Consider the following 72089-nt stretch of genomic DNA (forward strand, 5'->3'; position numbering starts at 1 on the left):
CTTTGGTCTCTGTTTACGGAGTTTCTATTTTGAATTTTCCTTGGAGTTCAGTTTTTTTTTGGTGATTTTACTTTTTGGACATTTGTCTCATCTCCTTTTAGCTAAATATACCCGAATGGTCGAGTGAGCTATTATCACTAAGTGGCATCCGTCGTCGTCCGTTTATTTTTAAATATATTCCTCTCCTATGAAATGAATGAGCGAAATTGGAATCAACTTTGTCAAAATTATCATTTGGGTACCTAGATCAAAGAAAATGTCCAATGATTCTGCTTTCTAAGCAACATGGTCGACATGGCTAAAAGATGAGAAAAGGGATAACAAGTCTATTATCTTAAAAACTGCTACAGGTAAACACTATCGGAATATTATTTTTGTGTTTTTACTTTTTTTTTGAGACTTGACTACAGGTTAGATATATATATCGACTACATTTATTAAAAATAAAGTTTACTCCTACTGGCAAGTTTTTGAGCACACATTGTCTTGAGATAAAAAAAAAAAAATGAAATCTAAGTAAAGTGTGCCGCCATTTTTATGCGTTCTATGCCCCATTGTATTGAATTTCTTACGCTAACAATACAAAAGCCATAATTTTAACAGCAAACAACGGAACAATTAAAGAAACAGGAAAGGGGCGTATTGTGTTTCCGGTAATTTTTCAAATTTCCAATACTACTTTTCCGTTTTCTTTTTAGATATGACTCGAATTAGCACGGTGTAAGAGGTGCATGAAGTTTAAACTTTTTTTATGTTTACTACTAAGTATACTATAAACTTCTTCAGATTAGAGAGATTAACTGAGAGTGATTGAAAACAAAATGGAGGAGGAATCAGATGACACGTCTGACGATGAAGTTCAGTATTCGGAGATGTTGCAACCTCCTCTGATAAATCAGCTGAAGAAAATCTTAGACGAATACCCAGACGATGGACAGATTTTAAAGGTATACACAAATTAAATGCTTTCATTTTTAATTAATGAGATGCCTGATTTTTTTTTTGGGGGGGGTGGGGGTGTCCTAATCACGATTCACGAGTTATTTTTTTTTGGCAATCACGATTCACGGAAAATAAATTTCCATGATCACGGATAACGAAAAAAAATAATTTTTAAATCTGAAGAAAAACGGATCACGATAGCGAAAATGCGCCGATCACGAAAAACGAAAATAACCCATCAGGCTCCTCATTAATGACAATGAAAACAAAAATGCTTTACTATCGCATTAGTAAATGTATACTAGTAATCCGTCAGAATTATGAAGAATTAGAAAAACATGTATTAAAAAGTTAGAAATTTTGGCGGGATAAATGTTGTATTCATCTGAAATGTTCGGGATCAGTTTACATGTACATCACATTTTAAAAGGATTTGAACTTAATACTAGAGAAGACATCATGAATTTAATTTGAAAATATATAGATTTCCAAGGACATAACTTTTAAAAACCAACGCTTGATTCTTTCAGGTATAAAAATGATAAACATTTTTTTTTTAGTTTTGATTTTAAGTCCAATTTGTCAAGATCACTGCCAGCTTTAATGAAAACCTTTTTATTTTTCATAAGAGTACAAAAGTTGAAAAAAAATTTGTCTGTTTTCGTTTTGGGGTCTGTTTTCGTATTTGTCTCTGTTTTAAAGTTTGTAACGTCTTTTTGTACAAATTTATTTTATGTTTGTTTTCGTTTTTTAAGTCTGTTTTTGTCTGTTAAATATGTTATTAAATTTTGTTAAATTTTTTCCGAATAGCTGTTCATAGATGTTCCCTTTCTATGCAATGCCTTTGTTGTATGGAGGTGGGATTTGGAAGTAAATTTGAAATCCATCTTTTGCTCTAGAAATCTCGTTTTGTGTCCAGGAAGTTTGTTCTTATTGATAAGGATAGTTGACATCAAACTTAAAGTGACTGAGAATCTGATGTAAGTCAACGAAGTCTATTGTTGACAAGTGATTGCACTCCTTGCGTATATTTTGTAGGCCACATAGAGCCGACGTATATAATTATAAAGGGTCTTGTATGATTCCTAATGTATTAATAGATACCAGTTGGTCTGGTCAACTCAGGCCCTTGGAACCTAAAGTTGCCATAGATGCTATAGTGTGAACATTTTTATATGCAGGAAATAATCCAGAATGCTGAAGATGCCGAGGCCTCATTAATGAAAGTTTTGTATGACGACCGAAAAATCAACCAAGATATATCAAGCACTAAGAAACAACATTTCAAGAAGTATTTCAAGGTATATATTTATGAATCATTGATGTATATTCCACACAAATCATTTCAAGTAATGATTTTAAAGGTATGAAATGATCATAGTCAATGTCTGTAATGCATTCACCATGCTTGAGCCATTTCATCGTATATCCTATAATTTTTTTAAGGTATCAATTGCGCATTCAGCATGAGTTTTCTTTTGTGCATTTCATCGCATATTACATTTTCACGTGAAGGTTTTATTCAGAAAACGGTAGTTTATGATAACAGATTTTTTTTTATTGTTTGAATATCATACTTGAGCTATATTGAAATGTACGTAATATTGTAATACGAAATAGGTTGTATAAAAAACCCTGAATACATGTTTATGACTTAGGTACTACCATAAACACATTATGATAGTAATAAATAAGTACCTCGGTCAGTGAATTAAGTTAAGCTTGTTTAGAAGCTTATACTAACCTCTGGTGATCTAAATTTATATAATTTGCTGATGTTTTTACAGGGTCCTGCGCTGTGCATTTATAACAATGCAATTTTCACAGAAAGCGATTGGCAGGGAATACGAATGATCTATAGTAGTGTAAAGGAGTTCGATCCGGTTAAAGTTGGACGATTTGGTCTAGGATTTAAATCTGTATTTCATATAACAGGTATTATTATGCAACGCACACTGGAAAGAGGAACTGGAAGGGGACTCCAATATGCATATTTATTTTATAAATGTATTCAATCATTGTAATTAGGTCTTTCCACTTTTTCACCAAGATCTGAATGCTTATAATCAATTTGCGGTTTCATGACTATCCATATAAGTCCTCTGAAAGGAATTGTCTGTTTATAGACATGGATAGTACACAGCACATTGACTTTAAATCTTGGTGGACGTGTATTTTCGGTATAGGCGGACATTGATATTGTTTTGTTGTTATAATTTGTAAAATTTTATAGCCGTTTTTTTTTTTTTATCTAAAGTTAGCTTTTCCCTAAATGTTTTTTTTTAATTGTAATACAATGAATCCATTAAAGGTAAAATGTAGTGGTATATTATATCGAAATGACAACATATCTTGCTTTGGAAGATCCAAAGACAAACCAATATTAGTATCTTTTGTGATATTGCTTTTTCCAGTAACAAAAATAACTATATGCATACCCCACGCAACGAAGTTGCGGAGGATATAATGTTTTTGATCCGTCCGTCCGTCCGTCCGTCAGTCCATCCATCAGTCCGTCCGTCCGTCAGTCCATCCGTCAGTCCTGTTTCTTGTCATCGCAACTCCTCTCAAACCACACAACAGAATTTCACGAAACCTTTTTAGATGAAAAGGACATATTATGTAGTTGTGCATATCGACAGGAAATTACGATTCAATTTTTTTTCTAGGAGTTACGCCCCTTTGAACTTATTTACTTTAATGTACTACTGCAACAGTTTGTCATCGCAACTCCTCTGAAACTACACAACAGAATTTCATGAAACCTTTTAAGATAATAAGGACATACTATCTAGATGTGCATATCGACAGGAAATTACGATTCAAATTTTTTTCTAGGAGTTACGCCCCTTTGAACTTATTTACTTTAATGTACTACTGCAACAGTTTGTCATCGCAACTCCTCTGAAACTACACAACAGAATTTCATGAAACCTTTTAAGATTATAAGGACATACTATGTAGATGTGCATATCGACAGGAAATTACGATTCAATTTTTTTTCTAGGAGTTACACCTCTTTGAACTTATTTGCTTTAAGGTACTACTTCAACAGTTTGTCATCTCAACTTCTCTGAAACCACACAACAGAGTTTCATGAAACTTTGTAGATAATAAGGACATACTACGTAGATGTGCATATTGACAGGAAATTCCTATTCATTTTTTTTCTAGGAGTTACGCCCCTTTGAACTTATTTGCTTCAATGTACTTCTGCAACAGTTTGTCATCTCAACTCCTCTGAAACCACACAACAGAATTTCATGAAAATTTGTAGATAATAAGGACATACTATGTAGATGTGCATATTGACAGGAAATTATTATTCAATATTTTTTCTTATACAATTTTTTTTTCTTACACTTATTTAATTCCTCCAATGACAATGTGGGGACGTATGGTATGTGAGCGTGCTCACTAAGGTTCTTTAATCATCAAAGTTTTTGTAAAATCTTTTGACAGACGCAATGAGAATCTAGAATACATTTCATTTCAGATTACCCAATGATTATCAGTGGAAACCAGTTACTGATTTTAGATCCCCACCAAAAACGTTCTGGTCGTGTGTGCATGATAATGAAATTAAATGAAATGAGGAAATACAAGAGAATGGATGTAACTGATTGCCTTGCGGCATTTGAAGGTATGTTTGGATTTACCACAGAGACCATAGAAAAGGGGAATTTCCAGGGCACATTGTTTAGGTTCCCTTTGAGAGAAGAGAAAACGGAACTTTCAGAAAACATTTATGATGAGATAAAAGTAATGGACTTATTTAAAGCATTTAAAGCTGAAGCTCCAGTCGAACTGTTGTTTCTTAAGTGTTTGGAAAGAATCGACCTGCACTGGAAATTTACAGACTTAGGACGAGACCAAGACCACGATGATTCTCCCGTCTACAGTGTTAACATTTCGGACTCGTGTGTTCAAAACGTGAGAGAAGGACGAAATCATGTCATGAACCAGCTAAAGACCTATGGTAAAAAGCTAGCAAACGAAACATTTCGCATTAACTACAGAATGACGATTGAAACACTTGATGACGACAATAACCATGCAGACGAATGGATAATTTTTCATTGTGTAAAAGGTGGCAATATGTCTAAAGAGTTGCGAATTCTTTCTCTCGACGAATCATTGTCTTATAGTCCATATGCTAGCATTGCAGTTCCTATGGAAGAGGACCAGTTCAAGGGGCACGTGTTTTGTCTTATGCCTTTGCCGTTAACAGAGAATAGTTTGACAGGACTTCCGGTGCACGTGAATGGTTACTTTGCTCTTAGTCAGAATAGACGACATGTTAAATGGCCTACTGCAGATCAAATGAAACAAGGAACTTACAAGGACAAGTCATTGAGATGGAATAACTGTCTGATAACGGAAGTTCTCGCGGAACTATACTACAATGTTATAGAAGAGTTGATCGAGCACACTATCACGTCAGACTCGGTTGCCATAGTTACAAGAACTATACCCGATTATCGAAAGATCACGGAACACTGGAAGAATATTTTAGAGCCATTGTTTGATTCACTCTTTAAAAGCAAGTTTTTGTTCACAGAAAACAATGGAGGGTGTTGGATTAGTATTGAAGAAGCTGTATTCGATGATTTTGAAGCAGACACTTCCAGCGGTAAGCTTAGTCATATCAAAACTGACATTATAGCCGGCAAGCAAACTCGTATTCAAAAAGAAACTATCAGCAGCAACTTTGTATCTTTGAAAGTTTTAATTTAATATTTTCATCTTGACTTACTATAGCTATGATTTAGAATTTTACCTCTGTAACTGTTTTCCTAAATTATAGGCAAAATAGGCTTGTGATATATGTTAGATATCGGCAAATTTTTGGCTCTGATACCATCGATAAAATAAACTTTACTATGCACTTTATTTTCATAACTTAAAATTTAGAATTTTACCTTCAAATATTGTTTGTCGTCTACACCACAGGACTTCATAAAATGTGTTTATGGACTCATCTAAAAGAGTAAAGCCTTTACAGCTAATTTCCTAATGCTTGTTGAGTAAAACTTTTGTTGGCTTGCTTGCTTTGCTTGTATAAACGTTTACCCATTGAGCAAGCCTTGTAATTCAGATTGACATATTAAAACAATATATATGGGCATACATGTAGTTAAACCTATATATTATATTTGAATTTAATTGGGAGTTATTCAAATTACTATACATTGTAAAATATACAAACACAGCAAGCAAGCTAACCAAAGTCTTGCTCTACATGCATTAGGAAATAAGCTCTAAATACAAATCAATATTTATCAATGTTTATACGTGGCCAAAGAGTTTACTGTCAATTTGAAAGTTTTAATGCCGATTAATTTTCAACTACATGTAGAATGCTTATGAAAGGCCGTTCATGTCAAAAACCCGATAAAATAACGCGTTAACATTTAACGCGATAAAATCACATTTAACACGATAAATACAGTTTTAACGCGTTATTTTATTATTTAACGCGTTAAGCACAAAACTACAAAAAAATACCGAAAATACTTTCTTCTTTCGCCATAACTACAATTTAAGGCGTCAGATTTTACTCGAAACTTACTAAATGAAATGGCCACATGTGTCATAACTTTATCAATTAACGCGATAAAGTTTATTGATTTTCAGCAAATTTTTGATATCATCGTCATTAATTACTTATCGCGTTAAAATAAGAATTAACGCGTTAAATGAAGGTTTAACGTGTTAAAAGAGGGTTTAACGCGTTAAAAGAAGGTTACCGCGTAAAAAGATAAGAAAGATGCAACTTTCAGGCGTGACAAGCATTTTTAACGCGTTAAATGCAACTTTAACGCGTTAAATGCAATTTTAACGTGTTTAATGCAACGTTACGCGTTAAATGCAACTTTAACGCGTTAAAAACAACTTGAACGCGTTAAAAACAACTTGAACGCGTTAAATGCAACTTTAAAGCATTAAATGCAATTTTAACGCGTTAAAAACAACTTTAACGCGTTAAATGCAACTTTAACGCGTAAAATGCAACTTTAACGCGTAAAATGCAACTTTAACGCGTTAAATGCAACTTTAACGCGTTAAATGCAACTTTAACGCGTTAAATGCAACTTTAACGCGTTAAATGCAACTTTAACGCGTTAAATGCAACTTTAACGCGTTTAATGCAACTTTACAGCGTTAAATGCAACTTTACAGCGTTAAATGCAACTTTAACGCGTTGAAAGCAACTTTAACGAGTTAAATGCAACTTTAACGCGTTTAATGCAACTTTAACGCGTTAAAAGCAACTTTAACACGTTAAAAGCAACTTTAACGCGTTAAATGCAACTTTAACGCGTTAAATGCAACTTTAACATGTTAAATGCAACTTTAACGCGTTAAATGCAACTTTAACGTATTAAAAATAACTTTAACGCGTTAAAAACAACTTTAACGCGTTAAACGCAACTTTAACGCGTAAAATGCAACTTTAACGCGTTAAATGCAACTTTAACGCGTTAAATGCAACTTTAACGCGTTAAATGCAACTTTAACGCGTTTAATGCAACTTTACAGCGTTAAATGCAACTTTACAGCGTTTAATGCAACTTTAACGCGTTAAAAGCAACTTTAACGCGTTAAATGCAACTTTAACGCGTTTAATGCAACTTTAACGCGTTAAAAGCAACTTTAACACGTTAAAAGCAACTTTAACGCGTTAAATGCAACTTTAACGCGTTAAATGCAACTTTAACATGTTAAATGCAACTTTAACGCGTTAAATGCAACTTTAACGTATTAAAAATAACTTTAACGCGTTAAAAACAACTTTAACGCGTTAAATGCAACTCTAACGCGTTAAATGAACCTTTAACGCGTTTAATGCAACTTTACAGCGTTAAAAGCTACTGTAACGTGTTTAAAGCAACGTTTAATTTAATTCAACCTTACTTACATGGACTGATTATGTTAATTTAAAAAAGGCCAGCTAAATTTAAATTTGTCAACCTGTCTTTACGCTTCGTCTTGAATAAATTTTGTTTATAAGTCAGGTTTTTCAGATACTTTACTTGGTCTTTTTGCATCTTCTAACATTAGGGTTTAACATAAACTATGTTAGTTTGACGTATACTTACATAAGTCTCTACAAGTGAAGTTTTTTTTGCTGCAGATGGTGAAAACATGACATATCTTTACTATATCTATCAACCATACCTCAGTTAAACATTACAATCGGATATTGTTACACGGCTGTCAGTCAGATAACCGCCCTTTTTTTAATTTTTAGCTCACCTGGCGCGAAGGGCCAAGTTAGCGTTTCTCATCACTTGGCGTCCGTCGTTGTCGTCGTTAACGTTTTACATTTGTACTTCTTCTGGAGAACCACGGAATGGAATAGAACCAAACATGGCATGAATGTTCCTGATGAGGTGCTGACCAAGTGTTGTTTCTTTGTAACCGATCCATCATCCAAGATGGCCGCAAGCGAGAGACTTAGTTTAACATAGGACCCAAGGGAAATACATACAAATGTCTTCTTTTAGAAAACCACAGAACAGAATGCAATATTAAACCAAAAAATCTTTTTTTATACGTTTTCAAAAACCCAAGTAGAGTCAGGTGAGCGATACAGGCTCTTGAGAGCCTCTAGTTTTTCATTCGAGCGTCATTGATAAGTCTTATGTAGACAAAACGCTCGTCTCGCGCAAATACAAAATTTCAAACCTGGTATCCATTATGAATTTATCAGCTAGCAATCGTGTGTGAATTGTGAACATATTTAAAACAAGAGGCTTTTAAGAGCAGGCATCCAGTATCTAGTAAACCATGCCCAATAAGGTAATGAATCTGTACCAAAAGTAAGAGGATGACCATTTGATATCCATTGGGGAAAGAGGATGTTATTCTTTATTTTTACTACTTATTAAGTAGTTTTTTTTTTATTGCCGCGCAATCATTCATTTTCGACATTTTTACCTCTAAATACTGCGTTGTTCTGTAATATGGCATGTATGGAGAACAGATTATTTAGCCTCCCCTTAAAATGGGCGCTATAATTAATGCCCTACCATTTAAAACTGAAAGCGACTCTCTCTGACTGTCCGTCCGTTTCTCTGTCCGTTATCAGTCCTGAATTTTGTTTAAGGTTATGATTGTCTTTCTGATATTGTTTGCCTCTAACCCCATTGTTTTATTTTGTATTTACATTGAGTCATAGATCAAATTTATTCGTTCAGTGTATCTTCATTAGTTATTTTAATATGTCATTTGATTGAGTAAAGCCATTTCAGTTGATATTTTAAAGTGTGTCTTTCTACGTTGTGATATCACACTATTGTTTCAAGTTGGATAAAGGTTGGTGCCTATTAAAACGTTTTAACCCACTGCATTTGTTTGCACCTGTCCTAAGTCAGGTACCTGGCATCGTGGTTGTCGTTTGTTGATTTGCTTCATAAGTGTTTCATATTTTCTTTTTATAGATTAGACCGTTGGCTTTCCTGTTTGAATGGTTTTACACTAGTCTTTTTTAAGACCCTTTATACCTTGCTGTTCGGTGTGAACCAAGGCTACACGTTGAAGGCTGTAATTCATTCCCGAGTGTGCTAAAATGTTATCGTCTTCATTGGTGTCATCTTCTTGTGTTTGTGGTGTTTTTTTTTTCATTTGCAGCACTTGTTTTTGATAGTATGTTGTTCAAGATACCTGTTACAAATAGGACATTAGATTATTGTATTCGTTAGCAACATTATTCCATAACTCCATCCAACGATGTTTTAACACGTTAAACGATGATTTAACGCGTTTAAGGATGTTTTATCGCGTTAAACGATGTTTTAACGCGTTAAAGGATGTTTTATCGCGTTAAATGATGTTTTAACGCGTTAAATGATATTTTAACGCGTTAAATGATGTTTTAACGCGTTAAAGTAATGTATCGTAACAACGTAATTGTGTTGAATTTAACGCGTTAATGTGATTCATTATGACACATGTGGCCAGTGCAACGGGTATTTTAACGCGATAAACGTCTTTTTTCACCTACGGGTTAAATCCCAAACTTGATAATTGCAAAGTTTAACGCGTTAAATATATTGATTTCTTAAAACTGTATTTATCTCGTTAAATGTGATTTTATCGCGTTAAATGTGATTTTATCGCGTTAAATGTTAACGCGTTACTTTATCGGGTTTTTGACATGATCGGCCTTTCATAAATGCTGAACGGTTTGAAAAGTCAACTTTAACTGCATTTTAAACTTAATACATCTTCTTATTATAGATATAAGAAGAAGTGTTCTAGATTTTCTGTTGCTAAACAACGAAAACATAGTTCACAGCGAGGAGAAAATTGTAGCTGCCATTAAACAAAAAGGAATCGAAATTGTGATTATAACAGGGAACTTGGTTGCCGCAGCAGCTATCATGAACCCATCATACCTAAACAGTTTGCCAGAATCAGAAAAAATGAACATTTTACAGTATTTGCTTTCCTGTGAAGACCAGGGCATTCTACAAGGTGTTCCGCTGCTTCCTCTTCACAATGGATGTTTTACTGACTTTGACTACAACTCCAACGACATAGTGTATGTGAGTCAAGATGCTACTGAGTTGTTTCCCGGACTTGAAGAGAAATTTACAAGAAGAGATCTTCAAAAGGAAATATATGACAATCTTCTTAATATTTGCACAAAAGGTAATACATGAAATTTATAAATATTGAAATATTGAAAATTGATAATATATCAGTTCTAATTTCATTTCTATTATAAATGTGGTTTATTTTGAAATGTATCACAAATAAAAATAATCTGATTATGATTTACAAACTGTTGTTCCGAGTATTTTATGACACCGCTAGTTTGGATTCTAACGGTTGCATTGGGAACATAAAACAAAAAGGTTCTTTTTTTAGTCAAAATATTAAACTGTTACGTTCATATAAAATTACGTTTTTACTTTCATTTAAATAAATTGAAGATAGTTTTGGTGAAAATGAGGTTCTTTCTCTTCTGTTTCAAAATTCAGTGTTCTAATTATTTTATTTTTGTTTAGGTTTATTTCAGTTGCACGACTTCTCAAGGTCAACAGACAAAGAAATAGCTGGTCTACTAGGAACAACCATACAGAAAAACATTGGAACAACCACACTGGAAAGACTTGCATGGAAAACCACCAACATAAGAACAAATGAAACATGGCTCAAAAAAGTTTGGAATTTCCTGAAGGACCGAAAGTTTGACCTCAGCTTCTTCAAAGATCTTTTTATAGTGCCAATCATCAGTGGTGATACCGTGTTGCTAGATGATACACATGATACACAAGAAGCGATATTATGTAAGTTATCGAAGCAGTTTATCATCAAATCATCTAAAGACTTTAAAAGGCTACCAGATGGTGTATGCAGATGCCTCAGTTTGTTGGATATCGTTATACTGCCAGCGCTGTGGGGAGAGATCTCAGAACATCCAGCTATCGACCAATATGTCTTCAAACCGACAGTCGATAATGTATGTCGTCTTTTAGAAACCGTTAGTTTTAACAGATGCCGGGATGAACTCATTAACACGTTCAATCAGGAATGCACAACAGCTGATAGAGATAATTTTGTATCATTCATGTCTGTCATTGAATCGATACCTTGCAGAGCGCCGAAAATACTTTCGTCACTAAAACTATTTACAGAGCGGCACACGGGACGTCATGTTTCAAGAAACGAACTGGCGTTAATAGTTCATACAGAAGATCTACCAGTACAGTACTTTGTTGAAAACATCGATGCAAGTACCACACCACATTATAACCTAGCTGTTGCATTAGAGATGGACGAAATTGATTTCATCAGTGCAGTGATAAATATTTTAAAGTATTTAGAAAACGACATCGGTTGTTATTCAGAAATTGATCAGTGGAATATTCTCCATTACGCCCTTACGCAATTGAAACGGTTTGCAAATAAACAACATGTATCAATTTTGGAAATGTGTAAACATATTCGGTTTGTATATGACAATGAGGGGAGACGAAAATGTGCAAGTGAATATTTTGATCCAGAAGACGAAGGTTTAAAACTTATCCTTTTAGAAGCAGACTTTCCAGATCTGAAGAAGACAAATATCGATTTGAAATATTTAAGAAAATTAGGACTCAAATCCGCCAATGACTTAACAGAGAACCATATTATCAGATGCACCAAAGACATGCATGATAAATGCACAAATGGTAGATGTAGTGACATCGACTTTGCAAGGTCATCGAAAATTATGGAGCTTTTGTCATCTCGTCCAGAGATTTTAACTGATGTCATCTGTGACTATCATTTTGTTCAACCAGTTAAAAAACCGTGCTCATTCCCATCCGAATTAAAATGGTTTCATCCACAGTTTGCATTTTGTAAACCAAATGATCTGTTGGATGAAAAATATCAAAAACTAGTGGGATGTGTATTACCGTTGGTAAGCAGTTCTGCATGTGTAAGTTTATCTTCAAAATGTTCATGGAACAAAACGCCAAATGTGAAAAACGTTATTGCACAATTACTGATAATAGCTGATAGCTATGCAGATATATACAAACCGCAGTTGTTGCCATTGATAAGCGACATCTTCCACTTCTTAGTAGATAATTACGGCAGATATCCGAAAGAGGCCCTTGATGAATTAAAAGATAAAGAATGGATATGGGTAGGTTCAAAGTTTGTCCGATCAAAGGAGATTTATTTTACAAAAGATGAGCATCCAGTCATTAATTTTGAACCCTACTTATATACCTTGCCAGGAGAATTTCAACTTCAAAAATACAGAACATTTTTCACAGAAACAAAATTCTGCCTGTCTGATGTTCCCTCTGATTTATGTGTCGAAGTCCTTAAATTGATAAAGAAAAAACACGACACAAATGAAGTAAACAAAAATGATACTACAAAGGACATACAGCTAGTCATTAAAATACTAAATATCTTAAAAGAAGAAGACGGAACAGAGCAAGACGACATTTTATTTCCAGTTCACACAGAGAAGGCAAATAAACTGGTTTTACAGCCTGCATCGAAATGCAATTACTGCAACGAAGACTGGTTGAAAGATTCTGCTGATGAAGACGGTAACGATGTTTATTATATACACCATGATATACCAATGGATACTGCCATCAAACTAGGTGTTCCTTCTCTTACTGACAGACTTTTACAAAACACAGAATGGCTGGAAGAGTGGGGACAGTGTGAACCTTTGACAACAAGACTCAAAACCCTGCTAAAAGAGTACAAAGATGGGTTTTCAGTATTTAAAGAACTTATACAGAATGCGGACGATGCTGGTGCAACAAAAGTGTGCTTTCTATATGATGAACGTCAAAACAAAAACGCGCGCACAAGATTGATTGACAAAGGAATGGTTGAATGTCAGGGTCCGGCGTTATGGTCTTTCAATGATGCACAATTTTCCCAAGGAGACCTTGAAAACATTACAAAATTAAATTGTGCAACAAAAGAACTCGATACAACGAAGATCGGGAGATTTGGTCTAGGGTTTTGTTCAGTTTATAACTTAACTGATGTTCCAAGCTTCATAAGCGGTAACCACATCGTCATTTTCGATCCTCACACGAAGTATCTAGGAACAGCATTAAGAAACAAACAACAACCAGGAGTAAAAATCAACATATCAAAAAACAGAAACATGTTAAAAACCATGCGCACCCAGTTTTTACCTTTTGAAGGAGTTTTTGACTGCAATCTCACAATTTCACAGGACAGAAAATTATCATATGAGGGAACTTTATTCAGGTTTCCATTAAGGACCAGACAACAGGCAGAACAAAGTGAAATTAGTAGCACTGTTTATAATAAACATGAAATGGTACGACTTTTGACCATGTTTACTGAATCTGGGGGCAATCTCCTTCTATTCACTCAAAACGTAATGTCAGCTGAACTGTATTTCTTACCAGACGATGGAAGAAGCCCAGTGGAATCTAAACTAGTATTAAGAGCTGAAAGAAACATGAAACAGACAATCGAAATGCCAATTAAAAGCAGATTTGAAGAAAACGTCACAACTGTATTACAGAGCTTATCCATAGTAAAACTTCAAAATCAGTCCACGATAAACCAGAAAAGTTTCCCATTATTATTCAGTGCAATATTTAATATTTCAATATTGTCAAGTGCTGAAGACGAACTTGGGATTAAGGAGTATAGTTCTAACACTGAATGGATGATAACCTGGGAAAGAGGGACGTCCAGTAGTTGGAATATGTCAATAAACAAAAGTGAGAAAGGTGTTTTAGCAGTTGCAAGTATAGCATGCCCAGTGGAAGTTGTTGACGGCTACATTCGTACTATGAACTTCGACTCACTTCCAGTTGGGTTTTACAAAACTAGTCATGTTTTCTGTTTCCTTCCATTACCATTAGAGACAAACCTACCGGTACATATAAACGGTTATTTTGCTGTAACTGCAGATCGTCAGCGTCTCTTTTCTGACACGACGGACGACAAATCTTCTTTTGAAAGTATCTGGAATAAAGAATTGATGCAAGATGCAGTATGCAATGCCTATGTCAAATTTCTAGAAGATCTTCAAAATTCCAAAATCAGTCCGACCGAAGCATATTTCGAACGATGGCCAACAGAGATTATTAAAAATTCCAAAGATAATTTTTGGATTCTTCAAAGAATGGTATATAATCACATTTGTCGAAGTAAATGTAGAGTGTTTAGAACAGGAGGTTCGAGATGTGTTTCACTTGATGAATGTATTTTTTTGCATCCCGACATTGCTGAATCGAACTTTTGTGATGTAGTGTTGGAAGCTTGTAAAAAGATACACTGGCAAGATATTTTGGTTAAAATACCGAGAAGTATTTTGAGATGCTTCATAAATGCTGAATGTGAATCTTTCATTTCACAGAAAATGATATCAGTCTACCACTTGTACAAGCAAGTTATTCTACCTAACTTTGTTGACACCATCTGGGATGGCAAAAGGGACGACGTAATCATATTTGCGTTAAACAGCAGTGATGATGATATCTTTTCCCTACTTAACAAATACCCGTGTATACCAACAGAGCCACACGGAAAATTAAAATGTCCTAACGAAATTGTTGACAGACATGGGCTCGTAAGCTGTCTTTTCGATATTGATGACGAGCGATTTGTTTTCCCATCATCAGCACTTAATACGTTTGATAAACTTTTCAGAACAAAGGGACTCGGAGTAATAACAGACACGCTTACTCATCACTTAGTTACAGATAGAGCAAGATCAGTGAAAGTAAAAGCAAAGACATGCACTGGTTGTGCTATAGAACGATGTACACATTTTCTCGAATACATAAACAAAAATTCCACGTTTCTTATTCCGCACAAAAGAATGTTTGAAACAGAAGAGTTTCTACCATGTATGAGAAAACCTAATTCCTGGAAATTTACATGGGCAGGGAATAAAGAAAAAGATTTGAACACAGTAGTACAATCATGTGGAAATCAAAACCATAGCATAATGGAACCAGTATTATTTGAAGGCTTAAACAAGCTTCATTTATCTGACTGCTATTGTCTTGTTGGTACTACCATGTTCGTATTGGATAAACAAATAAGCGAACTTTTTCCAAATGTATTGACGAAAATTGGAATAAAAACGCGTAGCACTCTAGATGTTCAACACGTGTTGGCAAATCTTATAAATATAGCTAAAGAAAGTAAAAAGATCGACATTAACGATCAAGTCGTTGAAACTTTGCATACAGTGACAATGGAAATATATAGGTATTTTAACTTTATTTTGGAAAATGATACAGTTAGAGGGAAAAGATTGAACACTATTTTGAAAGATCATAATCAGTATCCCATGATATTTCTGAATGACACTTTTCTTTCTCCCGTGGGAGTGTTTGAAGAAGTAGCGCATGATTGTCGACCATATTTCTACAGCCTTCAAAATGCGCCCCATCTTAAATATTTTAAGTATTTTCTCAAATGTATTGGAATCAAACGAGATGTTGACGTGAATTCAATCTTAGGTGTATTGGCAAAGTTTCAAAATCAATACAAAAGCTCTAAACTACCGAATAGTGACATCAGAGTCTATATAAACCTGTTGCTACAACTTGAACACTCGATGCTCATTGAACAGATCACTCCAACGTCACTAACTATAATGGCTCCTGACAACGAAAACGTATTAACTTTAACAAAGTTTTTATGTGTTCAAGAAACTGAAGTCTACACAAGACAAGCGATGAAATTTACGCATGATTTGATATCGCCTGCATTAGCGTCATCTCTAGGGATTCTTTCAAAAAGAAAAATGAAACTTCGACTTTGTACAAGGACAAGGTGTTTTGGTCAGCGTGAGGAGCTCACCACTCGAATTAAAGGTATATTAGACGGGTATCCATGTGACTCTTTAGTTTTAAAAGAACTTGTACAGAATGCAGACGACGCAAAAGCCTCTGAAATACATATAGTGGCAGATTTCAATCATCACCCGTCAAAAAAGCTGTTTGATGAATCATGGAAACCCTTACAAGGGCCAGCATTACTTATATACAACGATAGCGCGTTCTCAGAACAGGATTTGAATGGTATACAGGATTTAGGTATCGGAAGTAAACGATTGGACCCAACAAAAACAGGCCAGTATGGCGTTGGTTTTAATGTTGTTTATCATTTAACTGATGTCCCATCGTTTTTAACAAAAGGTCCAGAGGTCGAAAGTGGACAGATTTTGTGTGTACTTGATCCGAATTGTCGTTATGTTCCTGGAGCAACACCGTCAGTACCTGGCATTGAATATATTAAACTTGATGAACTTTGGGAGGATTTCTCGGATGTGTTTGAATGTTATCATTCCAATCTTCTCTTAAAAGAAAAAGGGACAATATTTCGTTTACCCTTGAGAACAACTTCATTTGCAATGCAATCAAAACTCAAGAATACTGCTGTAGACGAAAAAGATGTTAGAAATATCTTAGATCTGTTCATTAAGGACCTACCTGACATACTTTTATTTGTATCAAATGTAGAAAAAGTTACCATTTCGGAAATAGTAGATAATTCCTTGAAGGAGATTTACTCAGTTCAAATAAACAAATCTAATTTAGAAGGACGTCAACAGTTTGTTGAAAACGTCTGTCATGCAGCTGACATTGTATCAAATAGAGACTCATTCTGCAAGGTTAATCCATCATATGTCCTGTATGAAGCTACAGTTAATGATAGCAATGAAATAGAGAAATCTTGGTTAATCGTAAATGGATTGGGATTCAAAGAAACATATGAGATGCAAAAAAGTTTAACCACTGCTTTAAGAAATCGGGAACTTAATCTCATGCCTCGAGGTGGAATTGCGATTGATATTACAAAGACGGAACACGCAGAAGAAAAAATTGAAGGAAAATCATATTGCTTTTTACCTTTAGAGAACCCCACTGGTCTTCCAATTCATTTTAACGGACACTTTGTGTTAGATCATCAGACCAGGCGAAATTTGTGGGATGAGGATCGTGAAAGCTATCGATCATGCTGGAACAAGCTTATATTGGGCCAGATAGTTGCTCCATGCTACGTGTCAGCATTGGTATTTTTACAAAAAAGAATAAAACCAACTCAAACAAGTCGGCTGTCAGATATAGAAGCAACATTAAGTCTGTCGTTTTTTCATAGCGTTTTCCCAAACATTATGAAAGCTAAAAATAATTATGTGAAGTATCTTATTTGCTGCGTTTATAATAACATACACAAATCCAATGTTGAACTGTTTGCTATAAGCTTTGACAAAACCATTCAGTTTGTATCAGTACAAAACATTCGTGATGAATTTGAAGCTGTTTGGAACAATTTACAATTTGACGAAACGAGTTTTCCCTTCTCAACTCAGATACAAAGCATAACTAAGTTATTTTCCAAATTTGGAAAGACAGCAATCATCGTTGAATTATGTAGAAGTTTAGGAGTACATCTCGTTGACACTCCAATGTTTGTCTTGGAAAGTATGCGTTTATCAGGATTGAAAGTCCAAACAATTTCACCAACATTTTTAATCATGTTTATGAAATCAGTTGATATCATGAAAGGTGAAACACAAATAGAATTACATAAGTCACAATTTCTTACATTAGATCGCTTACTGGTATGCTTAGAATACTGTCAAAAAGACGAGAATTTTGAAGACAAAATATCAGGGCTTCCACTCTGTCTCAGGCAGGACAACATGATTCAAAAATTTGATATTGAAATAGCCGTTTTCCGTACAAAGTTCTTCGATTTACTTCCAGAATCAGCATCTCAATTTCTTCATGGAAAGTTGGTCAATCGTATAACTGGTAACAAAATCCATGGTTTGAAGCCATTTACATTAAAGGATTTTATAGAATGGTTACCATACACGGTATCATTAGAAAAATATCGCACTGTCGACAAGGCTGTTGAATGGAATCCTGAGTCCTCCAAAATACCAACAAGATCCTGGATAAAGAATGTCTGGTGTTTTATAAAGGGTGAGATGCTGCCTTATCAGTCTGACAACCATGCCAGAATACTACATGAATTAAAGGATCTCCTTCCTTGGTGTTTAATACCATGTAAGATAGAACATGAACAGTTATGTGGTGGGTTCCTAATTACCTACGCGAGACACTACTTGTACAATAAAGTTGATAGTGAAAGAAGAAGAGAAATGAATGAAAAGAAATGTGTAAATCTTCTTTACCCTTTAGGAGATATCAATGCTGTTTTGGATATAAATACTTTCCATGGTGATCTCGCGCAAGCTCTCAATTCCTTAAAACTCCCAGTTTTAGACACAAACGATTCTTTATTGGGGTCATTAACACCGTCAATCGAATCTTGTACTGGAGTTTTAAAATGCTTATATTTGAACCGAGAAATGCTTCAGAAAAGTCACAGCATACTACATCAGGAACATTGCACAGTTATATTAGAGTTTTTATCAGAATGTTTCCGTTGTGGGCGTGGTGAACAAGTACATCCAGATCTTATTACTTGGATTAAAGAAATTCCAATTCATGTTACAGTATCTGGATGTGTTACATCTCTTAACACGACTCAGATGATATTAGTGGTGCCATCTGGTATGCCTACGGATGGAATAGATGTGTGGGCAAAACAGACTCAGACTACATTACTAAAAGACAACAACAAATTGCGAAGTATATTTAAAGCATTCAATTTGTCGTCGGGAAGTATATGCAACGCTTATGCGAAATATCTTTTACAAACATTTCAATATTTACCTATACAAAATCGTGAAGCGCATCTAGTTTATATTAGGGACAATATTTTAGCAAAACCAGGATCAGGAAATTATACAAAAGATCAAATCATATTAATACAGGTATTGAGACAAATACAGATAATACCAGATAAAACTGGATGTCTACAGACAGTAGAATATTTCTACAGCCCATTTAATAGTGTAATGGAGGCTCTAGCGGAAGAATCAAGATTTCCAAAACAACAATTTTGTGGTTATAAATGGCAAGCTTTCTTGGAACTTGCAGGAATTCAAAAAGATATTACTATCGATATGGTTGTAGAATTTGCCAAATCTATAGCCGAAAAGGGGAAATTATTTTTATCAGTGGATCTGCAACAAAAATCGGAAATTCTTCTCCGTCACATCTTAGGGAGCACGCAACTAGTTCAAGGAGGTTTGCTTGAGAGAATAGCAAACATACCATTCATTGTGCCATACAAAATTGAGGAAGAAAAAGCAAACATTTACAGCCAACAAAATATTCAACAATTAATATCATTTGCAGGAGCAGTTTTGGTAGAATACTCTGATCTGTCGTGGACAAAATGTCCAATACTTCCTGAAATAGCCTCCAAAATTGCAAGCAATGCAGATGTGACGCGAAATCGGCTGAAAATTCAGTTTGAACCTGAAAATGATAAAATCGTATCTCATATTCAAAATATTGTTGACGAGTTGAAAATAAATGGGGACAAAGAAAAAATTCAGATGGAACATATACGCTTAATTATGCAGCTGATGTTGAAATTTTACAAGTGGTTGTCTGAAAATATTGAAAAGGATGCTACAATCTCTCAGAGATTGCAACACAAACCTGTTGTGTTCTTACCGTTACGCATGAAATTGGTTACATGTAACAGGGTTGTGGACAATTTATACCTAGATTGTGAAATTCCAAAGTATTTGTTACAAGTTCCAAAGGTATATGGACAATATTTCAATGTTTTCGAAAAACTTGGAATGCGACCAAAACTAAGTTGCTATCATTTTGCTAAAACATTAGAATATTTATTTATAGATGTAAATAATGAAGAGCTCAATGAAAACGAATTTCGAATTATTACCAATTGTTTAAATGGAATGATTAAAGAAACAGAACATGAACGTTGTAAAACGGACACTGAAGAACCGTTTGCAGATATTCATCTTCTCTTCTTACCATCTAGAAATAAAAAGTTAGTAAATGCCAATACTCTGATTTATTCTGATAATTCAGATTGGGAACGTTTTGTCCTCGCTGAAACTGAAAATACCAAGTTTTTAATTGATTTTAAAGCAATGGACATATATGGTGCCGATGGGATGATATTTTTGAACAGTCTTCCAAGTCGGTTAAGACCAAAAATACTGTCGCAGCTAATTGATGAAAGACTTAACATTGATACGTTACAGCGTGTTGAGAACAGTTCTTGTAAACAGGTTTCAAACATGATCAAAACAGACGAGTTTTGTGAAGGCTTTATACGTATTATTGCAGATTCACAACAAAAGCGCAACAGTAAGCTAATTGATGCAACTGATGCCGAGAAACTTGTTGATAAAATTCGTCAATTACCGATTATTTCAGTTAGATCAGTGAGCCTAGATTTGATTTTTGACAGCAAACCTGTCGGTAATAGGGAGAAAACGATTTTCTACAATAAGCCTGATAAAAGGATTTACTGTGCTATACCACAAAATGAACCCGAAGTATTGTGGCTTACAAATAACAGTAATGTTTTTCACGAAGCATTTCAAAACTGCACAAATTACATGTACACTTGGCCAGAAAGACTGCTTCTGAAGATGATGTGCAACTTAAGAAACGTAGAGAGAATATCTTCCATGTTGGACGACGAAAGAGTAACAAGATACGAAGTAGCATTCACTCAGTCTGTTTTCCAGAATCCTGGTGTTACTGTCCATCCAAAATGGCATTGCTGGTTGGAAAACGGTTACTCAGAATTTGAAGATGAGGAAACTGTAGCTCTTTTGGTCCATGATGCTATTGAGGATAACGGTAGAGTTATTCCTGCACAATATACTTATGCAAAAATTCGAAAAAAGATAGAGTCACAAATATACGACTCAACAATAGCAACCATTTGGTTGCAAAAATATGACGTTGAAGTTCGCGTTGAAAGATTTAAAACAATATCTGCACACAGATTATATAAATTTACAAGAAATAAAAAACCTTGTGTTGAATTAGTGCCTGCAGTTGAAGTTCCAAAAATGAACAATAGGCCAGAGTCAAGGCAATCAGCGATAGCAGAAACAGAAAAGTTTGTTAACCTGATTTACACTTTAGACACTGAGGAAGAAAGAAAATCAATGATAAAACGTTTTTATATGGCACATCACCCAGATAGAAGTATACAAGATGAAACGACTGCTAAAGAGGTGTTTATACACTTTCGACAACTAATTCAACAGAAAGAAGAAACTTACAGAAACTCAATGTACTATAAACAGTTTACATCATGGGATCGTGTTACACACTCACAAAGTCAAGGACAATATCAACATTTACAAACTTCTCAAACGAGACCTACTCACCGTACTCTATCCTCACAATCTGCAGAGACCAACGCAATTCCACTACCACACCCTCGTCAACAGCAGGTTCCCATTACTGGATTCCAGAGACATGTAGTAGAAACAGTACCTTCTCCACAAGAAGCCAGACTATGGTTTAGGCAGGCCAAGGATGATTTCGATGTTGCGTCTAAAGTCTATGAAAATTCCAAACAGGATCGTGCATTCAACTGGATATGTTTCCTATGTTATCAGGTATCTTTCTTTTTACAAATTTTAATCCGCTATTTAACGTTATTTCAACGACTATAAATTTGTTGTTTCATTTTTGAAAGAAGATAATTAATGCTTCGAACTATTTTAAGTGTTTAAACTTAAACATGTTGTCAAAATAAATTACAAAGACACCATACAACACAAAATGATAATATCAACTCTTACATTAACACAACTATGAACTGATGTGGATTTATTTCATCGATGATTTGGCAGTTCCATTTAACATTGACAAATTTAAAATACCAGTAGAAGAGAGACACTAGCAAATACTGACTGACTGACTGGTTGATTGGTTGATTGGTTGGTGTTAACGCCACTTTCAGTACTTTTGTGCTAGCTCGACCGTGGCGGTAAGTTTTTTTTATATGTATGCAGAGAAAACCGGAGTGCTCCCTAGTCTATTAAGATTTTAGTCGGGCGCACAGGCCAGATGTGGGATTCAAACACAACCTGTTTGACAGGCTAGTAATACAGTAGTACGACTACTTTTTTCTCTTGTCACTTAGCCGTCGATGTCCCCACTTTTAAAGAGTATTTGTTGATATGTATAAAAAAGAAGATGTGGTATGATTGCCAATGAGACAACTCTTCACAAGAATTTGTCTCATTCCACGCATTGGAAAACCCTGTTTATTACTGCATGTACATGTTGTAATATGATATTTTTTTCTAGTCAACAGAAAAGGCTTTAAAGGCTTTCCACTACAACAAGGACTCTAACAACATTCCATCTACTAGTAACTTATATTCACTTGCAAAAGGTTTCGAAGAAGATTTCAAATCAATAGTTACTAAACTTGCTGATCTCATTGGTCAACAAGAAGACATGATGTATCCAGAACGGTCAAATGCAGCAACGCCAACAGAGTTATATACTAGACCAATGGCTGAAACATCCATTCGCCTAACAAATGAAATCCTGAACTATATGAATAGTCGTTTGTACAACTGAATATCGAAAGGTAGATACTAGTTTATGTTATTTTGAAAGGAAAGTAAAGACGGAATGGCAAACCCTGATTATTACTGCATTGAAAAAATCTCATTCAACCGGCATATAAGAAAGACACCATTAACATATAATGATAATTTTATTCTCATTGTCTTATGGCTAGCAAGTTTTAATCTAACCAGTATAAAATATCTAAAATATTTATCATTTCAATTGTAACATAAACCAAAAGTAAAAAGTACATTTTTATTCCAATTAGTCGATAATAAAAGTAGTAACTCTTATACTTCCGATTCCATGACACAGGAAAAACTTTCATTCACATATGCACTTTTAGATATAAATAATATTTATTAAATACGTTTCATGCATCCATGCATTGATTTTAAGTATTGTTAATATTATGTACAACTTTGAAAAATGTGCAACTTTTTCTTTATAGACAAATTTTGAAATAGTAGTTTTCATGAGTATCGGCAATTTTTTTCTCTCGTTAGTATTTCAAATAACCCTTTCTTTTGAATGGTCATTATAAATATAGATATATTAGTGTACGCTCAATACATTTAAAATGTTTTACAGGTCAGACAAGGACTCCTGCCTTCAAAAGAAACTGAGCTGGAAACTTAACAAAGTTATAGAATTCGTATTTGGATTGTTGTTCTAGTCGGGATCGTGATGCCACAATATTGGAGTGCCGAGCATCAAACTTCGATTGTTATAATTCATTTTGTACATTTTCTTATTGGTTGATGTTTGAATTGTAAATAATTAACATTTGTCTTGTATGATTCTTTACCTTATTTTGTTCTAAAGAGAAGTTTCACTCGGGACTTAGATGTACATGTACATAAAATTTTAATAGATACCAGGCTTCAATGTATGATTTTATATACAATGTGAATATTTTTTTCATCGTAATACTAAAGAAGAAGTCGCAGTGATTTGTTCTTCATCTTTTTTGGTAGGATACAGCCAAAACGCATTAACCTGTTTTGAATTGTACTGAGTGTATTCTTTATGCGTAATGATTTTCGTTTGTATTCAGCATTTGATCATAGCAGAGGCATATATGTGTATATATGTCTTTGGTCATAGTTTTATTTTTATGATTCTATTTTATTATGATTGTCCTGGTTAATCGTGCATACTTCTTATTTTGTGATTAAAGAGATATTTTACAGTCACTAGATGTATACATGATTTTGTAAAAAAATATGTACATTATTGACATTATTGTGTGATGATTTCGGTTTATATTCAGCATTGAATTATAGTTTAATTTTTGTGATTCTATCTTATTATGATTGTCCTTTAAAGTTGCACTGGTTAATAATTGCATGATTCTTATTTTGTGACTCTCATAGAAAGAATGTTAAGTTACTAGATGTGTGCTTTTGTATACAATGTACAATTTTTTATTATATTTTCATTACATTGAAATTATTCTCATTTAAAATCATTTTATGTAATTTGGGTTTTATTTATTGAATTTTTCAAACGAAATGTGTTTGCCTACCTTTTCTATTAATGAAGAATTCACACAATTATTAGTTTTGTTAGTCCGAATTAAACGCTTTTATATATTAACCTTCAGTAACGTTCATAGACTTGCTACATGTCCCTTTCTAATATTTTTATTTTTTTATTTTGCCCCTTTAATAATTTTACTGCTATAACTAGGAGTTTACCATTATACCGACATCTGCAGGAGGAAGGCTTCCTCCAAGGGCAATCAGTAGGCTGCCAGTTATTAGTAAACATATAAATTAGTAAGAATGAAATGATAGAAAGGGAACTGTAAGAAAGTCTATATAACGTTCACAACAAATAAGTAACAGCCGGTGATGTGAAAAGCAAGATGATATAAAAGGTCACAAAAACGGAATAACGGACGCTATCGTCAGTTGAGTTGGGGGGGGGGGGGGGGGGACCTTATTTTCATAATTATCTCTATACTCATCAAATATCACGTCAGTGGAGAAGCATTAACTACTTAACAAAATTTAATGACAACTTTTTTTTTACATGAACTTGTTGGCAGCAAGTTGCAAAGGCAGATCCAGGGGCGGGGGTGAGGGGCCCTTTTGTCAGAAAAATTTGGTTCGCCGCTGGGATTCAATACAGAATTCGATAGGGAAAATTATTATTCAATAAGTCACTTTTTTCCGCAAGATGACTTGACGAATACCCCTAAATGTGTGTAAGTTACTACATGTATATGTATTCTTCATAAATATTTTTTTTAAATTGGGTTCTAGATGAGAAATTTGTTTGCAATTTTAAAGGCGCAATATATATTTAGTTATAATGGCTTTGTTTTAAAAATGAAAATTGTTATTGAAATGATGTATGTATTTTGTAATAAATTTGAATTAGAGTGTTATAATTCCTAGGTGTATATATAGAGGTATAGGCTAGCAGAATGGTGTTTTTTGTTTTAATATGGTTCGACAATGGTGCTTGCTTAAAAGTTAGCATGCAATGTTTACAATGACACATACAAATTACACATTAAAACAATCCGTATGCCACCCCATGTTATTCTGAGAAAAACGTAGGTTTGTCCTCTGAAGAAAACACATACATGTTCTTTCTATGAATACATAGGCATATTGTTTATCAATAATATAAATCGCTAATTTTTTTAACTTGTATCACTATATGTAATTTGCCGTGTATATATGTGATAACATGAACATATTATTATAGATTTATTTTAGTAAATGATTGTGCATATATGTGAATTTTTTAGTTAATGTATAGTACTTATTCTATACTTTGTCACAGGCTATTGTGTATTTAAAGTTTACATGCCATGCACATTTATATTGAATTGAATTTGCATATAATAGTTGGAAACGCCATGTTAAGCGGTTTGGTTTTGGAGGAAATTTATGGCGACTATTTTTTTATTTGGAAGGGGGTAAGGAAAAACATGCGTTTCAATACGGGAAAGCGTAGCTTATTTTTGGAACATTGCTGCACAAATATTTTTTATGCAATTTTGCCAACATTTTGTGGGTCAATACAATTTAAAAAAAGCCATTTAGGGGCATTTGTTTTTAATCACAGTGGAATAATCGGCCCGGAATAATAGGTAACTGCTATCCACATAATACCAAATGGTATTATCTAATTTTTCATTTTTACATGTTTTGTTTCTGTCATATCTAATTTGAATAAATGTTGTTTTAAACTCTTTTGTTTCTTAACTAGAGGCTCTAAAGAGACTGTGTCGCTCAACTTGGTCTATGTGCATATCAAACAAAGGACACAGATTGACTCATGACAAAATTGTGTTTTGGTGATGGTGATGTGTTTGAAGTTCTTACTTAACTGAACGTTCTTGATACTTATCTATGATGAACTTTTCCCATTAGTAACAGAGAAAATTATTTTGTAAAAATTTACCAAATTAATGAAAATTGTTAAAAATTGACTATAAAGGGCAATAACTCCTTAAGGGGTCAACTGACCATTTTGGTCATATTGACTTATTTGTAGATCTTACTTTGCTGAACATTACTGCTGTTTATAGTTTATTTCTATCTATAATAGTATTCAAGATAATAACAAAAAACGGCAAAATTTCTTTAAAAATTACAAATTTGGGGGGGCAGCAACCCAACAACCGGTTGTCCAATTTATCTGAAAATTTCAGAGCAGATAGATATTGACTTGATAAACAATTTAAACCCTTGTCAGATTTGCTTTAAATGCTTTGGTTTCAGAGTTATAAGTCAAAATCTACATTTTACCCTTTGTTCTACTTTTAGCCATGTCGGACATCTTGGTTGGTTGGCTGGGTCACCACACACATTTTTGTCGAGCCTGCAACTTTTGTTGCAGAAAGCTCGACATAGGGATAGTGATCCGGCGGCGGCGGCGGCGACTACGGCGGCGGCGTTAGCTAACTTCTTAAAAGGTTTATATTTTAGAAGGTGAAAGACCTGGATGCTTCGTACTTTGTAAATAGATGCCTCATGTTACGAAGTTTCCGTCAGTCACATGTCCAATATCCTTGACCTCATTTTCATGGTTCAGTGACCACTTGAAAAAAAAGTTCAAAATTTTTGTAATGTTGAATTCTCTCTTATTATAAGTAATAGGATAACTATATTTGGTATGTGCTTACCTTGCAAGGTCCTCATGCCCGTCAGACAGTTTTCACTTGACCTCGACCTCATTTCATGGATCAGTGAACAAGGTTAAGTTTTGGTGGTCAAGTCCATATCTCAGATACTATAAGTAATAGGGCTAGTATATTTGGTGTATGGAAGGACTGGAAGGTGTACATGTCCAACTGGCAGGTGTCATCTGACCTTGACCTCATTTTCATGGTTCAGTGGTTATAGTTAAGTTTTTGTGTTTTGGTCTGTTTTTCTCATACTTTATGCAATAGGTCTACTATATTTGTTGTATGGAATGGTTGTAAGGTGTACATGTCTAGCGGACAGATGTCATCTGACCTTGACCTCATTTTCATGGTTCAGTGGTCAAAGTTAAGTTTTTAAGTTTTGGTCTTTTTATCTAATATTATATGCCAAAGGTCAACTATATTTGGTGTATGGAAATATATTATGATCTATATGTCAGTCCCGCATGTTTTATATGACCATGACCTCAATTGCACGGTTCATTGCACAGTGTTAAGTTTTTGTGTTTAGGTCTATTTTCTTAAACTATAAGTAATAGGTCAACTATATTTGTTGTATGGAAGCTTTGTTAGCTGTACATGTCTGCCTGGCATGGTTCATCTGACCTTGACCTCATTTTCATGGTTCATTGGTCTTTGTTTAGGTATCTTGGTTAATGTTAAGTTTATGTGACAGTTGTAATCAAGCTTTATACTTAGGACTATCAACATAATATCAAGAAGGCGAGACATTTCAGTGTGTGCACTCTTGTTTAAACTAGATACCACAATAATGATTGTGGCCAAGTTTGGTTAAATTTGTAGTTTCAGAGAAGATTTTTATAAAAGATTACAAAAATGTATGAAAAATTGGTAAAAAATTACTATAAAGGGCAATAACTCATTAAGAGGTCAACTGACCATTTTGGTCATGTTGACTTATTTGTAGATCTTACTTTGTTAAACATTATTACTGTTTACAGTTTATCTCTTTCTATAATGGTATTCAAGATAATAACCAAAAACGACAAAATTTCTTTAAAATTACCAATTAAGGGGCAGCAACCCAACAACCGGTTGTCAGATTCATCTGAAAATTTCTGAGCAGATAGATCTTCACTTGATAAACAATTTTACCCCCATGTCAGATTTGCTCTAAATGCTTTGGTTTCATTTTCAGAGTTATAAGCCAAAATCTACATTTTATCCCTATGTTCTATGTTTAGCTATGGCGGCCATCTTGGTTGGTTGGCCGGGTCACTGGACACATTTTTAAAACTAGATACCCTAATAATGATTGTGGCCAAGTTTTATTAAATTTGGCCCAGTGGTTTCAGAGGAGAAAATTTTTGTAAAAGTTAACGACGACGGTCGACGAACGACGGACGACAAGTGATGAGAAAAGCTCACCTGGCCTAAAAATGAGACACCCAATACCCTGACACATATTTATTAAACATATCAGAGCGTAGAGCCATACAGTTCAACAAAATACAATACGAACGCAGAATTCCTGGGTCAGTGATCCCGACCCTTCCGCATCAAATCAAATACTTGGAAATTGTTCTCGATGCTACTCCGCTTAGCACGCGGTATTTAGGAGAAGCGCAAAGACGTGTCTTTTTCATGTAAGAACAATGTACATGTATCTGGGTAAGGTTTCTAGTAGAAAAAGACTCACAGAACTGCCACAAGATTGAAGTGAGTTACTATTCACAATTTTGTGCTATATCGTAATGAAAAACAACTACTGTGATACACTATAATTACTGTGTCAATCGTATAGTATGCATACAATTTATTGTGTATAATACAGAAAAAAACTAATACTTTGACACATAAAAAATATTAAAACTTGGACAGCTTCAATTACTTGTAACAGTAGATAGTTTCTGTATTAAATAACAGAGTTTAGTATTAACCTAGAAGCTTAGAAGTAGTCGGAAAAGAAAGTTCAAGTAAAAACAAATGATACAAATATGGCACAGGTACAGAAAAAACGCAGTTTTATTTACAAAAGAAAAGAGAAAAAAGAAAATGAACAAAAGCGAAAATTGTGGTCTAAAAACAAAGAAATTTATAACGAGTCAAGGTGAGCCGAAAAACAGAATGAAAAAAGATTAACAAAAGAAGCCACGAGAAAACGAGAACATGAAAAACACAGATTCAAGATTCAAAGTTTTATTTAGAGTCGATATTCAATAAACTACATAACACAAGCTCTAGTGAGCTTTTCGAATCGACTTATAACAAAATACAATACACACACACACACACAATGCAATACACACATACAAAAGTCATGAAAACAACACAATTTTAAACATATAATGCATAGTAAGATACCATAATGACATATATAAGTTAAAAGCATATAGTACACTTAAAACATAGCACAAGTTAATAATAAGATTGCACAAATCATGTAGTCACACAAAAAATAAAAGTAAAATAAAACAGGCATACACACTATATGCATGCACTGCACTGGCATGAGCTGTTACTTGGATCCCATGTTTGTACCAATTTTTTGAATTGGTCGAAAGATGTTTCCACTCGACAATGGTTCGGTAGCTCATTCCAGATTTGAGCAGCATTATAGCGAAACGATCTTAAGCCATATTTAGTAGTTCGAACTCTTGGGAGTACTGCTGTTTCCTGTGATCTTAAATCATACTTGTTAATTTTTATATCAATCAAATCATGAAGGTAGCTCGGACTTTTTTGGTGAATTATTTTAAATGTTTCAAATGCAATTGTTTTTATTCTTCTTATTTTTAAAGATGGTAATTTAGATTTTTCTAGCAATTTTTCGTAAGGAATATCATAAACTTCATAAATGAATCTTAGAGCTCTTTCTTGATTTTTTTCCATTTTAAAAGAATTTTTTTCTTTACAGTAGTGCCAAATTACTGGACAATAGTTAAAGTTCGAAAGTATGAATGAGTAGTATGCTGTTAACCTACCTAGCCTGTTTAAATATTTACCCATACGTTTTAGAATATTTAATTGTCTTGATGCCTTTTTACAAATTTCAGAAATATGATTGTTAAAATTTAAGTCCGAATCTATAGTTATTCCAAGAAGTTTAACATTTTCTTCACAAGAAATTTTATTTCCATTTAAATTAAATATCAAATTATGTTTATTTGTTTTTTTCCCAATGGCTATAGCATACCTGCCAACTGTCACTATTTGCGGGGGATTTCCCCCATGGAGGCTCCCAAATTGAAATTTTGAAAGAGCAATTTTGTCCACAATTTAAACAAAACAATTAATTTTTACAGTGACTATCGGCTTATAAAAGTATGAAGAAGCCAAAAAACAACATTAAAATGTATTTGCAGGCCCCCTTGAAGGTTTTTTAGAACTATGACAGCCATCTTTCACGCAAAACCCCCATGGGCATTTTGAAAAGTTGGCAGGTATGCTATAGCCTGGAATTTGTCAGGATTAGCCTTCATTAAATTTATAGAAAACCAGTTTATTAGATTTAAACTATCAGTTTCTAAACTTTCAACAACTTTATCTAAATTATGATCACTGTATGATACAGTGTTGTCATCAGCATAATTATAAATGGTGCTTTTTTGTACAAAATGAAATATGTCATTTATGAAGACATTGAAAAGAACTGGACCAAGGATTGACCCTTGTGGTACGCCTTTAAACATACGATCCCATTCGCTGTATAAAGAACTTCCAATTTTAATTCGTTGTTTTCTGTTTTCTAAATAACTTTTTAATAATTTTAGAGAATTTTTAGACAGACCATATGCTTCCAATTTAAGTAAAAGTAAATCGTGAGGTAAACAATCAAATGCTTTAGATAGATCCATCAAAATTGCAGCAATAAATGTGTTCTCGTCCAGAGCTTTTTTCTAGTCTTCTATTATTTTAATAAGTGCAGTTTGGCAACCAAAACCTGACCTAAATGCCGAAAGAAGAGGATGAAAATGTTTATTTAAGAATTCCATTAGTTGGTCATGAATAGCTCTTTCATAAATTTTAGAAATACATGGCAACACACTTACAGGTCTATAATTTTCTTTATCAAGAGAGTTATTCTTTTTAAAAAGTGGGGAAACCTGAGCAGCTTTAAGATTATCAGGAAAAATTGAACTTTCAATTGATTTATTAACTAAAATCTTAAGAGGATTTGCTATTACTGGCTGTGCCAATTTTATAATTTTTGGTGAAATATTGTCATATCCAGTGGCTTTTCTTATATTTAACCTATTTATTTGTTTACTCACAAACTCTTCTATTACAGGTTTAAAATTCAACTCATTATAATCATTTTTATTTTCTTCAATTTTTATTATACTTGGATGATTTCTGTCTATTTTAATGTTTTTATCTCCTATATCTTTAGCCACATTTATGAAAAATTTATTGAAAATTTCTGATACCTCTTTAGGATCACTGAGAATTTTATCATTTTCATATAAAATTATGTTATTGTTTGATTTAATATTTTTATTTGATAGAAATGGTTTAATAGTGGAATAAAATGTTGTTGACTTTGGACCACCAGCAGTTCTTTCATAAAAATATGTTTTAATTGACCTCTTTTTTATTTTTGTCACAGTATTTCTGTTTTCTGTACAACTCCCAGTTGGCATCACTTTTATTTTTAAGAAATCTGTTATGGTACATTCTTTTTTTGTAGATTGCACTTCTTAGATCTTTATTCATAAAGGGTGCAGGTGCTACTATTGATTTTCTTTTTTGGTATATGCTTGTCAATGATGTTAACAAATTCAGATTGAAAATTTGAATACGCTTCATTGACATCATCAACTGACAGCAAATTATCAAAATTTACACAATTTAGTTCATGTACAAATTTTTCCTGGTCAAAACTTTTAAAACTCCTGTAATTTATAAATTCCTTTTTAATTTTAGGCAGAAAACCTTTCCACAGGAAAATTAAGAAAGAGAAAGGAAAAAACTGTATCGCGCTAGATTAAAACAATCAAAAGAAACAAATTTAGAATTAAATCACACAAATACACCATTCAAAAACAGAAGGAGTTAATGGAGAGCTGTGCGAAAGATCAAAGAATCGCTTTCGAAAACACCCACTAAGCGCGCCGCAGTCATATCTGCATACATCAAAGATCAGAAATCTCCGACGATTAGTATTTTGAGAAATATGAAAGTTATTACGACTCCCGAAGATAAAATAGTGATTCTACGAATTCTAACATAATAAAAAATATTCAAGAAATAATTTCCACAATAAAAAAGCAACGTTCCAAAACAGCAACAACAGTTATGGATATTATTACTGCATCCATTAGTTCAGAAAATATAAGTAAGAAGCACGTAAGTAGAAAATTGGGGCTAAACAACAAAAGGTTGAGTCGAGGGAGGCAACATCGAGCTTCTGTTTTACAATTAGACAATGCTTCGTGGAGTTAGTGACAAAACGCAAGACAAGATGAGATGCTTTAAACGATATAAATAAAAAGCTCGTATATACCTTTCGGATCTCTCCAGGTATGTCAAGGCCTACGGGTAACAAAAATGACATTAAAAGAATGAGAACTGGTCATAAACAATTTGTTTCTCATGCTGTTTATGTTCTAGAAAAGACACAAACCGAAGTATATTTCGATTTCAAGGAAACAAATCCAACTATCAAAAATTCCCAGCGAACATTTGAAAAACCTAAACCTTTTTTCGTGCAATCAATTCGTCCTAAAGATAAACAAACATGTTGCTGCAGGTACCATATCGAAATTCGTGGTATTTTTCTAAGCTTGCATGGACTTCCGGCGTAAAATACTGAAAAATAATCCTGCACTTCAAGGAGAATTTTAAATTTATGAAAATATTAACGAGCATGTCAACGAAACCATATGTAAAACCTCGGAAAATGTAGATAAACTTAAATGTTTACAAAGAAATTGTGATAATTGTGGTGTTCACAATTTTAAGCTATCGGAAGAAGAAAAAAATGACATGTCTACTGTACAGTGGGAAAGGTATGAATACATTAATTTAAAACGCGGATCTAAATCAATTAGAAAGCTTATGCTCGTAAAAAAGTTAACTAAACCAAATGAAATGTTCTCTTATTTTATACAAATTCTCCGTACTTTTCCGTACCACCAATTTATACGGGGCGCCGAATGGGACTCTTGTGGTTTTTGTACAAAATTCATGAGAACAATTTTGTGATGACAAAATTCATTTTTGTCAGAACAAAATTTATTTTTGTAGAAAAAATTCATTTTTGTCATGACAAAAGTCAACTTTGTCAAAAAGGTATGCAAATATAAACTTATTTGCATACAAAATTGACTTTTGTTACCTGATATGGAAATTAAAACATAAAAGTCAATTGTGTGAGACAAGATTCCATTTGTGAGACAAAATTCAATTTTCTGACGACAAAATTGCATTTTGTGACGACTGATACAGTGCTTTTTGTCCGCAATTTGCTTTTTGTCCGCTCTTGCTTTTTGTCCGATAATTTTGCTTTTTGTCCGACACTTTTGCTTTTTGTCTGTTGCTTTTTGTCCGATATTTTCGCTTTTTGTCCGACACTTTTGCTTTTTGTCCGTTTCGCTTTTTGTCCGATAATTTTGCTTTTTGTCCGACACTTTTGCTTTTTGTCCGTTGCTTTTTGTCCGTTTTGCCTTTTTAGCTCACCTGGACCAGACGGTTAAGTGAATTTTTTTCATCACTTGGCATCCGTTGTCGTCGATAACTTTCAGAAAATCTGAAACTAATGGCAAAATTAAAGCAAATATGGCCACAATCATCCTTAGGGTATGTAGTTTAAAAAAGGTATCCGATGACCCCGCCCAAAAAATCAAGATGGCCGCCATGTCTAAAAATAGAACATTGTGGTAAAATGTAGATTTTAGCTTATATCTCTACAACTGAAGCATTTAGTTCTGGGATAAAAATATTCATCAAGTCATAATCTATATGCCCGAGATTTTTCAGTTACATTAGACAACGCGTTTTGGGGTTGCTCCCCCTGATATTTTAATTTTAAAGTAAATTAGAATTTTATAGTTTTAATTTGATTGAAGTTTTATTTTAAAGTCATTATAACGAGTAAGCTTACTTGTTATAAAGACTTAACTAACAACACAGCTAACTTGTTTTAACGACTTAACTAACTCGTTTAAACCACTTGACTAACTTGTTTACTTAAAATCTACTACACAATTTTTATGTGATGTTTGATTATAATATAATGATTAAATGTGTTGCTATTAGATAAATAAAATTGAGAATCGAAATGGGGAATGAGTCAAAGCGACAACAACCCGACCATAGAGCAGACAACAGCCGAAGGCCACCAATGGGTCTTCAATGTAGCGAGAAACTCCGGCACCCGGAGGCGTCCTTCAGCTGGCTCCTAAACAAATATGCATACTAGTTTAGTGATAATGGACGTCATACCAAACTCTGTATTATACAAAAGAAACTAAAATTAAAAAGCATACCAGACTAACAAAGGCCAGGGGCTCCTGACTTGGGACAGGCGCAAAATTGTGGCGGGGTTAAACATGTTTTTTTAAATCTCAACCCTACCCCTATACCTCTAACCAATGTAGAAAACATTCCATTTTGTGAGACAAGATTCCATTATGTGAGACAAAATTCAATTTTGTGAAACAAAATTGAATTTTGTTAGTTTTGTCTCACAAAAGTCAATTTTGTCTCACAAAAGTCAATTTTGTGCCACAAATGTCGATTTTGTATGCAAATTAGTCCACAGAATCCAAACTAAACTTATTTGCATACAAAATTGACTTTTGTCGCCAAATTTTCAAATTAGGTAACAAAAGTAAAGTCTGTGTTACAAAATTGAATTTTGTCATGACAAAAGTAACTTTGTCCACTGAAAGATAATTTTGTATGACAAAATTTTAAATTTGTAGTATGCTACAAATTTTGTTAAACTGAACTCATTTATGTTGAACAAAACTCACTTTTGTCCGTACAAAATTAAATTTCGTACAAAACCACAAGAATCCCATTCGGCGCCCCGTAATTTAGCGCTTCTTGGCAATCCGACCAGTTGCGATCCTTGTTAGACAACTTGCCTCTTAATCATTGTGTAACAAACAGATGTTCTGTCCTTCTTTTGACAACTATATGTATATAATATCATCTTATAAGCCTAGTTCAGCTTATTGAATATTTTTATGGCTTGTAATTTAATAAATTTATTAACGAAAAATGTCAATTTCACTGAAAAGAAGTTTTCAAAAATATACCTAGAGTAAAACAGTCAGAACGCCAATGCATAACTCAAACACGAAAACAATATCATAACACAAGATAATATAATTTGTAGATGTACAAACATATTTTCAGTGTATATACTGTTATTCGTAAAAAGTATCTTTTTGTTTTAATTAAACATTATCGGCAACTTGCCAAGTATAGATAATGATTGAATTCTTTACAAATTTGCAGTGGCAGATCCAGAGTTTTTCATAAGTGGGGGTCCACTGACTACCTAAGAGGGAGGTCCGCTTCAGTCATGCGTCAGTGACTCCCTATATAATCAACCAACTTTTTCCCCAGAAAAGGGGGAGCCCGGACCCCCTGAAAAAAACCTCTTAATCCGCCTCTGAATTGTATATAATATAACATCAACAATTGTACACAATATTCATGTTTGATTATATGTGACATGTATCGTACCATGTAAAACTGTATATTCAAGGTGCAAGTAAGAAAAGGTCAATTTTAATACTAAATACATGTATGTGGGGGTCATTTTTACAGTTGATTTCCTAATGCTTGTGGAGTAAAACTTTGGCTGGCTTACTTGCTTTGTTTGTATAAACTGTAGCATTGTATTTAAGATTGACAACTGCAAACATTATAGACAGGCATTATTAAACAAGTATATATTATACAACCCTTTATGGGTTCTTGATTAGATTAATAAAATTCTTATCTTATCTTATCTTCTTATTATATTCAAATTTGATTGAAAGTTATCCAAATTACAATTGTCAATATCCAAAAATAGCAAGCAAGCTAACCAAAGTCTTACCCTGTATGCAGTAGGAAACTAGCTGTAAACGAATTCTATCTTTGACCTTATAAGTCACACAACTTGTCTCTCAAACAAAATGGCAAGATCACGGTTCACAATGATTTACAAAAGTAATAAAAACTAAGTAAAATCCCATTTTATCATGAAGTATGACTCCAGGTATTATGATACCCATTTGTTTTTCCAAAAATGTTATTTCTTAATTTTGTTTTATTATTGTTTCCTCTATGTCTTCTTCTTCAGATGATGGTGTGTGCAAGTTACCAAACAAACAATGCACGTGGCTCTCGTTATTCTTAATTACTGTACATCCTACAAGATATGGGATTCAGCATTGAGGATTACAGGGCAGCCATTGGGTTATTTCATTGTACATGTAGCAAGAGGAAAAGCAGGACATATATTAATTATCACTATTATCAGTGGCGGATCCAGGGAGGGGGTCCAGAGGTTGGAACCCCATTTTTTTTGGACGATCAATGCATTTGAATAGGGACATGTGGTTGGCCCCCCCTTTTTATCCTGGATTGGGACCCCCCTTTTTAAAATGGCTGGATTCGCCCCTGATTATACATATTTAGAAATAATAAAAATTAACTTACATTGCTCCAATTATGTTCTTTCACTATCTTGTCTACAGTCAATAAATCCCAAGACTAACATTATATTTCTGATGTTTGTACTTTCTGATTGTCGGTAATAGAAAAGGAACCTGGTCCAGATGAAACTAACATATCGAGTACATCTTCTAGTGTCAGATGTAGTGAAATCGATAAATCCACATCAATATGTATAGAAACAAATTAGAATTCTTAAATAATTTCACTGACGAATTTGATGTCTTAGCTGTATTAGAAACACATTTAGATTCCAGTATATTGTCCGTAAGAGTGAATTAGATAATCCTTTTTGATAAAACACTTTAGGTTGAAATACGAGCTAAAGGTAAACATTTCCTTCTCTGTCATCCATATCGTCCACCGAATGCGGTCACCGACTTCTGTGCACGATTAAATCGTGCAATAGAAAGTTCAAACCTGCCTATCAAATAAACCAAATATAGTGGTCACCGTCCGGTGATCTTAATTCTGACCTGATTAATGTCAATAATAAAAGCAACTTATCGCTATTTTGTGCATTTTTCCTTTGATCTTTTTTTGTGATAATTTTCATATCATGCTCCTCGCTTGAGATGGAAAATTATTGCTAGAAACTAAACAGGCACGTGGCGTTGCTAAAGTAAATTGTCATGAAATTGACAACGTTGTCATAGGTAAAATAGCGATAAACAGATTATCTTTGATCATCTCAACTCGATTGCCTTTCTCGCTTTCGCCGTCCCGGCTCAAGCGAGAATATCAATCTCGTTGAGATGATCAACGATAATCTATAATTATTGACACTTTGGATTTATTCAAGCTAAGAAATGTAATTGATAAAGCAGCAAGAGTTACTTATAAAACTGGTACACTCTTAGATCCTATAATAATAAGTGACTGTATGTCATATTATTTTTCAGATGTTTTAGATATTCGTCCATTTGAAAGTTATTTTGCAGTGATCAAAATGCAGTAGTAATATTTTTTCAAGTGTCCATTAGCAATATCACGCACTTTCAAAAGAGAATTGTGTATATAATAAGATGGATAATTTAAAAGATAATTTTTTGAAAGTAATTGAATGAAACGGATTGGTATGCATTTCTTCCCGATGATAAGGATGTTGATGAAATAGGTGAAATATTTACTGTAACTTCTTTGTTTGAACATTTGAGGTCAGAAGTGCATTATCTACTAAGCAAGTGACCATACGAAAAAAAAACCCACGAAAAACCATGGTGGTTTAATAGCGAGCTTAGAAGAGAAATGCGCAATAGAAATCGTTAACGAAAAAGGGCTTTAAATTCTAATACAGAATCTAATATTTTGAAGTTCAAGCGCCAGTGAAATAGAGTCATGATTTATGAAAAAAAATTGCTAAAGAATGATTCGAAAGTAATTTAGCCAATATTATTTTACAAAATGTATCGAATATTAATCAAGTCAAGCAATGGATCAAATAACATCCCCTACTCCAAAATATTATAATTACCGAAAAGACAGACGAAAATTAGAACTGCATATCGAAAGATGAAAAAAATTGTAAGCTATTAAGCAAGGATTTTAATTCAATCTCCAGATAAGATTATCAACTTACCACAATTAGAAAGTAAATCAAACAATAAAAGTTGTTACTTACATGTCGCTATTCATTATAGATATGACTTATATTCTTGATCCAAATAAAGTCTCGGTACCAGATGTGATTACCTAAATGATGCTCAAGATCTGTCCACATAAAGTTGCAATACCTTTTCAAATTATATTCAACAAGTCCCATAGTCAATCAGTAATATTCAACCAGATGGGAAATTGCAATTGTAATAGCTATTTTCAAAAAGGGGGACTTATCTTTGCCATCTGACTACAGACCTATTATATCTCTATAATTAGCTGTAAAGTTATGGAACAAGTTGTTTTCAAATACTAGTATGAATATTCTCATCTGTCTAATAACAAACCTATTTATGAATACCAGTAAATTTTTGAATCGTTTCAGCTGGTGTACCCCAAGGATCCGTTCTTGGTCCTTTATTGTGTATTGTATATATTAATGATATTGCTGAACTATTAACATCTCTATGCAGACAAATGACATTTCATTCAGTTACTCGGACGGGTCATGACGAAGAACTTATACAAGAGGGACGAAAAATACCAGAGGAACAGTCAAACTCATAAATCCAAAATGAATGTTTATCTGAAGTATGGAACAGATAAAAATTCAAAGTACAAAACAATATCCCTTGCGAAATGGAGAAGATATTATCTTACCATTTTGCAGGCTGACACTTACTATAACCTCCTTGCTATACCCAATCATTAATCTTATTCCCTCAACAATTAAAGTTTGTGATGATCTGAACTTTAAGCTAGTTATTTTTGCTGTGATACGTACCACATTGTGTTATTACACCACCGTGCTATTCACTGTTAAATGAAGGCTGAGCGCTCTCAAATATATTTTAACAGCTGTTCTCATTTAACAATTGATTTTCCTAAGTTAGGCGCCTATTATTCATTTGTTACAGGTTGGCTATAATGTCTGTCATATTAATTTTTTGTTTTTCATTTATTGATTTGTCACGGCTGGTAATCTACACACGCAGAACAATTGGTTCTGCAATGAAAACCGTGAGAGGATTTTCCGGTTGTGCTTGAGTGGAGTAATTGTCACCGCTTCAAAAGGTATGTACATTTCTAAATCTCAATTTTCTTATTCAACTGATCAAAATATTGAAAATCAGAGAATGCTATGCTCTGGTGAATACTTTAACGAAGAAATACATATATCATTTACTGTTGTACGTAGAGTTGAACTCTTACAAAAACAGTTGCCTCACGAGAAATTGCCTAAAAAAGTGACATTTCAATTTTGAAATGGTTCTATTTACAGACCTACAAGTTCAAATTTAGTTTTTTTTAGGGCAATGGGTATGAATGTTGTTTTTGGCAGCGTGTAAGCTGTCCGGGATTGTCAGACGTCTTAATTATTCCAAAAACTACATTTTTTCATTAAGTCATGCGTGAGGGGATCGGTTCTGATTAAGGACATCGTGAATGCGTGAGGGGAAGTACAAATCTTATCTTGTAACATAAATTGGATTTTTTCCTTTGATGTTTTTATGAAATAATTTGCTTAAAAAGTGTGGTGAGGGAAAACCATGGTATATTATATGCAAATTTATGTTGTACCATACTTTGCTAATTAAATATGCAACTCGACTAGAATCCAAAGGAAAAAAGGCGGAGCTTCAGCCATGGTATAACATATTCATTTTCATGTTATTCCATGGCTGAAGCTCCACCTTTTTTTCAAATGTATCCGCCTCTTAAATATTTAGGAAACTGTAAAACGTACTAAAAGGTCAAGATCTTCATTTGTTTTCATTTTGTAAGAAAAAGCAATAAATTATGTGTACCACATTTCAAGAAACCCTTTTCAAACTATAAAGGATTGTTACGAATTCCCTTAATTTTGGAAACAATTACTAAATGTTTCTTCTTTCAGTTTTGAAAAAAATAAAATGTAAAACTATCATTTCTTTTGCGAAAATTCAATTAAATTTCGATTTAAAAAGGGGGTACCTATACAAAAAGGGATAAATATCGGCTACAAATATCTGTGAAAAACATGATTAGGGGACGTACACTATCTACGCCCCTGGATCCGCCACTGTTAAAATATTGTTTTATCATTAAAATTGCGTTTTAATAAATAATCTAATAAAATAACGGAAGAAAAGCCTTTTTCAATTAGATGAAAATTCAGTAAAATATGATTAATTTGTATGATACATTGAAAACAAAAAAACAACAATTCTTACCGTCATTAGAATAATTATTTAATCCTTGTCGCTGGAATCCAACATTTTTGTTTACCTCAGTCTGACCAAGGATTTGTATAGTAAGACCACGCGACATATAAGAAAATTAAAGCGATGAGAGATTGCTTTTCAATTAAAATGTTATATAGGTTAAGGCTTATACTAAATTGTTCTTATGTTTTTAGTATAATGTAGTAAAATACATCATTTGACTTTGCTTGAAACTTTGTACATACCTTCAGTTTCGGTTTGTGTGTGTGTGTTATCCTTTAAATTAATGGGGTGTGTGTGGTATCATTTGTGAAAATCGGCTATTCTCCTGTCAAACGACCATTTATTGTAATTATTTGATTGATTAAATCAAAATTAAAGATGATGAATTAAAAAATGCATTCTTTTTCCACTAAAAACTCCCATAACATTGACTTTTCAGAAATTTTGTTATAAAAACATATGAGGTGTGTGTGTTATCTGGTGAAATTTTGGAACTGTGTCGAAGTGTTAGCATTAACTGCACGCTTTCCAACAAGGATAATTGTGTATTTCAAAACTAGATAGTATTCGACATTCGGTGCACTACCTTATTTATTAAATCTTATTGATATAAACAAGTAAATACGACTACTTACCTTTCAAGCGGTCTGCTCGACTGTTACTTCCGGTGTGTGTATATCCATCACGTGATTTTGATTGTACCCCTTGTTATTTATATTACAAATTTTATATACCATGTGTCTTACTCATTAACATATTTAAACAAACTCATCCTTCGGATTCGTTTGTTTAAATATGTTAACTCGTAAAAACCATGGTATATATAGTACTTTATATTCAAGCTATGAGTCGTTGAAACCAAGTAATACAAATCCTTGTTGAAACTTACCTAAATAAGGCTACATTGTTCATGAAAAAACACATAATGTGTGCTAAAAAAATCACTGAGATTGATATTGAAATAAATTGTTGGAACCTAGGGTTTAATAATATTTTTTTACGAAGAATAAAAACAAAAAATGTTGTCAACGATAACCAAAAATACTACAGAGATGTTGGGGAGTATCTTATTCGTCTTGATTCGTCCTTTTCAAACCACTCAACAATGTCCAAAAACAGGTCAGGAAAACGTCTACTAATGAAAAAAGATCAAAAATCTTTCCCTTTTCCCTTCGTCTGAGAGTTTATCTAAAGCACTTTGAAAAACTTTATGTTCTTCCTCAATGTCTTCCATGTGGTCTACTACGTGGTCTTCTTCTGTGACTTCTTCTTTGTCTTCTTCGTTGTCTAATACATGCTCTTCCTTATGGTCTTCCTCGAGATTATCTTGGCTTACATCGATGTTCGTGAATAATAAATTCTGTATATCTGCCCTTTTTGTTTCGAAAATTTCGTGATTTTGGGTGAACAGATTACGTCTAATATATATATAGGTGTTGAAGTTTTGATCGGCGATATACTTTTCTTTAAAAATATATGTGGTGATCTCTGTGACGTATATTTGACGACAGGACTACTCCCACAGGGTTTAGTTCGCTTCGAGGGCGGGGATAACTTTTATCTCCATGGCTTTTTGTAGAGAGGCATTTTCTGAATTTGAGCAAACAATTTTAAATAGTTTGATTTCATTGAATCAGTGATCAGTTTACATCTGTTAAAGTATAAGGACAAATCTGTGATGATTTTTAATCAGCATTGATCACAATCGTATACTCATATTCATTTTATTAAATTTACTGTTTGCAAAAGTATAAATTACTCTAAATTATAGGGATTTTCTGGTAACTTAACAGAAAACCCTTGCCGTTTTTGCCACAACCTTTTTGATCTTTTGGTCCTCGATGCTGTTCAACTTTGTACTCGTTTCGGCTTTCAAACTTTTGTATCTGTGCATCACACATAGGTCTTGTGTGAACAAAATACACTTCTGGCGTATTAAAATTTTGAACTTGTTGCCTTTTGTTGGCTGTTGTTCGTGTGATTCTTTGTTAATTGTGTTCTCCAATTTATTTATATTGTAGTCCTGTGTTGTCATTTTGATGTTATATTTCACATGGCCATAAAAGTGCGAGGTTTGCATGCCACAAAACCAGGTTCAACCCACCATTTTTTCCTTTAAAAATGCCCTGTACCAAGTCAGGAATATGGTCATTGTTATATTATAGTTCGTTTCTGTGTGTATTACATTATAACGTTGTGTCGTTTGTTTTCTCTTATTTTTGAGTGTAAATTCACATTGCGATAAGACGTGTCACGGTACTTGTCTATCCCAAACTCATGTATTTGGTTTTGATGTTAATATATATATATTATTCTCGTGGGATTTTGTCTATGTGTGTTACATTTTAGTGTTATGTCGTTGTTCTCCTCTTATATTTAATGCGTTTCCCTCGGTTTTAGTTTGTTATCCCGATTTTGTTTTTTGTCCATGGATTTATGAGTTTTGAACAGCGGTATACTACTGTTGCCTTTATTTATTGAGTAAAAAAAGTCACAAAGCCAAAGATTAAAATTTTTTTCTGTACTTCCCCTCACGCATTCACGATGTCCTCAATCAGAACCGATCCCCTCACGCATGACTTAATGAAAAAATGTAGTTTTTGGAATTATTAAGACGTCTATCAACACCGGACAGCGTACACGCTGCCAAAAACAACATTCATACCCATTGCCCTAAAAAAAAACTAAATTTGAACTTGTAGGTCTGTAAATAGAACCATTTTAAAATTGAAATGTCACTTTTTTAGGCGATTTCTCGTGGGGCAACTGATTTTGTAAGAGTTCAACTCTACGTACAACAGTAATTGATACATGTATTTCTTCGTTAAAGAATTCACCACAGCATAGCATTCTCTGATTTTCAATATTTTGATCAGTTGAATAAGAAAATTGAGATTTAGAAATTTACATACCTTTTGAAGCGGTGACAATTACTCCACTCAAGCACAACCGGAAAATCCTCTCACGGTTTTCATTGCAGAACCAAATGTTCTGCGTGTGTAGATTACCAGCCGTGTTTGTCAAATTTTCGGTTGTTTGTTATTATTTCTTTTGCACTGATTCATATTTGTCATATGGGGCCTTTCGTATCTACGGAAGCGTATTAGGGACATAGAAAAAATAAAATTGGCAGTGAACTTTTTTTTCAAAGTCGAAATTTTGACTTTTCAAATCTCGAAATTTTGACTTTAACTTGAAATTTTGACTTTTCAAATCCCGAAATTTTGACATAAACTTGAAATTTTGACTTTCAAAAATCTTGAAATTTCGACTTTTTGAAAAGTCGAAATATTGACTTTTTTGAAACTCGAAATTTCGACTTGTGAAAAGTCGAAATTTTCACTTTAAACTCGAAATTTCGACTTTTTTAAACTCAAAATTTCGACTTTCATAAAACTCAAAATTTCGACTTATTTTAAACTCGAAATTTCAACTTATTTTAAATTCAAAATTTCGACTTTTTGTAAACTCAAAATTTCGACTTTTTTTAAAACTCGAAATTTTGACTTATTTTAAACTCGAAATTTCAACTTATTTTAAACTCAAAATTTCGACTTTTGGTAAACTCAAAATTTCGATTTTTTTTTACAATCGAAATTTCGACTTTGATCTCTTTTAAAACTTTGATGTTAGTATTCAAACACAGTTATTACAATTTTAGAAGGAGTAGACATGGACGCAAATTATTAAAGCGTCATCAACACATTTTGGCAATTTATATTTTGAAATAGGTTTTGTTCCATGTTTTAGTTCCCACGACACTGTCATAGAATCGTCATATCTGAGAACATATAGCATCGCAGTTTCAAAGGTCTGTTTGGTTTCCCCAATAGCAAGTCACTGACTTTGCCTTGTTTAAACAATGGTAAATCAAGAGGCCAAAAATGCCATGCATATTCAGGGCGACAAATGAGCTGCTCGGTTTTCTAGTTTTGGAATTTTGAAATAAATAAATGGTTCTTTTTTTCTGGAATATTGATTCAACTCTACAAGTTGACATTCTTATTACATAACTATTAACCATTGTCTTTATATATCAGACTGTTGAATAAAAGTATGTCGTAATTAACATGGGTGTATCGGAATAACGGGGTTGTCTTGATACACATATCTGAAGTCCAGACTTGAAATATGTATTTGAACGTGAAACATGTTTTATTTATTCTTCGGCAAGAACAAGATTTTCTATCTAAAATAACCTCTTTAAAATGGTTTAGTTTATTAAAATGTGCTTATTAAGTTTATGATGTATATGGCTCTCCGCTTGCTGATATAAATGACTGTGAATGTGGTAATCGCAAACGTATAAATACTTAGCAAAATTCGAAATTTTGAGTTCAAAACAAGTCGAAATTTTGAGTTCAAAACAAGTCGAAATTTTGAGTTAAAAAGAAGTCGAAATTTCGAGTTTAGAAAAAACCGAAATTTCCAGTTTTAAAAAAGTCGAAATTTTGAGTTTAAGTCGAAATTTCGACTTTTTATAAAGGCAAAATTTCGAATTCTAAAAGAGTCAAAATTTCGACTCTTTGAAAAGTCGAAATTTCAAGATTTTAGAAAGTCAAAATTTCAAGATAAGAAAAGTTAAAATTTCGAGTTAAAGTCGAAATTTTAAGATTTGAAATGTCAAAATTTCGACTTTGAAAAAAAAGTTCACTACTACTTTTATTTTTTCTATGTCCCTAATACGCTTCCGTACGTATCTTACTTCACGGTGTAGGTGTTAACCATATACTTTGATCTAAAGTTGCTTAAAAGAGGGGCGAATTTACCAGAGAGGAGGAAGCAAAAAGGGGGGGGGGGCGTTTTTTGTTGTTGAGAAAATGTGGTTGATTATATAGGGATTCACTGACGCATGACGGGAGCGTGCCCCCTCTTAGGCTGTCGATTGGCCCCCATTTATTTTCTGTGGTCCGCCACTGGTAAAAAGGAAATATTCGAAAAGTCGAAGAATCCCTCGTTCAGTTTACGTATCAATATTGTACTCGACGTCATAAAAAATGACAAATATGCATATATGTTACAGGCATTTTCTAAATTTAGGCATTTTGTAAAACGCCTGAAAACTTTAGGCATTTTCTAAAATCCCTGAAAGATTCAGTCATTATACATAATGACTAATTTTGCTAGACATTTAACAAAATGCCGGAAAAATTGAAAGTATGTTTACAAAATGCCTGAAATCAATTTATAGAATAAAGTGTAAAAAAAAACAACAACTAAAAGCATTGGACACCGGAGTAGTTTTATTTAAATAAAAAAGAAGTCTTAGAGTTTGAATAATCAAGAATAAATTTTAATGAATTATTCCAAATTAACGCAAGCACAGAACTTGACAATTATTTATAATTTCTCAAAATGTTTGGATGATAGAACTGATCACAATTGTTGTCCTGTTTTTTTTTTGCAAATCCATTGATTGACGCAAAAATCTGGTTTAAGCACTTCGACAACATCTGGAGAAACCTGGATTATTACTTCAATTACAATTTCTATTAGAGCACTAAACATTCAACAATATTTGAGTTTGCAATGAGCGCACACATCACACATGCATATCTTCTTTTTCATATGTTTCCAGAAGATTCAAAGAACATTATCATGATATGCTTGACTTGTATCTTTAGGCTAATAGCTTCGAACGGACTGAACTCATTGAAACAGATCTGCCCATAACGAATAATGCATCTATAACTGGAGTTTCAACTTTGAGACAGTAAATATGAAGATACTCATATTATTATTGGCATCACAACCATAAAACTTCTGCTATAGATGGACAAGCGGCAGTCATAATTTTTGTCCTTTATCCAGAAGAATCCACTGCAGAAGATACTCATATGAATTATAACCAAATCATTCTCATCTTAGAAATGCATTAAATATTTACTATTGAAAGCAAACAAACAGTCAATTATAAACAAACCTCTTTTTCTGTATTTCACATGTTTCACTTCACTGTTTTGAATCTGAATTTTCTAAAAACTCGTTTGGAAAGTTTGTTCTATTGGAAGACCGATTTGTCTTCCTGTCATTTCGACAAAAGAATCACAAATTTACTATCTGAAATACAGAGAGTACATACCTAACGTAGTTTCACCAAATAAAAACCACATCATTTGACATACAAACGTTTCCAGCTGGTTTTTTTGTTGAAAATAAAGTAATTATATGGAACCATAAGTTATTTTCTTTAAAGTTATTGTGTTTTTTGCCCCCACTTTTGTCATATACATCTCAACAATATTATTCTACAAATTGTCTGAAACTGAACAGGCAATTTGTGGAATTTTGTTTCAAAATTTCAGTAATTTTACAATATTACTAGGTATTTTTATTCATTTTGTATAATGCCTGTCAAGGTTAGGAATTTTATAAATTACCTGAAAATTCAGTCATTTTACAAAATGCCTAAAAGAAAAAGACTGTCGTCAAGTACTTTTAGTAAAAAAAATAGCTATTCGAACACACCTACTCTGTTTTTGTGATTCATTAGATAGGTATTTCACTTGACCCATATATTTCATCTTTTAGCACTGTGATTTTTTAATGTTATAAAGTCAACCTGCAGCTTTGATATATAAAAATGATAGAATCTGAAGCGAGACGATGTATGAAATATTCTTGCTTTGTACGATATCAAGACAAAAATATTCAACTCATCGATCAAACACGCCCTAACACAAAAAGGTGCACTCGATTTTCTCTTTTCGGTACAATTGTTATCCTTTTTGGGAATTTTTTCTTGAGTCACATAGTCTTAATCTTATCTTATCTTATCTTATCATAGTGGAAGGGCAGACACGAAAATTACTGAACTAATAGATTGATATGTTTTCCGCCCGTTGTAATTTTTTTTTAATCGGAGGTTATGCATTTCTTCATCCAACTTGAAAGATACCCATGTCGTCGACTTGATATCTAACTGTTCTGCTTAACTATGTTCTAGATAAATTGAAAACTTATGCAAATGGTAATTTTAAAATAAAACACTTCGTAATTGAGAAGAATTTTGTCATTTTATTTGTTTCGATTAACTTTTAAAATTTGTGTTACTATAGTAAACATCACAGTAAGCATTTATCGCCTTCTCTAACAAAGAGCTTCGATTCTTTTGTTCTATTTCAACTGGGTTTCCGACTGTCACGATAAGAACAGAATAGGTATTTTCGAATAACAAATTTTCACTACAAGTACTTGACGACTGACTTTACGACTGGATCTTTAAAATGCATAACTTTATTTTTTCTGTGTGTTATCTAGAGTTGTAAGTCTTCAAAATTTTAGTCTGCCCCTCCACGAAAGATTTTTTTAATTGTTTTTCAACTTTCGAAAATTCTACATGACAACCGACCAGACAATAGCTCTAAAATAAAGTTGACTGAATGCAGAAACATTCTATAAATGATGCTCAATATCTAGTAAATACATTTTGTCTTTTACAACTGGAATATAAGAATCGTAATGGCTCTATGTGGAACCTCGTGCCATCATAAATGTTACATTTCATTGTGTAATGACTGTTAATTTCAGAAGACGCGAGATTGCTGTTAGCCAATCAAAATAAAGTATGATAATGAAACATACAATGCAATGTAAGTATTTCAAAATACATTGTAACATGATGACACAGGTAAATAAAAGAAAAACTTGATAGAAATCGAGTTTTCTGTATACTGCTCAAACTCATGGCCGTAAACAAATAGTATTATTATATATATTTTGTAAATTTTGCACAGGAAAAATTGAAAATGAGATACATTTCTTGATTGAATGTCCTCAAAATAACAAAATTAGATCTAAATATAAAATTAATGATATTTACTCAAATGATTTAGATGAAAATTTTACCAAAATGTTAAATCCTATGTCTGAAAAAGAATTAAAGTCTCTTTGTACAAATGTATGTATATTGAAGAAACTCTTGATTTGAGAGACCACCATACTGTTTCATCAGATAATAATCTTTTACAGTAGTTCGTGCATATACACATATATCTTATATAGGTGATTGTGTGTTTTAAGTAAATTTATGAAAATTTAGAATAATCACTGATGTATAAGTTTATGGTATCAATATCAGTTTATAATGTAATGGTATTCATAGAATTAGCTTATGACTTGTTGTTACATGCAACTATATTTCATTTATATGTTGTTTTAATATTATAATTGTCTGTATTTGGATCACGCCTCTATTGTGCTCTCTCCAATAAAAATATTGAATTGAATTGAATTGAATATTACATTTTGAGCATTACTAATTTCCGTCCGCCTTACATGATATCAAATCAAAAAGATATACACAATGTACATGTAATAGTTTTATAAGTAGATTGTGTGCCAGTTGTTTGAATGGCACGGTTATGCTCTTCTCATATATGTTATGATGGTATAATACTAAACCCCTAACGAGAGGGATTGTGCCTGATATTCATATGATGAAGACGTAATCTTTCAATCAGTTTTATTGAAGTCTGGAGCTGGCATATCAGTTAACTGCTAGTAGTCTGTTGTTATTTATGTATTATTATCATTTTGTTTATTTTCTTTGGTTACGTCTTCTGAAATCAGACTTGGACTTCTCTTGAACTGAATTTTAATGTGCGTATTGTTATGCGTTTACTTTTCTACATTGGCTAGAGGAATAGGGGAGGGTTGAGATCTCATAAACATGTTTAATCCCGCCGCATTTTTGCACCTAACCCAAGTCAGGAGCCTCTGGCCTTTGTTAGTCTTGTATTATTTTTAGTTTTAGTTTCTTGTGTACAATTTGGAGTTTAGTATGGCGTTCATTATCACTGAACTAGTATATATATAAATTTGTTATATGGTCGGCTTGTTGTCTCTTTGACACATTCACCATTTCCATTCTCAATTTTATGAAATAAAGTACCCCATCGTCAATAAGAATCCAACACATATTCAGAGCTGACTCACACGATTTCATGAGATGTGATGGTAGTTATTACTCTGTGCCTCTATAAAGACAAGGAGATGTTGTATGATTGCCGATGAGACAACTATAACCACAGAGTCAAAAGATTTGGATGTTAACTACAGGTCTTGATACCGCCTTCAACAATGAACACAACTCGTACTGTATAGTCAGCTTCAAATCCCGGGAACATGACAAAATATCAAACATTTCAAACAACAAAACTAACAGCCTAAGTTAGAACGAGACGTTTTGAAAGTAAGTATATGTAGTAAAACAACATTGGGGAAAAACGGCGATTCAAGTGAAAAATAAAGGGAAAAAAGATATTTTTTTTTGTCTTTCTCGAAGTTGTAATGCTACTATAATACAACTCTTTTTTTAAAAGTTTGTTTCTAAACACAGAGCCGTTTTTCGTATTTAACTTACTATTTTCATTCTTCGATTTTTTTCTCTTGGTATTTCCACTTCTATTTTCAGCTTACATTGCTTAACAGCATAGATCGATTTGCCTGATCAGGGAATTTGATTACTCAAGCATTTCAATGACAATTAATAATAGGGAACGAACCATGTCTTGTGTGAAGAGATTCCAATAAACTGAAATACAATAATATAGTTAAGGACACTTATTGCTGTTTTTTTTTTAATAATTTAATGTAGTCAATGCATAGTATATAGTCCTGAAAATGCATGAAATACTTGTCAATGGACGTTAATTCACCAAAAATCAATCAATCAATACATAGTATGTTGAGCTGCATGGTATGCATTGATGATAAGTAAAGGCAACAGTAGTATACCCCTGTGCAAAAGTCATAAATCGACCGAGAACACCAATCTGGGTTACAAACTAAAACTGAGGGAAACTCATCAACTATAAGATGAAAAAAAAAAAACACGTGAAAAAGATTGTATTCCATGGAGCACACGGCCATTTGGACAGAAAATTTAATACTAAAAGTACTATTTATTGCATTCTTAAGATGAGTGGCGAAAGATTCCAAAGTGAATTTTAAACACATAATTCGAAAATAGACTGACAAGGCCATGGCATATATTTCACGGAGTAGTCATGTCAAATATCCTCAACATTTGTGTGACTGTCTGCGTTGCTTCGTCTGTCGTATCAAAATTGAAATTGTGTAAAAGTTTTGAAATTTTGAAATTTTAACCAAATAATTAAAATATTAAAATTCTAAATATCTTTTTTTACTGAAAATTTGATTGATTGATTGTTGGTTGCCTAACGTCCAGTGGCAAATTAGTTTAGAAATTTGATCAAACTTTAAAAAATACTAAACCTAACGTGTAATTTTGATTATTTCATTTTTTTGAAAAGTTTGATTATTTAAATTCTTGATTAAGATATCAAAAAAAGAATATTTTAACTTATTTGGTTAAAATTTGAATTTTGATATTTTAAAACTTTGATTAAATTTCAAAAAAATAAAATTTAAAAACTTTTTTAAAATTTTAAATCATTTGTGAATAGACAAGTGTTACACGGACCTATGTGCCCTGGGTACCGTTTCACAAAGCCTTCGTAAGTCTACGTGTCATCGTAAGTCCATCGTAAATAAATCGTAGGATTTACAGCCGTTTCACAAAGCCGTCGTAAGTTAAGATGATCGTAAATAATGCATAAATCCTGGTGTAACTTACTACAGCTATACCCAGTCGTAACTCCATCGTAGTTTTTCTACGAAAATGAATTAATCCATCTAACATGGTTGGAGCGTTCTTTATTCTTGGTCAAAATGCCTCAAATGTTAGAAGATGAAGAAGAATCTTCAATATTATAGAACTACACTTATAGTCTTTCTTCGTTTGTTTATTTGTTACGTATATGCAAGCAACTTACTTAATGTAAATCTAAGGTATTAAAGGAGATGTGACACAATTTTTTTTTTTTTTTTTTTTTTTAATTAATTAATAAATATTGGTCAAATAACATATTGTAATAATTTTTTCTTGTCAAAACCTCATTTAACGGCCTTTTAATGGTCAAAGAATCCAGCGCTTGTCGTAATCTTTGATTTTTAATGAGATACCGGTCACGTGATCGTGATGACGTCAGTGGATACAATCTGAGAAAATGTCTCAAAAAGGACGAAGTCGATCATATTCCTGTAAAATTAAACAATGGACGGTGTTGACAGCAGTTTTCAAGGCAATTATCAAACTTAAGATATTCAACCGTATCAGTTTGAGCCGTTACTTGTTGAAAATAATCAAGTAAAAGATATAAAATTCGTCATCCGACATTGACGATCTTTCAAGCAATGCCGATATAATATATCAATAATTAATTTCACCAAAAATAAAGAGATATTTCTTAAAAATGTTTACGTTTAACAGGTAATTGAATTACATTTAATAATACAAAAAGACAGGTCATAAATAATCTAGGACAGAAAGTCACAGTACAAAAAGTCACAGCCAAAAAGTCACGGACAAAAATTCACAGGACAAAAAGTGACAATTTATTTTCGAAATTATTTTTCATATAACAAGAAAAAATAATTTAAAAAAATACAAAATTCTTGATCTATTATATATTAAGTAACTTTGTTACTAAAATTAATTCTTCCTTTGCATGATTTAAATTTAATTTTTTTTCATTAATCAAGCTTCATGAAAAATTTCCTAAACTCGAAAATGAATAAATGTAATAAAATAAAATATTTCAAGATCACTCTCTTATAATTTAAAAACAATTCTCAACAATCGTCATAAATTACCTATCACCTTACCAAGAGTGTTGGGTGTAAAATTTGAATTACTAAAGCTGCCCCAAATAAATGTGTAATAAGTATGACATAACAGGGGTGGGTGGGGTGTATTATAAGTAAGATTTAAAGAAGTTTTAAAACAGTAATATCTATTCATGTCTTTTTCTCCTCCATAATAATCCCATTGAAAATGTTCTATGAGTACTCAGTCTGGCTTATTTTTTGTTAATATTTTTTCCGTGTGGTATATCCTCAGTCTATAAATTGTTTTGTATTTTGTGACTTCTCTTCAACTTCGACAAAGTTTGGCATAGGGGCCTTATATGTAAAACGAAAGCTTATGGTATTGACGGAAACTTGGTTTCAGGATTATCTACACGACAGAAAACAGAGAGTAGTAATGCATAACAGAAAGAATTAAAAAAACGATAGGCCATTATGTAAAATTGAAACGTTTCATTTGTACGGCCCAAGGAAATTGAATATCATCTAATGCAATTGAGATGTTCCCCTTCATTCTTAAACAATGATCTATTTAGAGCTAATATTATAAATTTATAAATGATCCTTCTTGTCATTGTGGGTCAGATATTGATGATGTCTACCATTACTTCTTTGTTTGTCCAAAATACACATTATGTAGAAAAACCTTATTCAATAATCTCAACTGGCTATCCGAAAAAATTGTTTTAGATACAAAACTATTAATTTGCGGACACATGGAACTTTCGAATGAACAAAATATTCAAATTTTCAAACATGTTCAAAATTTCATAAAATGGTCAAACAGATTTTTTATGCCTTGATAGAGGTTATTGTTACGGCAATTCTACGTTCAATTTTATTAAGAAATAAAATGATTTTTAATAAATAAATAGAATAGTAAGTACTAATAACTTATTGCAATACACCCTTCATACCTGCCTAATTTTTATTAGAAAAATCAGAAGGAAATTTATGTACCCACTACAGGTTATGTATTGGTTATGGGGACTGACAGGCTTTTTTTTTTTTTTTATTAATTATTTACTTTAGAAGCATTTCTTCTTAATTCTCTATTTATTTTTCTCTATTTATTTTGCTTATCTAATATTATTATACTCCATTCTTTACTAAGTATTTAATTCACAAACACATTATTTTGTATCCGCCCCCTTTTTTAAGCTGTACTGTCAGTCCTCTTTTCTCTATTCTGTAAACCCCAATATCCGACAGTAAGGTATTGACCATTGTTTATTCAAACAGGTTAAACAGATATGCATTACGTAACTTATATCTGTAACCATTGCTCTAGAGTATATTTTCCAACCTCACCTGTGCACCCAGCAGATGATCATGGATGTACACAGATTCGAAGCATGTTACGCAATAGTGCGTATTGCCGATGTCATATATATATCACCACCCGGGGGCATGACACCTGTAGCTTTCAACTTCAAAGGTAACCCAGCACTGCAGAGAAAGTGTGCCGCATACCTGTAACCTCTGATCGATGTTGATTACTTTTAATTTATTATGTCCAATTTCAGTGTACACAGTCACCTGCACACGTGAACAGGTAGTGAGGTACACGCAGGAGGTACACAATACCAAATTTTAAACATTGAGATATATTTGGCTATAGAATTATACACAAATATGACTAAACTATTAAAAAATTATTAATAAGGGACGCAAAAAATTTTTGCGAAGAAAAAGATTTTTTTTCTCCCTCAGCCATTCTCCGCTTCTCACAAGCTCCCCGCTTCTAAAGGTGGGGCTCAGCTGTTGTTGGTTGTGTCAATGGAATGTCAGGTACCGCATTTGGACGAAGTTTTGGCTTCATGGTAGGACATCCCTCGAGATTCTTCAAAACTTCTGGGTCACGATCGTAACATGCATTTGTAAAGTGGGAGGAACAACGTCTATGACTAGTGTTTGGTAGGAAGTCCTATCTCTTCCTGGGACTAGTCTGCGGGTTACTCAGAAAACGGATTTTTTTTTTATCAAATTGTCCTTATGCCTATTGTTGCATCAACTGGCAGAACACAGAACCATTTTTAATCACTGTCATGGGTTTTGTTGGAAGATATTCGAATATGAAATTGCGCTTATTATGCCTTTACACCCGTCAGTCAAATATGATTGATGTAACCACTGACGTCACAGCCTCGTTCTGAGTGACTTCCGGGATTGAAATATGCATAATTAGTATGGCGACAGATCGATACATTTAAATTTATTTTTTATCCATTTAAACGATAATTATATTGTTATCGATGTTTTTTTGGGGGGTAATTATGTATAAATAAATATTTATTTAAAAAAAAAAAAAAAAAAAAAAAAAAATCATGTCACATCTCCTTTAATCATTGTTTACTCATCTTATTTCCTACCGGCGTACGTTTTTTTAACAATTTGATAAATAGGCTTTCTATCACGTCCGCGTTCTGAAATCTATTTATAATAATACACCTTATCGCTATTACTTTAAAGTTGAACGTAAGCGGCCCGCGTCAAAGGTCGACCGGATTCGGAATCGGTTTCGTAAGCGGCCATTGTATATGTTTTGCTTGGAAACGTCCTTGTTTATTATCGTCTGCTTCCGGTAAAAACGTACTGCCGGTCAGTTTTTCTACTTTCATTTATTTATTATACTTAACTATGGATCCTGGTGACCAAAATACATCGTTAGAAGAATTTAAAACATGGAAAACAGACAATTTACAGAATTATTTAACAATGAGAGGACTAACGAAAAAGATAACATCTATTTTTTAGTTAAATTAATGAAAGAAGGATGAATAATTGGTAAAATTAACTTTCTATAAATTCTTTAACCAAGTTCACTGATTCTTCACAAGAAGAATTTTCATAGTGTGGAGTGTACACCTTCAAATATGGAATTGTTTGAGAAATTTTGTCTATGATGATTCCAAAAAACAGGAACCAGACTCTGAAACTGTAACCATGTTTACTGACAGGACTTAACTTTAGACTTTCTGTAGTATGGCTTAGTCTTTTATTTTGAACAGACTGTTTCATTAAGATTAGTTAGTATTGACAATTATTGAACTTGTTATAGTATTACTTGTTGTATTTGTTGTTATTTATATAAATTAATTTTATTATTATATAAGTCAATTGGCAATTTGTTTCAGCACAGCACAGAAATTTGAAGACAACTCCGGGATCCTGTGTTTGAAAAACGAAGTTACAAAAATACAAAAATTTTCTTTACAGTAAAATTTTAATCAAATATACAGTAACATGTTAACGTCCAATTTGAGGTTTGAAAGAAGATGAATGCAGAAAATTTCTTAATATTTCAAGATGATGCCCATGTTATCATTTTTTCATGATATAACTTCAAAATGTAGGAGTTAAATTTAAATGGATTTTCAAAAGTATATCTCATGTGGCAATAAATACAACCAAATGAATCTTCAGCATTTTTATTTACATGTACCAGAAGCATTGCGAGAAAGGATTTTAAGTCTCATGTTTTGCTTTACATGTCAGAGTGTTGTGCCTCAGCATGTAGCCTTTTGAAAATGTTATGTTATGGTATTTTTTCATAGTTTATTAAATTGTTCATCAAAATATTTATTAATCAAGTTAACTGAGGATTATGTAGTTGATATTTAAGTATAGAAGGAATGAAAAGTGTATCCTCTTTAATTATTGTATTTATATTAATTAACTTAATTGTAAGTTACTAATACTTATTATTTATGTTAAAAAAAATAAATGCATAATACTTGTTCCTTTACTTGTGTTTTCTGTTATTGAATTGTCCAAGTCATCGTTGCAAAATATGTTGATTTATTGTCTCCCATTTTTATTTAAAATATAGCCAGGTGCTCCACAGGGTGCAGCTTTATATGACCACAGAGGTCAAATGAAGCAAACGAAGATGACATCATACCATTATACTACAGTGTACATGTACCCCAAAAGAAATGTGCGGCCATATAGAAAAAGTTGTGGCATGATTGCAAATGAGAAAAAAATGTCACAAGTGAACAAATGACAAAAGGAAAAACAAGAAAGTGAGCAAATGGCTTTCAGCAATGAGCAAAGTCTATGCCACATAGACTCCTAAAACAGTCTTGAAAAAAACCATGTACAGCAATTCTAAAACAAAACAAACCCTGCGTTCTATTCCAATATTGTTATAGAGGAACAGCAGTAACAGTTCAAAATTAACATATATATCACACCATTGGACAACTGAATAGTACTTTTCTTATCTCAAGATATTTCATATCAAAAGGCCATGTTGTAAAATAAAAATCCATTTATAAATACTCTTCAAAATTTTATATTTCAAAATGTATTTGTGATACATGTACATGTATAAACAAACATGTACTATATCCTGCTATCTGTGAAATATTTTTGTCTATTTTTAATAATCAATTTATTATAAGATTCAGCCTGTAATTCAGTCGTTGTTGTTTGTTTATATGTTACACATGTTACATAGATGTAGGAAGATGTGGTGTGAGTGGCAATGGGACAACTCTCCATCCAAAAAACCATTATAGTCATTGTATGGCCTTCAACCAGGAGCCTTGGCTGACACCGAACAACAAGCTATAAAGGGCCCCAAAATCACAAGTACATATTTGTTTTTCGTTCATTGTTTTACATAAATCTTTTTAAAGCCGTTAGTTTTCTCATTTAAATTGTTTTATATTGTCTTATCAGGGCCTTTTATAGCTCAGGGTTCTTGCTAAGGTTTTTTGAAGGTGCATCATTTTTAGCCATGATGAGCCCAACAGCAAGAAGAAAATATTTTATTTAAGGAATGACTGTTCTATTTTTTCTGTCCATGAAGAAATAACATAAAAAATTTGGTGCACACTGAATAATGCGTGTAGCGGGTTATTTAACAGTGTGCATCAATTTTTTTATGTTATTTCGAATAGACAGAAAAAATATTACAGTCATTTCTTATAATTTAATTCTAAATTCCTTTTGAAACCGTAGCTTATCCTTGAATTTGAATCAGGTTAATACCTTAACTAGGTTTGTAAGTCCATAGTATATTACATGTTAACCAGAGTGAAGAAAATTACCCAGTCTGAAACCAAAACTTTTGAGGGTACTAGTCCACTGGACTAGTCAATGCTAGTATTTATTGAAATTTACTAGTCCTGAAAAATTCCCACTAGTCCAACACTTGTAAGTCATGTAAGTGTCGTGAAGCGACCCCAATCAGCTAGGGGGTTTCGGGGCATGCACCCCCACTCCCAAAAAAAAATAGTTTTGAAATCTTGGATGCAAAATCCTGCATTTTGAGCATACCTGGAAGGGTTTGAGCTGGTTGAAAATCATCTTTTTAGCTAATTTTAAGGATTTTACATTTGCAAAAAATGATTTAACAAGGAAAACTTTTACTCTTTTTATTTATCATACCTGCATTAGCATAATTAGGAAAATATTATATGAAATTTCAGTACAGTACAATGTATAATTGTTATTCAGGGTTCACATGTACAGGGGATATGCATAGTATTTTATCTGACACTTGTTCATGTTTTCATTGATCTTATTGCCTAGAATATTTGTGCAGATTATAAACAGAACTATATACTGTGAAATATCAGGCAATCACATTGTTGTGCAGCAGCATTGCATGTCCATCCCTGTTTAAAATTTGATAATCAAATGCATGCAACATCAGTCATACAAGCAGGAACTTTTGACACATGTTATGTCAACTTTTCATGAAGCAAATGCTGGAGATTTGGCCAAAATTGAAACGATCAATGGAAAATCGCACCCAAAAATCATGTACATGTACAAGTCTCACACTTAAGCTAAATGCGTGAGAATTGGCAGTCCTGCATGTACAGCCTACAGGTATTTTTTGTGAATTTACTTATTTTATTCCTTATGGAGTTATTCAACCAAATTACACCATGTACATGTAAGTTCCTTGATAAAAAAATTTTTTAAAAGATGTGAAAATTCCAAATAAGTTCTCCACTGTTAGCAACTTCTTACTAGATCTTTCATGATCTGCAATGCATGTATGTTCATGTGTCAATGGAACTCACTTTTGTCCAATGACTGTAGTTGGAACTTCTAAATGGGGGTACAAAAAGTTGCCTTATAGTAAAACACGTTGAATATATGCAAACATAGTTTACTGTCTAGTGTTTCGTGTAAAAACAATAATTATGAAGATCCGTTGATAGATATCAGTTCGCCAATAAATCATCAAAATGCCACCAGAATATGCTAGCAAGTCTCATCGCCAGACATCGGCAAATATGAAAATGGAACTCCGAATTTTAAGTCGGTTTTTTTTACATTAAAACAAACTTTTTTCAACCAAAAACACTTACGTGTGGTTAAAACTGTATAAATAACAGTATTTATATTTATAATCGATATTAATTGTCTTTATTTGGTCACATTTCTTGCTGAAAGCAAGCACTGACACTGCTGTCATTATCTAGAACGTAAACATTTGGCGGTCTTCCATCCGGTCGACCTTTTGACCCAAGATGGCGGATAAATAGCGATAAGGTGTATATCACTACAGGCACAGTGGTAATCGATAAAACGTTTAAAGAAGGATGTTTTATTCCCATTTTTATAGTTATGTGTACAATATAAATCTGAAATTAGTGTTTCACAGTCAAACCAGATAATAATTATTTTTTTGTTATTTCGGCCAAAAAAGAAATGTATTTTAATTAGAATATCGAAATAAATATCTGACTGTAATTAGTTTCGTGGTTAATGGAATTTATTGCAACTATTTAGGTATGTTACTGTATGTCTTTCTAGAGACTATTTTTGGATCGAATTTAATGTAGATCATATATAATATATACCAAAACTAATAGGGGGAGGGGTAAGCTGCAGATCAATCAGACTTTGTGTAGATGCGAAATGTCTTAAAAAATTAATACAGTAGAAAAAAATGTGAAAGGGGGAGGGGAAGTTAAAGATTGAAAAGTGAAAAGTGAAGCATTTTTTTTTTCTGTTTACTTTTTTTTATATTTTTTATTTAGGGACATTGCCACATGTACCTTTTTCTATCAATGGGAAGGTCGACTATCAATATGTAATATACATATGGATTGTCGACCTTCCCATTGATAGATCGAAACAAGTGCCTGTGCACATCTCTCCTTGGTCCATCTTCTTTTAAGCATATTATTTAGAGAAAGAAAGACAATTATTCTATACACAATAGCCGTTTTAGCTATACAAAACTGTTGGAAATGTAGGTTATACGTTAATAAGACCGCAATCAAATGACAAAGACAAACTAAGGACATCCAGAAGGCAACATAGTGGTATAGTTTTCAACAATATAGATAGATGTCTATGTTCCACACCGTATGCATACTTTTTCAAAATACGCATGCGTCGGACTGTTCGCGTACGGTCTGCCAGATTTTAAGAAGTTGGTCAAGTTTTAATACAAATAAATATATTACAGATCAATCTCGAATTGATATAAAAAGTTCAATTGTAATTGGAATAAAAACTTATTGTTTTGACTATTTTAATAGGTCGCGTTAATTTAATCTGGTAAGCTCCAGTATTTAGCATGAAATTCAATATTGCTCACTGAATTGAAGACATAATGTGGGTGCAAAGTTTTTAGAATATTTAGGAACTTTTCTAGAAAAAACGTCAAAACAGCTGTTTCTTTGTGAGACAACAGGTCAATTTCTAGTTTTAATATAAAAACAAAATTTGATAGAAACGATACAAAAAAATAGCATTAAATCGCAATTCTCCAAATAATGTATTAAACAATTTAGAAAAAAAGGAGAAGCCTAAATGTAAAAAAAGTTAATAATTTAAAATTACCAATTTTTAACTACATAAAAGCGTATTTCCCGCTTTTCGTTACACTACATGAAACTTTCCTATGAGCCGTTGATTGCAGAATATCGTCTGTATATTTCCAAAATATTCACGTAATTTGATGTCGTCGTGTGTTAAAACAGTTATTGGCCTATCAAATCGGTATATATTATTTAATATTCACGGTTGGGAACCCCTTTAACCCGAATTCCTGCGGTGTAAAAATTACATGCTTTGCATATTCTTTTGCTTTAAATACTTAGTATGCAACCTTTTTGTTGGTTGGTTGTACCATAATGTTCTCATGCACCGACTTTTAAAAGAGACCACCCGAAAACTCTCTTTGTGGATACTCTTATAGTATTAAGCATCCTATCCCGCTAATAGGCTCTTGAATATCAGATATTTATTTGAAATAACACAAGATATATGAGGTTTACAGAATAGAGAATAATGCCCCTCCTTCCCCCCCCCCCCCCAAGAAAAAAGAGAATATAAAGTAAAGTTGATTAACAAAACAACTAAACTCTGCGTTTTTCTGCATACCAAATTAAATATTGATATACGTATGTCATTTGGAATGAAATGTTGAACTGGTCCTTATCAGAACTGGTTCAATGATTTTAGCCATGCAAATTATGTTCATTAATAATCATCGGTATTTTCGTCCACCATTGCAGACTTAGTTAACCTTACATCCTTCTCCTACATTGTGTCAATAATTATTACAACAATGAAATTTCGTGAAAGAGTTCCGACAAAAATAACCATTGACAACAAAAAAGCTATGTACAGCTGAAAAAAAATACAACAACTAGTCATACAATCAAAGAGCTATAATTCTCGATTTTTGGAACGAGGCATGCACACAAAGAACAGAAACAGTTGAAGAGCTATCAGACCAAACAGAACCTAATAAATAGCCAAATCATGTAGACGAAGATCAACTTTGTCTAATGGAGTTGAAACCTTAGTTTCTTTATAATTTCAAAATTTATAGATAATTTTAAGGGACGTCTCTTTCGCCGGAATGATTCCTACGTGGTCCGTGTAACACTTATCAATTCAAAGTTTTTAAAAAAATTAAAAATTTTACATTTTTGGAATTTTGATCAAAGTTTCAAAATATCAAAATTCCAAATTGTGTAAAAGTTTGGAAATTTTGAAATTTTAACCAAATAATTAAAATATTAAAATTCTAAATATCTTTTATAAATTTGATAGTTTAGAAATTTGATCAAACTTTTAAAATACTAAACCTAATGTGCAATTTTGATTATTTCACTTTTTTAGATTTTTGATTAAAATATCAAAAAGAGAAAAGGGGCGAAAAGAGGGGTATCTGAAAACACTGCTCTGATTCTTAGTTTGGAATTAATAGCTCGAAATATATCAAATCACTTTTTATAACAAAATAAACAATAAAAGAAGAAGTCGGTTTTTTTTATAAAACATATTAGACATCACCTGGGATAACAGTATCCTGAAATTTTAAGGTTGTGCATCTATTATAAAAAAATATCCCATTTAAACCGGCATCAATAAATTGATTTAAATATTTGATAGAAAGATAGCGTTTGAGATAAAAAAATAAATAAAAAAAAAAAAATAAGAGCTATTTGGTGTTCCCAGTGCCAAAAATTTAGAGGTAACAGTGAAACCAACTCGCAGTAGGCAAAATAGTATTATTCGCCTTTTTGACGTTCCTGATGAAGGTAGATCTAGAAAAGCGCTACAGTTGCATGCAATTTAATTTTTTGTTTTGCCGTAGTTTTTTATTGATTGCATGACGATAATATATTGCCTTTTATGATTGATTTCAGTTCCAAGTAATGATACGGAAGGAATACTTAATTTATGGTGTCACAATGAACGTTGTGCTAGGCGTGCTTCAGCAGGCCCCTAGTTAAAACAGTGTACAGGGTAGTGCTACGTATATTTATGACTATTGAACGTGTACAGCTAGCCGAGTTTTCTGCATATATATTGATAGCAGCTACGTAGCGGTATTAAACACAACCCTGGTTCAGTGATGGTGCAGTGATGGTTCAGTGATAATATACGTCATACTAACTTAACTACGAAATATAACAATGAACTAAAATTAAAATCATACTAAACTTCTAAGACCAGAGGCTCCTGAATTTGGACAGGCGCACAAACGCGGCGGGGTAAACATGTTTCGTGAGATCACAACCCTTCCCCTATACATCTAGCCAATGTAGAAAAAAAAACCCACAGCAATACACACAGTTAAACGCACTTTAAAAGAAATCCAAGTCCATCTCAGAAAAGGAAACAAAATAAACTAATCAAAATGACAATGATAATAAATTAACAAAGGACTACTATATATATAAAGCTAGCAGTTACTGACAAATGCCAGCTCCAGACCTCAATTAAGCTAATTTAAAGATAATAACTTCATCATATGAATAACAGGCTAACTGTTGGACTTATTGTTTATTTGTTCCTGAACAATCATGAAATATTTGTCACTGGCAATCAAACATGGATAATTTAAAATAGGTTGTTCCTGAACATTTGATAAATTTAAGATATTTATAAACAAAATATTAAATAAATGTATATGATACATATGTATAAAAAGAGGACTTATAAATAATTTATCAAAAAACAGCTTGTGTTTATCTTTTAAAACAAAAAAGTTGTGCATTTCTGTCGGGAGGAAAAATACGTCCACAAATCAGAAATTTCGACCTCGTTTTACTCATTACTCAAAAAGTAGCACATGAAGGTATATTTTTTTATTAAATATTTGAGAAGTTAAATTTGATTTAAGAAGGTAAAAATAGCCTATATATCTTAAAGGGAAGAAATTTTCACCGTCAGAAATAAACTGTTCATGGATATGCCCTTAAAAATGCACAAGTAATTTTCTATTTGAAAACAGTGGTTGGTCCTTTAGGGCCCCTAATGGATATATTATGGTAAATGGGTATACTTTGTACAAGCATCAGTCCAAACGTTGTCTAAGGGTGCAACCATTTAACTTCAAAAGTGGGGATATGGTTGTTTTGTCAAAGTGAAGAAAAAACGCTCTGAGCGCAAACAATTTCATTAAGTTTTCCATCGCTTTAGATTTTTTATATATCTCGTAGCTAGTGCCCCTTTAATAAAATTGATAAATGATTTCATTTGTTTAGTGCAAATTCTGAAGGGGCACATAACTTAAAGTATTAGCATATTTTTTAATGCTGAAAAGATAGAATGGCTAAAAGAATTACAGAACAAAGAAATGCTACCCCCCCCCCCCCCCCTCGTTGCCATTAATCTAGACCCTCACTGTGTCGGATAGTTTCGTTTAATATATTTTACTGTTTTTGTCTCCAAATAGAATATTGGTACAAAGTGTTGTTAATATGCAATACTGGAGATGCTTTCACTAGAACCCCAAAAATGTATAACTATTTGAGGAGTTTAAAATCAACAGGGACATATGACGAAAAACCAAACTCATCACAGGCTAACTCAACCAGGAGTGAGCTGTTTATCTAATATATGTAATAATATTTTAGAAAGATAAAGAACCAAAACATTGGTTAATGATCAGATCATACCCTAGGTAAGAACGAATCCAGTTATAGTAGTCCAATCCCAGGAACATCATGCAAAAATAAATAATAAAAAATAAAACGTAAAAAAAGGGGTGGGGTGTGCGATTCCAACCACCGGAATGTCCCTCGTGTTGATTCGCCAACGGTCCGGGAACGAGCAGTCTACTAGCAGTAGAATAGACTCTCTGGAAGAAATGAGAAACAACACTTCAAATACTCGATGAGTCAATAGCAAGATTTACCTTCATCAGGAACGTTCAACCACACAATGTGAAAACAAGATTTTATGTAGGAATACAAGAGGAGTTATATCAAAAGGCACAATAGAATTAATTACAGGTTAACTTATTTTGGGTTGCTGGAACCTGCGTTCTTGATAATTTATTCAATACATCGATAGATATTAAGAGAAAGATAAGTCATAAATCATTTTGTTCCTCAATGCTCTTCAACTTAGTTCTTTATTTGGCTTTTTTTAAAAACATTTTTTGATTCGATCATCACCGATGAGTCTCTTGTAGACGAAACGCATGTCTGGCGTAAATATAAAATTTCAATCCTGGTATCTATGATGAGTTATTTACGTATGTAATGCAAATTTTAAAATCCAGGCCATATGCAAAATATATTAAGATTATTATTCATATCAAAAGATGGAAATGAAAATTATCTTAACATAGAAATTGTGGAATACTAGTTGGTAAATAATTTTCCAAATTAGATTATTTCGTTGTCTCATGTTTCTTTTGATAATTTAGCAAAACGAAGATTTCATTTGTCACTGGGGACTTCAGTCATTTCTGGTGGAACTGTCGTCCTCCCAAAGGGCCTATAAGTGACACCCAGGAACTACTAAGAGTTCCTAGGAAGATATAATATCGTCTTATTATCATACGTGTCACATGCATAGTCATTTGTTAGTCATTTCATTCTGTATATTCGCTAGGTATAATTGGTATCAAATGTATAGTTAGGTTCAATATTCTCAAAGTGTTTATTAGGACATCTATAATCTATATAAGTATTTAAGTTTAATTGTAGTTCATTAGTTCAAGTGTATTTATAAATCCATCGATAACATTTTTCCATAGTTATATATTTGATTCAACTAGATTTTTAAGCATTCTATATATACATACTTTGTTTGGTCATACTTTGTTTGGTGAGGTTTGCACTTACTGGCCCCAGTGACATTGGATCTCCACTTAATTAATCTTTTGATTACTTTATATATGCACATACTTTATCCAATTAACATTCAAAGTAGAACAAAATTTGCATACCATCCAACATATTCGGTTCTAAAATTGATAGAAAACATTCTTCGTCAGTAAAACTTTGTAGATTTGAAAAACATTCTTTTATTCATTATTGTTAATTTAAAGAAAGTGGTCGACAGTATATTATATATTCACTGTTATATTTTTGCGAAATATAACTGTTTTAAGGGGTGACAAACAATTTACTTCCTGCATTACCATGCAAAAGGGTTTAACAGCACTTTATTTTAAAATGACTTGTACAACAAACAATTTAGGTTGTACATATTCTACTGTAACAATAAAATTTTGAGAAGACTATAAGTTTGATTAACTTTTGTCTCATCCCTTTTGCATATTTTAGCAAAAATAAAATGTTTTAACTACAATAAAATTATATTTGTATGACCCATATCATTTCAAAATATAAAGATACGCTAACATGTTTTTCGTTCATTGTTTTTTACATAAATAAGGCCGTTAGTTTTCTCGTTTGAATTTTTTACATTGTCTTATTGGGGCCTATTATAGCTGACTATGCGGTATGGGCTTTGCTCATCGTTGAAGGCCGTACGGTAACCTATAGTTGTTAATGTCTGTGTCATTTTGGTCTTTTGTGGCTAGTTGTCTCATTGGCAATCATACCACATCTTCTTTTGTTATATAACTGGGATATGTTATTCTGAAATTCGAACGATAAAAAAGATTTTCATAATGGAAGCGGCACAGACTGATTCATGAATCAATCATTTTGTATTTCCATTGCAAGATACATAAGCAATGAAGAATCTTAACATCTCTTGCGGCTTGCTAGTCATAATTGACAATAGTATATTATCAATTCTATCTAATAGCCACTGTATAATACTTTATAACTCAAATGACTCAGGGTCACACATTTAATTTGATAATATGTATGAACAAACTCCTTTGTCAGAAAGGCAAAGATCAGTTTAAGAAAATCGGCATTAAAACTATAAAACTTCATCACTCAAGACTTTTATACTCTGAAAGACTTATCAACAAAATATTCAATTTGCTTTTGATGCGGAATTATTTATCGTATTCATTTGGGCGGGTTGAGCGCTAACAAACATGTTTCACCCTACCACATTCTGTATGTGTGTTTTTACTGGTAAATCATACTTTATAGATATTTTCACATTTGTTAATTGGATACAAAAAATACAGGGGCCGTGTCAACGAAGCTGTCCTAGGACTAGGACATGTCTTAGGATGGTCTTAGGACACGTCTTAGTCCTAAGTCAGGTTAACGAAAGTCTCCTAAAATAAGATATGTCCTAAATTTGGTCCTAAAGTTAGGACATACAAATAGGTGTCTTAGGATAGTCCTAAAGGTTACAATGTCCTAAAACGTAATAAAAACAGCAAATATGGCATAAACTCAATACTAAAAATACTAATACAATATTAAACTATCAAACTATTATAAAAATTAAATTTATAAAACAATTTTTTTTTTCAATTTTTGTTAAAGATTCAATTGTATTACATTAAATTATTTCGTCTTGCCTTTTTTGAAGCCTAAAAAATACTATCAGTAAAGCAACATTTTTGCGACTTACCAAAACGGTGCAATAAAAATTTAGATATGGGAAAAAAATTACTTCTTTTTTTAACTAATCCTCATTCGATACATGTAATGAAATCGAGTGGACCTAAGGACAAAACTAGTTTAGGTACTAAAATTGCAGCACGAATATCGCATTTAACAAAGTTTTGTGACTATTTACTTTTGTTTTCGTATTAAAATCTTTTATATCTTCCATCATATTTTTAATTAACGTATTTATTAGTATTACGTTAAATCTTTAACTTTTATTTTGCGTTAATAAATTGTTTTCCGTATACAAGTCACCCTCCCTCTCTTTAATTTACATATATAAATATTAAAATACAATAAAATCTATGTCATAGAAATCTCTGTATATTTTTTTCAATTAAATGTATATGTGTTAGGATGGTCCTCGTTAGGACTGTCCTAAGACAGCTTTGTTTTACATCCTAAGATACGTCTCAGACACGTCCTAAGACCATCCTAAATAATGTCCTAAGACCTATCTTAGGACATATCCTAGGATTCTTTCATTGACACTGCCCCAGGTACCTTATCCAGGCCTCGTTAATAACCATTTGTAATATACAACAGTTTGTTTAGTACTTATTACTTTAGTTTATCTGAAATTTATACATTTATAAATTATAATATATCCATAATATATCAATAAAGATGATCCATATATTTGAAAAAGGAATAGACAAATAAATGAATAAACCAAACACATTCTATGTATGCCTGTCCTACATCAGGGACCTGACGTTAAGTAGTAATTATACCAGTAGTTGTTTCTGTTTTCATATTAGTTTTTTGTAAATAGTTTTCCTATTTATGACTTTGTTAATTTTTCTTAATTAAATTATTTTACTTGTTTCACGTCGGGGCCGTTTATCGCCGACTTACTTTATGGGAAGTTTTCATTATTGAGGACTACGGTTGCCAAATTTTGCATACATTCACTTCATTTTAACTTTGGGAATATTTATCTCATGGCAAGTATACCTTCATATTAAAACTTCTTCAAAGGTAGTCGAGCTTTCGTACTGAAGGGTAATCTAGGAAATTGTTTCAAGACCAGTCAGTTTTTTTTTATTTTCAATTCATTGCTTTACTTTCAAATGATCTATAGGATTTTTTTTTAAGTTAATGTTATGATTTATCTAAACATCATTATACTTATAGAGAAACATCATTTTGTTACCCTTGAAACCTTGTAAAATTTAAAGAACAAAAACAAAACCCTTGTACTATCGTATTTATGAATTCATGGTTAAATTAAAATCAGGAATCAGACAAGTTTTATGGTGAGTTTTCAAAAATGTCCCCAAAAGGGTAAAGTTTGAAGAATTCATTCATGACCATGTGTGCCACACTCCCAATGTAAGAGTTTAAATAGTTACAGAGAACCAGTTTTAAAATGCTCATGACTGGTCAGTCATTATCTACACCTAGAATGACACTAAATGCCATGAATGATCTTAATACTTGTGCACCTTTTCTACTACAAATGTTACAACATTTTCTTTCTCTGTAATTCCAAATTCGTCATATCGTGCACGTGGTTATATGTAAATCTACATCAGGTATTTTTACTTTTATAAATAGTTATCAAAAGTACCAGGATTATAATTTAGTACACCAGACGCGCGTTTCGTCTTCATAAGACTTCAAAAAAACGTCCGTACAGAAAGGAGATCAATGAGATTACCCTATTCTATTTCAATATTAAAAAACCATTATGCTACACAAATGACATTACCGTATTTGGCACAACTTTTTGGAATTTTGGATCCTCAATTCTCTTCAAATTTGTACTTGTTTGGCTTTATAAATATTATGATATGAGCGTCACTGATGAGTCTTATGAAGACGAAACGCGCGTCTGGCGTACTAAATTATAATCCTGGTACCTTTGATAACTATTTACACCACTGAGTCGATGCCACTACTGGTGGACGTTTCGTCCCCGAGGGTATCAGCAGCCCAATAGTCAACACTTCGGTGTTGACATGAGTATCAATAATGTGGTCATTTTAATTTTCCTGTTACAAAACTTTGAATTTTTCAAAAAAACCAAGGATGTTCTTATCCCAGGCATAGATTACCTTAGCCGTATTTGGCACAACTTTTGGAATTTTGGATCCTCAATGCTCTTCAAATTTGTACTTGTTTGGCTTTATAAATATTTTGATATGAGCGTCACTGATGAGTCTTATGAAGACGAAACACGCGTCTGGCTTACTAAATTATAATCCTGGTACCTTTGATAACTAACTACAATCATATAGAGTCGAGAAAATCAAAAATGAATAATGCCAGTGATAAACTGATCAAAAGTTATATCAATGAAACGATTTACTAACCTGTGTAAGTTGAAATATACATGCGAATAAACGATGCTTCATGTTCATTACTTTATTTGCATTAGAAGCTTGCGAAGCTGAAATCTAAAATAATAAAATTTAGAATGGAAATGGTGAATGTGCCAAAGAGACAACAACCCGACCATAGAAAAAAAACAACAAAAAACCACAACAGCAGAAGGTCACCAACAGGTCTTCAATGTAGCGAGAAATTCCCGCCCCCGGAGGCGTCCTTCAGCTGGCCCCTAAACAAATATATACTAGTTCAGTGATAAGGAACGCCATACTAATTTCCAAATTGTACACAAGAAACTAAAATTAAAATAATACAAGACTAACAAAGGCCAGAGGCTCCTGACTTGGGACAGGCGCAAAAATGCGGCGGGGTTAAACATGTTTGTGAGATCTCAACCCTCCCCCTATACCTCTAGCCAATGTAGAAAAGTAAAAGCCTTTCTTTTCTGAATATTAACAACAAAAAATGGGACAAATAATGAACATACAAAATCTAAAGATATTTCGAGTCATCAAGTTTTGGAATGTTCCACAAAGTCCTTAAAATGTTACAACTTTCACAATTATAAACTTATTTTTTCGCATTCTAAATTTTCGAGTTGATCGGTCTGTTTTTGTCATACCAAAATTCAATTTAGAAATAATGTCTTTTCAGTAATATAACAATATAAAAGTATGCATGTCTGTGCAGGTAAAAAATCAAATATACTAGATTTATTCGAAAGAAGTTAATGTTTTGTAACCATGTTTGTAGGTATGGTAAAATGGACATCTTTTGATTGTGTTAAGCCATTTTAATTGATGGGTAATATAAAAAAGAAGATGTGGTATGATTGCCAATGAGACAACTATCTACAAAAGACCAAAATGACACAGACATTAACAACTATAGGTCACCGTACGGCCTTTAACAATGAGCAATGCCCAACCGCATAGTCAGCTATAATAGGCCCCGATAGGACAATGTAAAACAATTCAAACGAAAAAACTAACGGCCTTATTTATGTAAAAAAAAATGAACTAAAAACAAATATGTAACACATAAACAAACGACAACCACTGCATTACAGGCTCCTGACTTGGGACAGGCACATACATAAATAATGTGGCGGGGCTAAACATGTTAGCGGGATCCCAACCCTCTCCTAACCTGGGACAGTGGTATAACAGTACAACATAAGAACGAACTATAAAAATCAGTTGAAAAAGGCTTAACTCATTAGATGGACAAAAATACAAGTAGACGTGGCCGGGTACTTATATGGTTGTCGTTTGGTGATGTGGTTGATAAGTGTTTCTCGTTTCTTATTTTCATATAGATTAGACCGTTGATTTACCTTTTTAAATGGTTGTCACTTCGTTAATCTTACGAACACAATCAGTAGTTGGTTGACCGTTATGGAATATCCGTTATAGAGATGATATCAGATATGTTTTTTATGTCGTAATAACAATCTATTTACCGGCTTTGTAAAAGCAAGAGCAACACGACGTGTGTAACATGTGAAGCCGGATGTGCTTACTTTTACAGAGCACCTAAAATCATCGCCAGTTTTTGGTGGGGTTCGTGTTGATGTTATACCCCTATTTGTGACATTTTGTTCACGCATCGATGTCAATATATTGGAATTTGATGCGACTGTCGTACGAGTGAGTGGCTTACCGCTATAAAACCAGGTTCAATTCACTATTTTCTACATTTGAAAATGCCTGTACCAAGTGAGGAATATGACAGTTGTTGTCCATTCGTTTGATGTGTTTTATCTAGTGTTGTCAAATCGTGCACTTTTGCCTAACCGGTTACTCAGATAATCGTTCGACCAATAACCGGTTAATCGGTAATAAAAGTTTCTGTTTGAAGGCCTTATCTATAGAACCTATATATAGATACAAGAAGATGTGGCATAAATGTCAATATGACAACCTTCTATCCAAGTCATAAAGTTACGTTTTTATAATACGATGAATTGATGTAAGTCCTTTGGCATTATATGGCATGTCTGTGAGGATTTTACTTTTAACACTTGTATTTTGGACTGGTTGCTGTTTGGTGTGAGACAATGATCCGTGTTGCATATCGTACTTTGACCTATACTAGGTAAGGATTTACTTTGACAAGTTGTGACTTGGATTGAGAGTTGTCTCATTGGCACCCATACGACATCTTCTTAAATCGACATAGGGCATACTTCCTGCATATATATAGGGATCGTAGAAAAACTTGGAAAATCCACAATAAAAGAGAATGAGTTACCCTTTTGAAAACAGTTTTACCTTTAAATATAAACGACCAGATGTATTTGAGAGAAAAACAAGATGATTCTTATTTCTATTTGTGAAATTTCCATTTCTGTGAAACAATATTACAGTTGTATATATATCTATATCTCCCAGTGCATATGGTATTCCAAGGTATGTATTTCCTCTCATTATGACTTCATAATTGCCCTATTTGCTTGGGAATCAAGGTTTCCTAGATTAATTCGAAATATCAATTTAAAAGTTTACCCTTAAAGTTTGACTGTGATGGAATATCTGATTGTTATATAGATAACGACTTATTGTCGAATTTTTATTTGCATGAAAACCAAGTGAGTTACAATTATAACTGAATTTTTATTTGCATGAAAACCAAGTGAGTTACAATTATAACTGCAGAAACTCATTTACATTCCAAATAAAGTCCAATCCTAGATTTATTTTAAAGGGGTTTGAGCCTTATGGTTGATGTTTGTCCTATTTTATTTAGCTACATCTGTTTTTTACTACATGAAGCATCGGAGAAGAGCGCCAATGGAAAGAACCAAAAACTGAAGGAATTCATATATTTCTCATATATTTTTTTTATTTTTCCGAATCGGTTTTTGTTTTAATATTAAAAATATTGAGAAGTACATGATGTAGGATTAAAATATCATTTAAAAAGTTGTCGATGCCACTGCTGGTTGACGAGGACCAGCCCAGTAGTCAGCACTTTGGTGTTGACATGAATATCAATTATATGTTGTTGTTTTTTTTGTTTTTTTTTCTCGAAAAACTAAGGATTTTCTTATCCCAGGCATAGATTAACTTAACGGTATTTGACAAACTGTTTGGAATTTTGGGTCCTCAATGCTATTTAACTTTGTACTTGTTTGACTTTATAACCATTTTGATCTGAGCGTCACTGATGAGTCTTATGTAGACGAAACCGCGTCTGGCGTATTAAATCATAAGCCTCGTTCCTTTGATAACTAATTACCAGCCCATCAATATAGAATATATAA

General features: G+C 32.9%; 1 protein-coding gene across 1 annotated transcript; it reads left to right on the forward strand.

Annotated features, from left to right (window-relative positions):
• Positions 1-674: 674 nt before the first annotated feature.
• Positions 675-24228, forward strand: LOC139519636 (sacsin-like). The gene is made up of 8 exons (XM_071311839.1): positions 675-947; positions 2124-2243; positions 2730-2877; positions 4439-5575; positions 10189-10602; positions 10962-21961; positions 22659-22947; positions 23520-24228. Exons 1-7 carry the CDS (start codon positions 822-824, stop codon positions 22935-22937), a joined length of 13224 nt encoding a protein of 4407 aa, XP_071167940.1. The 5' UTR covers positions 675-821; the 3' UTR covers positions 22938-22947; positions 23520-24228.
• The last annotated feature ends 47861 nt before the right edge of the window (positions 24229-72089 follow it).

This window comes from Mytilus edulis, chromosome 4 (assembly GCF_963676685.1).
Source record: "Mytilus edulis chromosome 4, xbMytEdul2.2, whole genome shotgun sequence".
Classification (NCBI taxonomy): domain Eukaryota; kingdom Metazoa; phylum Mollusca; class Bivalvia; order Mytilida; family Mytilidae; genus Mytilus; species Mytilus edulis.

Bases quoted from the DNA above. Each gene is read 5' to 3' on its own strand.
- LOC139519636 (XM_071311839.1), top strand. From the start codon at position 822: ATGGAGGAGGAATCAGATGACACGTCTGACGATGAAGTTCAGTATTCG. The intron at 948-2,123 runs GTATACACAAAT...TTTTATATGCAG, and splicing joins ACGATGGACAGATTTTAAAG to GAAATAATCCAGAATGCTGA. The intron at 5,576-10,188 runs GTAAGCTTAGTC...TTCTTATTATAG, and splicing joins TGAAGCAGACACTTCCAGCG to ATATAAGAAGAAGTGTTCTA.